Source organism: Vanellus vanellus, assembly GCF_965231255.1.
Source record: "Vanellus vanellus genome assembly, chromosome: 1".
Classification (NCBI taxonomy): domain Eukaryota; kingdom Metazoa; phylum Chordata; class Aves; order Charadriiformes; family Charadriidae; genus Vanellus; species Vanellus vanellus.
In genome coordinates, this window is record NC_138905.1 from 29,767,197 (window position 1) to 29,839,285 (window position 72,089).

General features: G+C 39.9%; 1 protein-coding gene across 1 annotated transcript; it reads left to right on the top strand.

Annotated features, from left to right (window-relative positions):
* Positions 1–19,926: 19,926 nt before the first annotated feature.
* PPP1R3A (protein phosphatase 1 regulatory subunit 3A) lies at positions 19,927–47,368 on the top strand. The gene is made up of 4 exons (XM_082486852.1): positions 19,927–20,757; positions 41,402–41,460; positions 41,571–41,707; positions 43,956–47,368. Exons 1-4 carry the CDS (start codon positions 19,964–19,966, stop codon positions 46,500–46,502), a joined length of 3,537 nt encoding a protein of 1,178 aa, XP_082342978.1. The 5' UTR covers positions 19,927–19,963; the 3' UTR covers positions 46,503–47,368.
* The last annotated feature ends 24,721 nt before the right edge of the window (positions 47,369–72,089 follow it).

A 72,089-nucleotide genomic window follows, 5' to 3' on the forward strand; every position in this document is an offset into this window, starting at 1 on the left:
CTGGGACCTCAGAAAGATTGACCTAGCACCATCCCTTCAGACCCATTGCCAACTAACCTTCTGCCTCTGAAAATATCTCATTTTGAGCTGAATATCACTGCTGAGAGGACTGAAGAGCATGATTGCACATGCTTTAATTAAAGGTCACTGCTCTGACAGGCTGTGACGTTATCTAATATATAGCTTTTCCTTTAGAGCTGCAGATCACTGTTTTGTGAGCCAGTACTTTTTCTGAGCACTGTCCCCAGTTCCCCGACTCACACCGTTGACATGATGGACCCAAACTAGTGATGAAACTTTGTGAGAATGCAGTAGCTCAGCTCCTGCACTCTTCATACTGCCGCTCTTTTTTCTCCCGTCCTCCTGACTGAACAAGCCAGAGAGTGAGCAAGCTCACTGGTTTGGGAATGGACACCTTCTGCCAGAGCCTATCCCTCTTCACCCCATTTGCTCTCTTCTCCCCACTGAGCAAGTGTCCCCGTCCCTGCCGCAGGCTCAGTGCAGTGGCTCCACCAAGCTTGTTTGCCAGAAGTCCTGTTCTTGGTTTCTTCAATTCCCCTTACACTGACCATGCTGCACACCCAAGCGATAACTGCAAAATATTAAAAAAGAAAAAAAAAACCAAAAACAAACAATAGAAGCTCCTGGAGCCTTCTGATTTCAAGTCCAAAGTGAGGAGAAATTCTCAAAGACAACAGTTCAAAGGACAGTAGGAGGAGGAAGGGCTTTTCCCCTTTTTCCCCTCTTTGTGGGCAGGTAGCTGCCAGGCAAAGGATGCACTGCAACCAGCACTAGAATCCTGCCATTGCACAGGAAAATGCCACAAATGGCCAGAAAGGTGCTAAGGCAGCTGATGAAATAAGATACAGGGAAACTTTACTGAGGAACATGCACTGGTATGTTGCTGTTGTCCTCTGCATCACTTCTGAAGAAGTGACTTTCCTGGAAAGTCCCATCAACCTCGATCCTCACTGGCTCCCATTCTACAAACTTGGAAGCATTTCCTTTGTTATCAACCTTCAGTGCACATGCTGTCCTTACTTCTCTTTCCCTCATGGCATGCCTCCTTTCGACTCCTCCAATCAATCAGTGTCAATCAGTGCCATTTCAAGATTCTGGCCAGGTCTGAAATATCTCCAAAAGGCTGGGACAATAAACATCTGTGAGGTGATCTACACTGAACCAAGGCTAATGCATTTTGAGTTCTTTTACTCAAAATTATGGTGTTGGCACTTTTAGGAAAATGGTGATGATTTGCTTCAAGTGTCAGATCATATGTTTGCCAAAAAGCAGGTATATTGAATATGTTGAATACATCTCTGCTACACGGTTAAGAAAGCATACAGTTCTACATAGCAGGAAGAGAAGAGAAAACCCTTCATTTAGTCTGTCTCCTCTTGTAAGTCACAGAACGTAAAAATTCCTAAAAGTGTATTTGAAAAAAATGTCTTCACTCACTTAGCCACGGAGGGCCAGGCTTTGTGTCATCACTGGTATACGCTCTTCAGTGAAATCCCGGACAACATTATTCTGCAAAAGTTTTGCATGTGTCCTTTGCCTGGAAGAGTGAATCCCTAATCTAGAAAAGTTTTAGGTATTTTGCTAAGATACTGTAAAGAAGTTTGCCATCCTGCAGACAAAGGAGTGATTTTGCTTTTCAGAGCAGCTGCTGTAATAATTTTTAGAATAAAAATAATTTTCTGTTAAAAAACAAAGTTCTATTTTCCAATAGAATCAAAATTTTGTTTCTTCTTTCAGTATTTGTCCCTTGTAAGGTGCTATTTAAATCACAGCATAAATCCACAGCAATATCCACTGGCCACATTAGGCCATATTTCTTCTTTGGTCTTTCAAGTGAGAGAGTTCTATTGAAGTACAGCTAGAAAAATTAGCCTTTCCAGTTGCTTTTCACATGTATACATCAAACTGCCATTCTAGGGAACAATTCATTGGCCTGGCATGTTGGATCTTGGAAACTTGTCTTTGCTTTTGTTTGCTAACAGATTACTTTGTTAATTCCAAAGGTTTAGCAAGCACCTTGGTTTTTTCCAGCAGAGTTTAATTAATCTGTTCTTGTTCTATATGGATAGATGTCTTCTGGTCACTGAGAGAGAGGATTTGGCTTTCACATTCATACATTTTCTCCTGGCTAATTTTTTGAAATGCTTGATACCCCAGATGTGCATCGGCCTCCGTGGAGTTTGTCAGACTGCACTTTGGCAATGGGTTTAAGAAATGTGTTTAGACATGTTTTGAATCTGTAAAATGCTGTAGTTGCTGTAGTACGTTGGGCCTGTTCTCTGCTGCACTTCACAGTCATTCACATTGGCACAAATACCAGAGCTGACTTCCATGAGCTAAGGCTCAGGCTAATAAGGAAAAAATATATAGTAATGTATATTTAACAAATGGAATACCAGTTTGTGTTCTCAGAGTTATCATGACCAAACTGTTGGGTTTTTTTGTTGGTTTTTTTTTTTTTTTTTTAATTTTTCTGTTGCTTAGATTCTTTTCTTAACAAACTACGGCATTACCAGCAATCTCAACATTCACAAGTCAGGGCCCCAGAAGACCAGAAAATTGTTCTGAGTACAGTCCATTTTGATTGCAGTCTGAAACAATCAAAGAGGAAAGAGAATCAGAGAAAGAACAAGAACGAGTGAGAATCTGTTTTTGTGAGTATGTTTATGAAACTCCTGACAGAAGCAGAGAAGGTCTCTTCTTTGGCCCCTGACCTACTGTGTATTTGGAGTAATAGTGAAGGATGTGCAGCAGCGTTTCGGGCTTCCCTCCTTGCAGGAAGCTGCCCTTTGCCACCAGGCTGTAGGAACATACAATATCTAGTTCAGGTTTTACGGACTTCGTGTTGCGTAGCTTGGCAACGCAGAGAGGAACAGCTTCTGCAGGAAGATCAGCGTGCCTGGGAAATATCCCATGACCTGTTGGGTGATGCATATTCCTCTAAACTGCGGTTCAAATCTTCTGGAGATAGTAGGAATGCGCTTAAATGCTTTGAAATGGGTAGAAACCAGATTTTGATTTTTAATTTATTTTCTCAGCTTTAAAATACAGCAGGCTTACCTAAGTCTCTATGCTTGTGATGCACAGTAGTCATCTAGCTAGCTGCTGCATTATTTCCTTATAAGATCATTTAACTTCAAAACTTCATATTATACAGGTCACATGTTCTGGCGATATTCAGAAGGGAATTGTCACTTTCAGACAACTAATATCAGTCATTCTTCTATCTATATTTGGATTGCAGGCTCAGGAAAGTGTGATGGCAGTTATTAACTGCTCTCAAGAAATCCACTTGCAAGATGGATTTATTTCTTGATTAATGATGGAGATTATTCAAGTATTAATTCCAGTTTTTTATATCGCAAACTTGATATCATCCTTGTTCTCTCCACCCTTAAAATTACTATGATTACTCTAATTGTTAGAAAGCTATTATTTGATTCAGATTTGCAAAGTAATTATCAGCTAGTAGCACATCTGCCATTTCTTACTAAATTTTGGTATGTATTGTTGTATCTCAATTAACAAAAGATCTACTAACTGAAGCATTGCCGTATGAATTCTAGGAAGGCTTTCAAGCATGACATAAATTTTGTCCTGATTGATTCTGACTCTTACTGTGTGCTGTTTAATTTGTTGCTTTGCATTTCAGAATTGTTCTGTGAACCCAGCGCTTGATGTTTTATGCAATGAGTTCTTCGTGTGCAGCAATCAGATGTACATCTAGAGGTTTTAACTGATGGAGCATCCTTTATGACATTATTTTTACTTCTGATTTGCAAGTTGTATTCTCATTACCTTTTTTCTTTGATTGTGTCACAGGCTACAGGGATTAAACAGAATTACAGTTTTTAATCTCATCTTTGAGATGGTACTACTAACATAATGGGATAATTATCTCCACATGTCTAGCTTCTCTTTCATATGAGGAGCAGTGAAGGCAGCAAACATACCAGTTACTAATACTGGAGCACCATTGATTTGCTTTTTACATCAGCTGCACTTCTTATATAAAGGTGTTCGACTTGTTGCAAAATTATAAAGCATTTAAGAATGAGATTTTGAGCATTCATAAACATGCGCACGTGCGTGCGTGTGCGCACACATGCACATACCGCAAACATCTGCGAGCAATTCTATATTAGATAAACAATTTCACAAACTTACTACTGAGCTGTTTAAGATGTGTCTTGTACTGAAAATACACTAATAGGTCAGTCCGTGTGCGACGTTGCTTTCTCAGCACTGTAAACTCTTCTGGATTATGAAGTTCAGTTTATGTATGTTTTCTGTAAAAATACTTTCATAACCTTTTTAGAAGCTATTACAGACAAAATCTATTTGAAAATGTCTGCAGGCTTTTCTCAAACTCCTTCTACAGTCTCCAGATTTAGAACAATCTCTGATTACAATGGTTTTCCTTTAAAGCTTCTTATTTCAGTAGTTTTACTTACTGGTTTTACACATAACAGTAGCCATGAAAATATTCTTAGAAAGTTGAAAGTTAGAAAGAAAATTAGTTTAATTTGTGGAATACATATATAAGTTGGGAAGACTGGAATATATGCTGTTTCAGCTGCATTTAATGGCTGCTTTACTTGATTATTTAGATATTTTTATTGTTCTTAGTATTTACATGTATTACTGTCATTTGAGAACCCCAGCAGGTTGCGTGTGTATTAGAATTACCAAATAATTCTGAAAGCCTTGAACAGACTGGATTGTGATCCACAGCTTCAGAATTTTTATGGAAGAGGAGCAAAGAAGGATAAGGAAGGTTTCCCTATAGTGGAGCTGTATATCCCAAGCTATAGAGATTTTGTTTTTCTTTTTTTTTAATTGTTATCTAGACTTTTTATAATTTGTTGGGTTTTGAAACAGTACAGTATTCTAATTTTATATTTTGATTTTTAAATGTTTACTTTAACATTCAGTTTCTTATTCTATTATTAATAATTCTGGTCTGAGCACATATGGCTGAGTCTAATCTATTTACAGCACAGAAATACATATATATCTGTCAAATTCAACACTAGAAGACTGGAGTATTTGAATTGCTTGGAGCAGAATGCGGTAACACTAATTATTTCCTTTTAGACTTGCCATGGAATTGGCTTCTACAACTGCAAACCACTTGAATTACATGTTAAATCAGTTTGTGTAGGGTGAAAATGCTATTTCTCGTGTCCAAAATTCTGGTGTGTCCCTAGAGTAGCTATGTGGAAGTGGAACTGTGCTCCCCTGGGCATGGAGAGCTGGGCTCTCCTCGGGAAGGCCAGCACAGGGGAGAGCACTGAGGGTCAGGAGTCTTCGGTTTCTCAGTCCTGCACAACATTCAAGAGCTGCAGCTTCTGTTACAAGTTAGATGGCCCTGTATTCCCTTCCCTCTCTAGCTGAAAAATGAAGTATATACTAACAGATACATAGGGGTTTCCTTTTTTTTTTTTTATTTTTTTTTTTTTTTTAGTTCTGGCTTTATTGTGTTGTTTCTTTACTAAAGATTTCTCTTACACCCATTTGGTGTAAGCATGGAAGCATGAAAATGCTTTCCCAGCAGGCACATTAATGTCTTTTTTCTTACTACAGAAAGTGGAAATCAGTTCTGTTGCAACTCACTGCTTAAAAACGCAAATGTCCCTTTCTCCAAAACAAAACCAATAGTGTCTAAAAGCAGCCTATTTGTCGTGGTTTAGGCCAAATCCACCACTGGGGACCCGAGGGACCCCAAATGGGACCGACGGATGCTCCCCTCTACCCCTCTTCAAAGAGAGAGAGGCAGAAGAGGAAAAAGAGACTTATGAGTTTAGAAGGAACTAAACTACTTTAATAAAATATTAATAATAAAATAAAAAGAAATAATGAAATATATACAAAACCATATCAAGCTCCCGAGATGACAATCATGTCACCGGCTGGCACTGGGGCAGTCCCAGGCTGGACTCAGTGACGGATGGGAACTGGATTCCAGATCTGGATTCCGGATTGGGATCACAGGCAGACAAACAGAGTCCTCCTCAGACGTCGGCCATTGAAGGAAGAGCCCCTGACCCTTTGATCCCTCAGCTTTTATACTGAGCATGAGGCAGATGGGATGGAATACCCTGTTGGTCAGTTTTGGGTCACCTGTCCTGTCCGCTCCTCCCCGCAGGTGGGACCCCACTATGCTTTTCCACTTCCGACCCTCCAACAGGGCACATAACAAAGTTGGTTGGCCTTGGCTGTTATGGCAATAAGTATAAGCAGGAGCCTCTCTGCATACCGTGCCTGGGCATCAGCTATAAACAACTGGCCTTATCACTCTGAGAGAGTGAACATTTTCTGCACAATATGCAGTTAATTTCAGTAGTTAGAAGAGGCCCAGCTAAGAAGCGAAGTTACTGAACAAAATTGGTTCTGTTTTACCTCAAACCAGGACACTATTCTACGGCTATTTTTCACTACAATGTCAAATCTATCTGATGTTTTTTCCTGGTGCTGAGGATTCCCCCGTTATTTTTCTACTCTTTCACTTGGAGAGAGGCAGCCGTGTAGACGTGCAGCAGGCCTGGTGCTTTGTCTGGTTTCTACCTGATCAGATGTTCATTCTCAGCTCTAGACATACCAGACCTTAGACGCATTAACACTTCACAAGTGTAGCCTAAACCACGCACTGGCTTCAAAGGACACAAGTAGGTAAGCTCTATGATGTGCTGAAAACCAAGTACTAAAACGAGTGTTAAAACAGTTAAATAAAAATGCTAAGTATTGAAAGCTCCAAAGGGATTTTGAATAGCTGACAGCTCTATCTGGAGACAAGCACTTCCCAGGAGCAACTCCTTTAGCTGAGACTTTGCTTGCCGAGCTATCAGGTTGAGTCAAGCCTACTACAGATTGTGCTGAGAAATCTGTCGGGCACACAGGAAAATTAGCACAGTATGGCCTTAAGATAGAAATAAAGTCCGCAAGCTTGAGTTTTACTAACTTTATGCTCTGTTGCTTCCAATAAAATTAGTTCTTGTTTCCATGGTTGTTGGTAGGATCAGAATCAGGCTCTATATCATCTTTCTACATCGGTCTTACAGTACTTGTTAAAGTCCGATTCCAGTATGTTGACATAAGCATCGTTCTGTCTGTGATGAACTGGGAATATTGGGATCCAGGGTTCTGCGTTGACAGAGTTGGTTGATCCATACATAAGAAGGTAACAGAGTAGGGCCACAGAAAAACTTGAAGTGGGAAATTCAGATTGGAACTGGAAGACAACAAAGTTAACACAGACACAGGAGAAGAGAGTAAACACTGGAGGAGGAGGAGGAAGAGAAGATGAAATAGTTAATGCATCTGACCAGGTCCTCAGTTGTACTGGGAACAGGTACGATGCAGAGGAACCATTCATGGACTTCATATCCAACTTCTTACCTAAACACAGTGTAAACATAGACCATAACAGCCTTAAAGGCTACAGGAGAGTCTGACCTCCAGCTTTCAGATGCATCCCCTATGCCAAAGTACTGTTGAGGCGAGGTGGTACGTGAGGTGCTGTGGTGGCTTTCAGCCATTTGAGGTGGCCCTTCCAGGGCATTTCTCAGGTGCTTGGATGCGCCTGGTCAGGAGTCTGTGTTGGTTAAAAATATTCAAAACTTGGTTTATGGTACAAAAATTGTGCATTTTGGCCCATGTCTGCATGATTCATGTGGCACAACACTACACCTTACTAACAGAGATGGAGTTAAATTTGTAAGTAATTACCACTATTTGGCATATAATATAGATTAAGGATGTTACACTCGTTTAATTGTTTTAACATACATGGGCCAGATAATACAAACCTGGGAGGGTCCTGTTTAAAATTACGCTTCAAAGAAATTCAAAGGTTTAGGTACAGGAAGGCACATTTAAATCAGTCAGGCATAGCTGTGCCCTATAGCGACGCTATGTTGCTCCAGTGTGATTGTGGTTACAACATTTTCATTTTCATAATCTCATTTCTGACTACACCAACTCTCAAAGGGGTTTTGAGTGTTTCCTTTTTTTTTCTTTTTTTTCCCCTCATGGTGTCACTACAGGGCAAACCTGACATATCCTCACGCGACCACGTTCACAAGCCTCACCACTCCAGAAAAGGTATTTCTGCTCTGCTGCCTCCAAAGGGAGAGTTGTCTTCCATGAGCTGTTGCAGGGAGTACAAGCAATGGATAACTGCTGGGTGAGCATAAATTAGTGTGCGTAGGTTTGAGTGGCTCTGCAGCTTGGAGGCTTCTTTTTCTACAAAGCTTTCATTTGTGCCCCTGGACAGTTGTTATTTTCAATATGAAAGAAGACAAGTATCAGAGTCAGCGGTTGTGCTGGGCAGCAAATGTACCAGGAATTAAACTGTATACTAACTTTCTGAGCTTTATAGGCTGAGACATTTTACTGAACTTTTAGAATAAATATTTGTATAAACTGGTGAAGGTCAACTGCAAAGGCAATGTTGTTATCTGGGTTAAAAAGATTACCTGTAAAGCGTTGTTAATAAAAGGTTCTCGTGTTCAGGCCTAGTTCTTTTACTGCTCATCATTAAGATACAGTTTATTGAAAGTGTTAGCAAATGTATGGTTCAAACCTAATTTCATTATGAGGAAGTCATTTTCTTTAGTGCAAAAAGAAGAGGAGAGCAATTGGCAGTATTTATTTATGAGAGTGTACGTGACCTCCATTCCAGCTATTTATGTCATATGCTGGCATTTCATCTGCGTACTCCCAAATAGAACTGCTGTAAAAAGATGACCTCTGTCTTATTTATGGGCAGAACAGAGGTGACAATAGTCAAAATGCTGAGATTCTGAGTTCCTGACATTTTTATCAAACTCGGTAATGCATTTCAGCTGGAAAACGCTGAAGTTGTCAACAAACAATTTTTGGATCTTGTGTTCCCATCAGATTTTCTGTAATTCAGCATTTGTAACTGTTGTTTTTACTTCTAAGGGAGTGTCTTACACCACATGCACTGCCTCAGACATTCCTGTACAAGCATGTAATTCATCCATTTAATTTTCAAGAACCTTTCTGTCTTCGCATTAAATAGTAATTTCCTTTATCAGAAATTTAATGTCCTCTCTAATTGTAGGATAATATTTTGAGATCAGAAAATTATTTAATTTTATATACTAAATGGATTTGGGTGTTTGGAATTCAGGTAAAATACACAACTTGATTTGTTTCTTATTGCTTTTAAATTTTTACTTCAAGTTGTTTGCAAATTAGTACTTTGACATTTTTCATCACAAAGTGACATACTAACCCTACCCCTTCAGCTGTGATGAAAAACATTATTAAGATTGCGATGTCAAGCTTTCAGAAGCTAGGGGAAAAAAAATGGCATCTTGTCTAAATTGTGCATTCCTAACTTGGCCGTTACCTCAGTTGAAGGCATTACAATATTGCCCTTAATTCTATGAAAAAGGCTAGTTTTCGCTTGCTGTATTTAATATCCAAAGTAGACCCGCTTTGTAGATTAATTAGAATCATGTAATGAAGAAATGTTGGGTTTTGTTGCAGAAGTTGGAAGGCATTTAGCGAACTCGGTTGGGGATCACAGGAAGAAAAAGAGTTGTCTGTATTATGGCAGTTGCAGTTCGCCTGAAGAAATGGATTCCTCTCTTTCATCTGTTGTAGTATTTCTGGACAAGTTCTTGGAATCAAACTTTTCACTGGTTTCCTTGTTGCTCGGTATTGTTGGAAATGTTCTGAACACCCAAAGCGGACAGCCAGGGCTTTGGCAGCTGGGCTTTGAGCACATAAAATGCTACACAATGATTTCAAATGCGATGTCCAAAATGAGTGTGTACACTGGACCTCAGTCCTTTTAAGCCTGTGCTTCAAGATGTTCCTCATCTCTCAAGATATTTTGAAAATAAATGATAGTAAGGCTTTCAAAGAAAATAATAAAATAGCGATTGGATAATTTTGTCTTTAGAGCAGTGTTTCAACTATGCACGGTAAGAAAGCTGCAGATACCCACTGAATGATGAGGACAAAATAAATAGTTGTTCATTACATGAAAAGAATCCTCCTCCACTGTGGCATGCAGGTGCTATACAAACGAAAAAAAAGGTTAAAACATATTGAAAAATAAGCAAGAAAGCATACTGACAGCTACATAATCAGACCAGAAATATCTAAGATGGGAGTTCTCAGGCTATGGTATGTGTACCACTAGTGGTATGAAAACTATTTCAAAGTGGTCTTCAAATAAAATCTGAGCATCTGAGCAGAAGAATGCCTCCTCCTGCATCTGAGTTCCTCTTAGCACCTTCCCACAGGAAACTGGGATGAAGATCTGCACACATGAGTATGGTTTGGTTCATGCCACGTTTCCACCACCGTCACTAATCTGGTAAAATGAAATTCTTTTGCCAGAGCAAACTTAAATGGCTTAAAGGATGTCCTGTTAAGCGATAGGTCACATTATCTCAAGCAAAGTGCCATGTTATACACTTACTCCCCTCCTCCACCCCTTATTTAGCAGGGAAGATGAAGTCAAATGGCATTGTGTCCTTCTAGGAATATCCTCAGGTGCACTTCACAAGCTTTTGCCAAGAAAGCTAATGGAGCCAGTGAGAACAAACAGGAGTAACTTGTTGTCTTGTGTAATTTTAAAGTAATTTGCTGACAGCTAAAGAGCCACGAGTATTAAATTCCAGGCATTCTCATCCATAAACTATAGCAGGCAGAGACTTTTCCCACCTGCTACTCTTTAAACCTGCCCTGACTCTTCTTATCCCTAGCTTTTATTCTCATCTGATTGTAATTGCCTGGCATTCACAGCTTGTATTCCTCAGGCTTCTCCTAGCTCCTTGCTCAACACGTCTGGGCTCCTTGTCCCAACCCGTTTTCTCCGTCGTTTCTTCCGCCTGGTGTCCCCAGCCAGCCAGCCCCTGAACCTCGCCTTCACCCACCTTTGTCCAAGTCTGTTTTCTCCAAGCAAGGGTTCTTTGTGACTAAGGCACAACAGCATCTTTAGGGCTTTACTATGCAAATCTACATTTTCAGTGAGCAAATATTTTAAAGCATGTTTTTCTGAAAATTTATAACTTAACAAAAGCCAAGTGTTTTCATCATAATGCTGTGCTTTCCTCATTAAAAGTTTCTGTTGCAATGAGGTTCCTGGATAGATACATACATTTATAAAGTATATTTAGGTGAGCACTTTATATCATCATACTTTCTATAGCTATGCAAGCAACCATGTACATACATATGACTATGTAAACTAAAAGTATAGATATAAACTTAAGCAATTTTGCCTAGGTGACGTTATCTGAAAAATGAAAATTGCTTAAACGGATTATGCCCAGCTAATGGGTAAACTCATAATTACTCATGTTGTCATTCACTAATCATGTAAGTAGCTTAAATAATATGTGGCCGTGCATTTAAGAACCAGATTTAAACTCAAAAACATATTAAAGATCATATTGCAATCCTATTTCACTTGGAATATTTATTTATCTGAACATTTATTCAAACAAGCAAGTATCCACTTAACTGCTAAAGGTACATAAAAGTACAGTGATTTTTGATCAATACAATGCATCAAAATTAATAATGCCAAGTGAGTCCTAACCAGTGTATAAAATGAAATGAGCAGAAGAATAACTCACTCAGTATTTCCAACAATATGGGAGGTGACAAGTAGCATTTCAAAGACATTCGCAACTGACAAAGGAAAATTGTATAAGTGCTTCCTACTCAATATAATATAAAAGTAAATATATGGGTGTACATGTTTGAATATATAAATTCACATGCACGAGTATTAATTTAAATGTAATAGCGCAGTAGTATACAATAATATGATTAAAACAGGACAATTTTAAAATAATTTTATTGGGCAGTCAGTGCTAAGTAATCTATGCACAGCCATTGGCTAGTAGAATTAATAAAAACAGTATTCATTGTTATAATTTCAAAGCTAATACACTTAGGTAATAATCATCCATCATCACTGGCTTACATAAGTAAGCTCTTTTGCTGCCTTTAAATATATGCAAACGTTCAAAACTGTGCAATATATGTGAATACATTGTATCTCGGCAGACTCCCAAGCTGCCTGCAAAGTTACTGCACCTCAAGTACTTTCTAGTACTTACAGATGTGTCTGGATGCTTCACTTTGCTGCTGCTTTTGAGAAGAGAAGAAAAGGGAATGAGGGAAAGCCTGTTGAATATTTAGGAAAATGTTCTGCTGCATAACTGAAGTAGCAGGAGATCCATAAAACCAGTCCATAGAAGTGTTGTGTGGTTTGTCAGTCTGTAGTGGAGGTGAAAACTTCCCCAAGATTAAATCACTGTTTACATTCCATTTTTGGTATTCCTGCGCGAACTGCAGTCTGTCAGCATACAGCATTTTCCACAGAGGATCCAGAAAATAATGTGTTTGGTAAAGCCAGTTTGGTGCTGGGTAGGAAGGATAGTGTCCCCATGGCATGAAGTAATTCCCCGCGAGGCAATGCTCTAGCTCCTTTTGACGCCCGCGCTTTCGTGACCTTCGATGTTGCCTGAAGTCCCCATGAACAAAGTCATTTAAGTTTGATGGGTGAATACTCCAGTAGTTTCCTTTGCCATCCTCACATCTTCCCACCTTGATGAAACAATCATTTAATGAAAGGTTGTGCCTTACACTGTTCCTCCAGCCTCGACCTTTGTTCCTGTAGAAAGGAAAATTATCTTCAATGTATTTGTAGATAGCAGCTAAATTCAGTTTATTTGTAGGGGAAGAAAGAATTGCCTTTGCAATTAATGCTATGTAAGACAGGGGTGGTTTTTCCAGAAATCTTGCTTCATCCACAGTCACAGAAAGACCCTTTTTGGCATGAATGTGAGAGCTGGGAATTCGGGGTGGAATCCTGTGAACCAGTTTTCCTTCTTCTCCTCCTACTGTATAGATGTCTAGACTTCCTTCATTGTTTTCAGAAAAGTCTTCACTCATTATAGCGGCACGAAGCCTAGCATTTATTTTGAGCGTTCTGATCTTTTACTGCAAGTAGTCAGTTGAATAATTGGTCCGCTGAATATAACCAGCAGGAGAAATAAAGTTGAACTTTAAATGTGCTGCTCTCACATACCCAGATTCCTATTTTATACGCTGTTAAGTCAACATCCTTAACAACGAATGCTGAACTGCCTATGTTTACAAAAGTCAAGGTGCAAGTCCTAGCTGAATGAAAAAAAAGACAAAATAATTATACTATGTTAAGTATGAAGATAAACAGACCATGACGTTAGCCTCTCACTTCATTATAATCTGAGAAAACACCCTTCAGTGTTCCCCATTGAAACATAATGATTAATGAAAAATTGATGGTGGCTAGATAGAGTTGTGAAAGGTTTAGACCCTCCAGTGATATGCAGAACAAATTGAAACCAACGTGTTGGTTCCTGTGTTCCACACTTAGTCAAACATGTTGTATTTAGTACAATAAACATTTGTTTTACGCACTAAAAGAAAGTACTGTGTGAAACAAAACTTGCTGTCAAATTTTGTAGCTGCAGGGTACCTATTCTTGGTGAAATTGAATTAAAGCACAACCCCCCCCCCAAATTGCTGCCCGTTTTTCTTGTTAACTCTCTGATCCCAACTAGTTTTCGTGCTGAGTATGCACGTGCCCGGTCCTGCTGACCCAGGAAACCACTTGAGGGAGCAAGTACCACTCAGAGCAAGTGAGCGCTGTGCTCTGGGACCCTCAAAGCATCAGCTGTCGCTTGAACTTTGACAGTGCCCTCAGCCTCCTGAGGTCTGACACTGTTAAGGAGAAGATGCTCGTATCATGTGATTAGTCAAGGAAGGTAATTAACTACGTTTAAATATGTTCTAAAGCAAAACAAAACAAAACTGTAGATGCTTTGAAAGAAGAGGTATTACCTTCTTTTGGGTTACTTTAGGTGTTCAGAACTTATATTCCGAAATGAGAGCTGTGTTTTGAGGCATCAACAACACCCTCAAAGATTCAACCTTATAAGGCTGAAGTTGATGTTGTTGTTCAGGCTCTGATGGGTTCTGAAAATAGTCCTCGGTTGCTCCCTTCAGATGCTAACTCTGCCAAAGAGAGAGAGAGGGACTAGGGTGCCCGCTAAGGTGTTCCCCTCCCCTCTGAGCTTGAAGCTCACATCCTGGCTGATCATCTTAATTGGGCACTTTCAGGCCTTTTCTCAGACTTTCAAATTCACCAACCTGTGTTTCGGTTGGTAACCACAACGTTTTTAGATCTGTGAACAAGACTCATAATATAATGTTATAGTTCATGTGGGTTATCCAGCATTTCTGTGTCAGGGCAGCATTGTCACCTACTTGCTTGCAAGATTTACTAGAGGACTTTTCCACTAACCATTGTGAATGGGATGTAATGTACCTGGTATTTTAACAGCCTTGGCTATTTAAAAATCCTGGTGATGACATGATGAGCTACTAATTGTTTTTCCCCGGCTCTGAAGTCTCAGCAATGACCTCTTTTGAAGGCATGTATTTGACCTGCTCTGTCCTTACCAGAAATTCCCTGCCTGGCACATCCCAAAGTTGCCATTGTGTTTCTGTTACTGGTGGTTTTTCATAACCTTCTGATGACTAATTTAGCCAGTTTGTTCTTGTCCTCTCTTATTTCCAGCTGAACAGTTGCCAGATCATAGCAGAAATTGTTGAGATTAGCTCTGAAATGTGTGATTTGGCATCTTAGACTATTTATTACAAATCATTCTGTTTCTGTTGCTGCAATTGTGAGCAACTGTGTCATGCCTAAAAGGAGTTCCTACAATAACAACATCAAAAGTTTGATTTCAGTTCGAAATACTGGATTCGCTGTAGATTATTAGGTTATTTCTACTGAGATTTGGTTTTTTTATGGGATGCTGCAGTTGCAGACTGGAGAAAAGTGCCACTCACTGTGACGAGGAATTTATATTCCTTCCCCCTTATCTCCAAGAAACACAGAATCAACTACAAGTTCTGCTATTTTAGTAGCAACTTTGTAAATGGAGAGGTTTTTAAAGAAGGACTAGGCACAGAGACTAGACTTTGAGTGCCTACAAATACCCAAATTAAACCAAGAATAAGCAAAACCATCTTATTAAGGTTTTTACCTTTAAGGGAAGGTTTTCAGAAACTGAGGAAACTGAGGTTATTAAAGGGAGCCAGACTGAAGAGTTCAGAAATTTAAATGTAGTAAAGTCACCAGAGTCGAAAGCACTAAACCTGAACTCAGATCCTAAGCAAAAGAAAAAATGTGTAGGAAAGGACTCCGTACTTGAACAGATGAACAATCCCTTCAGTAAGTAAAGGAAGATTCTACAGAGAATGAAAGATTAAAGGGTGAGCAAAAAGAGCTACATTTGGAGTGGCTGAAAGCCCTGATCTCTTGATCTCTCCGGGTTTTTTTTTTCAGCTATGCCCTCAAGGAAAATATTCATCCCATACTTTTGGACATCTTGCTTATTCCTCCTTCCTCCACGTTATTTCTGGAATTAACTTTTGTTTTCCTCTAAGTCCTATCTTTAAAGGTGAAAGAGTGAAAATCTCTCTCTTTCCCCAAATCAAGGTTCCTTCTAAAAAATGTAAGGCATATATTCCCTGTTTTATCCTTATTCTTTGTAGGAATCTGCTTGTCACTGCCTGAAATGTCTGAAAAGCTTTCACATTACAGAGAAAACCACCTTCACTGGCTCACTGTCCAGTTTTATCTGAAAAGAAGAATCAGAGGCAGGGAAAGCATACTGTCTATTCTTACTTTACAGATTTTTTTCCAACATGGGGAAGCAGACTCTTCTTCAAGTATCCACGCACACCTTATTAAAGCAGCATTTTTATTACTGCATTCTCTACAGTGCTGCTAAAACATTGGATGGTTAGAAATCTGAGATTTCTCACAAAACATCATAATGAAGAAGGGGCTATCTTTATCAGCCAGACTAGTTAAATTGTTTATCATTTTGATTTGGTCAATAAATTAAATGTTATTGAAAAGATAGATGGGGAAACCAGAGCATTTGGAAATTCTGTTGCAGTAATGTAATCTGTTCTGAATTTTCACTGTGCAAAGATTGTCCATTCCTCTGTCAGTGTTTGGCTCCCTGTCATCAATTTAGATCAAAGAGAGTTTTGTCAGTGAATTAGCTGTGATTGTATGAATGTGGGCTGTCCCCTTACAATAATTCTAATGTTTCTTTCCTTATATTTATGAAGATCGCAATTTTTCTGCTTGGCATTGTGAAAAGAGCACAAATATTAAAGAATGAACTGGTTTCTACTCTGGGTCACGGAGTAGACCAGTTGCAGTCATAGGACAAAGTTTCGTAAAAAAATCTGACAGTGCATACAATCTGTAACTTAGAGCAGAAAAAAATTGATGGCAGTTTTTGTCCTCACTTGGTCTTTATTACTGATATTTAACTTTAATCATGCAGAATTTAGAGAGAAAATCTTGCTTAAGTAAAATGCTATGCTTTCTTCCTTAGCCCTACATACTTTAAGAATGATTCGCTGTTTCAAAACACCTCTCGCAATATGCCAGCAATGTTTTTTTTTTCTAAAGGATATAACCTTTAAAATCTTTCATTTACCTCTTGTTCAGCACTTTTGACCATTCAACAGTCAGCTAGAATAGTGTTCTCTGCAAGGAGAAAATGTTTTTATGCCTTATCCTAATAGATTTATTTAATAGCAATGAAGTAAGTAATATATCTTATACTCTCAGTTGAAGAAGTGCAGTTTTCTAGGGCACAAGGGAATACACTGTGAGGAAGCCAAGCGGAACCAGATTTTATACTGCTCATCTTTAGTCCACGTTTAAGACGTAATTGTTTTTCAGTTGACACAGAAAGGTGTATCCTCTCTCCTTCCAGTTTAGGCCAAGAAAGACCAGCTGGCCAGCGCTAATAATAGATATGCCAAAGACATAGGCAGGTGCAAGTATTTTTTAATTAAAGGTCTATTTGGCTATCACTTTTGTTGCTCTCACGTGTGTCTAATTAAGTCCCAAGCCTGCTAACTCTGTGATGTTTTCCCCTGTAATGTTTACTATGCTGTTCAATAGAGAAGCTATTCCATATAGAGATGTCTTATTTTCTACACAGTCTTCCTCAATTCAGCATGTTGGTTCCACTGTTACTTAAACAGTGTTTAAGAACACCTGGAAATCATTTGTCTGGATTCAACATTTGTATTCATGTGTTTGAAAACAGGGAGGAAGATGAGGCTTTAGAAAAGAAGTGATTAGACAAGTTGTTGCTCAGTGGTAGCACTGAGGCTAAACTGTTAAATAACGCTTCGGTTCCCAGCTCCCATGTTTCTTTACATCCAGAACAGAAATAAAGTATTTGAACTCAATGAATGGCAAGACATTTACAGGTGCACAGAATAATCTGAGTCAATTAAAGTCATTATTTGTTTTTAAAAATAAATATTTTAATACATCTTCATTTTCAGAACATCACACAGTCCTTCTCATGGCGTGTAGTGATTTGATGGCTTGGGCAGAATGTCCAAATTAATACCTGCTGAAGCCAATGGAAAGGGTCTCCTTGACAGAACGGGTGCTGGACTAGACCAAGACAAATCACGGTTTTGTTTCAACAAGCATTAAGACAACAAAAATTACAACAAAAAATAATCAAGAGATCAAAACCCTCTTGAACTAGACTTTAACCTATTTTCATACAGTCTAGCAGCAATACTAGTTTCTATGGGTTTTCTTTATCTGTTTTTCTTCCATTTTCAACTAGAAATGAACCCATTCTCAAGTATGCCTTAGTCTGAGGTACACCTTTCCATCCCCCGCGTGCAGTCGGTGGGCAGCCCTCCTCCTTCCTGCACCTTTTAACCTCTGTGACCCACCAGAGCCCACTGGGGAAGTTACCTTCCCATTTGCATTTGTCTATGCAGCTTTTTGTAAAGAAACATACAGAATAAAAAGGCGGAAATGCCTTTCACAGAAATAGGTGTAACCATTAGGGTAACAGTGTCATAAATAAGTTCTCCTTGTTTGCATAATTACTACAATAATATTTTCTTAGATTATGTTGACAGAAGAGATTGAGTTGCCATTACGGCAAGATGCCTCATTTCACAAACTGACCCCAATTCATACGATAGAGAGCCAAAATGAGCGTGCAGCTGATCATCTCTGCAGCTATGCACAGAGCAGTAAGCGGGAGCAGGCAGAAGTGATGCTTCGGGGATCCCACTGAGTGAGAAAACCTCTGGAGTCTTCTGTGGGGGGAGCTCTGAACATCTCATTCCTTTCTTAGCCACTCATTAATATGTGTCTGGATAGCACTACCATCTATCTTTAAGCAAGAAATCTTGAATGGTTTTATTGTTGGCCCTTGTCGAAAAATGCAACATTGTACAGTACTGTTTCAAAATTGGTAATTTCCCCAAAGTTTATGGGCTGCGGTAGGGGTTATGTAGTTTATGGCAGAAAGCTGTTTTATAAATCTCTCCTTACATGCCATTATCTCAAAGTATAATGGTACTAGGGAAGCATCACTGCTTTTACTGTAGCAGGTGGGACAGATATTGAGAGGTTAAGATGGAGAAGCATTGGAAAGACCTGGAGATGCCCTCATGGTGTGGGAGGACACCTCATCAGAAAAAGGCATTCATGGTAAGATGTTGTTTACTTTGTTATCTGGTAATAGACATACTCAGATCAGCTTTAAAGTTTCTGGTGTCACCGTAACAACAGGGAAAAGGATTCAAGGTGGCCTGCAAGACGTGAGCCATTTGAAAATGTGTACGAAGAGTTAGGTTTCTAGCCTGCGCTGAGATCTGTGATGATGCCACTAATGCTGTCAGTTTCTGGTAGAGCTAATGGCAAGCAAGTCTTGTTATACTTCTTAGCTCGTGCTGCGCTTTTAGATTATGGTGTAGACTTACCCTTTGAGACAGACACAGGGGAAATAGGAGAGGTTAAGCAATATGAAGGAAAAAGGCGACATTTTGAGTTCATGATCTTTGTCCCATAAAGACTGCATCTTCCCATGCGTGGAATGCCATGAAAGTAAAAGCCGAAAGCTAACTGATTAAGTTGATTGAGAAGCTGTGGTTGTGTTTCATATCATGGGAAGACACCCTGCACAAAGGTTGAAAACCCTTTAAACAGTGTGGTGTGTATCTTCCTCCTGTTTACAGCTGTGTGGCACAAGGTTTGTGTTTCGGGGTTGGCTGCACAAGTTAATTCTGCAAGTTGCTTTTCTCTCCATTTGGCTGGATGACCCTAAATGCAGTCTAGGACTAGATGATTTCATAATCTAATTAGCGATGAATTCAGTCAGATTTACAATGGTGCATTACAAGTTCATCTCCAGCGTGCTCACTTCAATGTTTTATAGCATTCCTGGTTCATTTAGGTTGTGATGGCTAATCCTTAGCTAGAAAAAGCTGGCATAGTCCTACGATCTGGCCCACTGAGTTAGCATGGTATAAAGCTAGGGCAGAATGTGACACTGCACTTTTCTATCCGAAAATATTGTAAAAAAAATGGCCTTGAAAATATATGCAGGAACAGTTTACAATATAGAAATTATTTACCTGATGAAGTATGCATCCTAATCAGAGACGAATGGTTCCTCATTTGTGCAATGTGGTGAATTTGTTGTGCAACATAAGTTGATCATCTAAAATTAGCTCCATTTGTGCAGTTTAACAACGCAAAGAAGTTAGTTTTAGAATACTATTTTTCTTCTAATCACGTATAGCCACATAAAAGTAGGGAATGTAATATTTGAAATGTATCGTTGAAATTATAGCACCTCATACTGTCAGACGGAGAACAGGCCAACATAGCTCACACACCATAGCATCTATTTATAGGCCTGACTCCCTTTTGCAATGTCAACTGAAACATTAATCCATGTTTTAAATCACAGTGTCTCAAATATCAGCTGCTACTAGTTGTACAGTTGCCTTTCAGTTTATATCAGAGAGCCCAATGGAGTCTTTTGAAGGACCTAGTCGGGTTAGCAGGGCTAACTTATTAGAAATCCCTACTGTAAACGATTTCTCTTCAGAGGATGAAGATGTTAAACCTGACATTAAACATCGTTTCTCTCCACTTCCACGAAGGCGGAATTCTGCTTCTTCAGAGGAAGAGGAGGCCGAAACCCCCACCACCATCGCAAGAAAAGTTTCATTTGCTGATGCATTTGGGTTTGATCTTGTGTCCGTTAAAGAGTTCGATACCTGGGAAGTTCCAAATACAGGACAAAACGATGACATAGAAGATGAAGTTTTCCCTCAGGAGGAATATTTTTTCTCTCAACTGTTTACGTTACCTGCTTCGCAAGAAGAAGTTTTGCAAAAAGTGCGAGAGCAGAAAGTATTGCTGGAGTCAATCGTGTTCCTGCCTGGGATTACCTGTATGAACGGCATTATAAGAGTCCTCAATGTATCCTTTGAAAAACTGGTGTATGTTCGAATGACACTGAATAACTGGCTCAGTTACTATGATATCCTCGCAGAGTTCATGCCTAATTCTTGTGGTAGTGAAACCGATCAGTTCTGCTTTAAGATTTCTTTGGTGCCTCCTTACCAGAAAGATGGAGCTAAGGTGGAGTTCTGTATACGCTACGAGACATCGGTTGGTACCTTCTGGGCAAACAACGACGACAAAAATTACACACTGATTTGCCACAAGAAAGAAACTGCGGCCAGGGTGGATAATAAACCGCACAAAGAGGTGGCTGATAGACATCTTAAAGGCTGCTTAAAGACAACACAAAGCAGGTGAGGTTACACCTTAACTTTTGGTAATTTACAATATGGCTGGTTAATTCTGAATAAGTTTGTTTGCTGGAGCTACAAATGCCCGTGCTGTTTTCTTCTATTTTTTTTTTTTTTTTTTTATGATAAATTAGACCAATACTTGTTTTCAGTAAAGCTCTTGTATATATCAGCTGGTAGTTTTCTGCAGACAGATTGATATTGCAGACAGTTTTAATACATGGCATACATGCCACTCATTTGAAAAATAGTGTGAGGGTCTATAAATCGTGGGCTGTGTACAGGCTTTGATCTCTGTAGGATATAAATTGAGCTGACATCAGTGAGAGCTTTGCTCCAGACTGAGGAAGCTGTACAGTTAACACACTTTACATACGCTTCCTTGATAAGTCAACAAAAATTTAAAAGCAAAACAAATCCTGAGTTTTCACATGATTTATTTCATATTTCATTCTCTATATGCAATTATTAAAACAGAAATGGCACTGGTGATTCAGGAAGCTGATAACTCAGGGAAGGACCCTATTGCAATTAGAATAGCTGGTACAAACTTTTCTGCAAGTGGTTGGGCTATTCTGCAAGTTGTATATTAGGGTAATAATAGGGTAATAATTTTCCTGATGCTGGTTGATGTTTCTATTTCCCAAATGGTGGAATCAGTAATGATTTATAAAGTAGAACTGATAATATATTAAAGAAAAAAGATATATAGAATTTATCTCATATATACTATTCTAATTAAATGTAGGCGAGTACTATGTTAATTCTAGAGTAAAGTGGCAGTGGTTAACTTACAACTTAATCCCACATAAAGAGAGACACTCAGGAATAGTAACTTTTGGCTTCCTAATCTGTTCTTATCTCCTTTCTGTAAGCAAAACAATGTTGCCTGTGACAATGTAATTCTCAATTTTTTGCTCACCAAATTTACTATAAATCGTTTGGAGCTTTGCACAACTGAATCTATATTTTGCCTGCAGCATCCTTAGCAACGCTTAGATCCCAGAACTGAATTTGTATGGAGTTTTTAGTTCCTACAGTCTTTCCAAGTAAGGCAGTACTGTTTGATTTCCCTGGTGCTCTTCCACCGGACTGAACTGTTGGGAAAGAGGGATCAAAACCGCAGCAGTGGTGGGAGCTTCAGGAGACGGGAGACAGCCAGGGCTTCCCCTGTGCAGAACCTCCCTTCCCAAGACCTGGACTTGCTGCGCTGAGAGCCTCTGCCAGCCCTAATGGCACGTCAGCCCTGTGAGGAGAGGTGCGCAATACGCCTTAGTGCCTGCATCAACATCAGGGTGTAAAAGCAGCCCTGGGGCTAACCCGAGGCCCAGTTCATAGCCAGTCCACAAAGCTCTCCTGATAAGTGTCCCTTGGCCCAGCTCTGGGGCCATCATGATGATGCTTCCATGGGGGAACATCCCAGCATGTCATGGTTCTTTAAGTTGTATCTGTCCTTCAAGAGGTGTCACACGACCCATTCTGGGTAAATAAGACAGCCTGAGATCCCCTGCAGAAGGGCCATGATATCAAATACCACAGGCGTATGCAGGCAATGTGACTTCAGCCTGCGTTCAGGTAGCCCACGTGGAGCAGATGACGGACACGGAGAGCTGAGTCTTAATTTAGTGAGCCCTGGGCTTCCAGATGCTTTAAGGACTAACCTGCAAATTTAGATACAATTGAGCATCTAAGTTCAAATGACTCCTAAGAGTTTAATTCCCTGAAGCCTCCTGTGACACACCTAGTGCTAGCATAAGTTGTAGACACATTTCTTCTGGGGGATCCTCTTTTACATGTTTATGCTAAATGTATTATATGTAAGTCAGACAGGGAGGTATTTTAAAAAATGGTAAAGGAGGTAACACATCTACCCTTTAACATAAAATTACCTCGTCACTAATCAGAGTGTAAAGTTGTCTCCCTCCATATCAGGCTGCAGAGGAATGTACGTATGTGTGTGTCTGTGTGTATACATATTTATATATATGTATATATACCTCTACGTCCATATTTGTTCATTTATACACACACACACACACACACATATTTGTGATATTAAAACTAACGTGGTCACATTCTTGTTTACATTAAGATCTGTGACATATTTTTGGCAAACAGTTAACTAACCTGCACTTTCTAGACACTCTGTAGTGGCAGAAGGATGTAAACAGACCTTACAGTAAATGCAGAAATGAGCTGAAAGTATTTTTGGAATACGGTCTCAGTGGTCACGAAGGCTTCTGAAAGACAGTTCTGGCAGATTGTAATCCAGGACCAATTTTATGCTACAGGGACTTCATTGACTTCACAGGAGTTACAGCTTTCACCAGTGTAAATGAGGTCAGCATCAGGGCCTTTCGTTTCAAAAGAACTAAGATGCCAACCTCCATTGCTCACTTGTTTTTCAAAGTGTCTTTGTACATGTTGCCCCTTTGAGTGAGGAGGAACACCCTGCAGACATCTGCAAAAGTACCTCATTATTCTCCTTCAGACCCTCATTAAAACTCCTTTGCTTTCATGTCTAGAAAAAAGCGCAAGAAAAACAAACCCCCCAAAATTGGCAAAGTGAGGCTGCTGATGTGCTATGACTCCTCCATATCACGTTGAACAGTGCTGCCTGTTTCCCTGCCCTCCTCCACCAGCCCGTCTCTCTCTCGCCTCTTGTTTTATGTTCAGATTATAAACTCGGCAGCATTTATATATGCTGTGCTGGATGTTTACAGGATGTTTAGCAAACTGGGGGTCCTGGGCCATAACTAGCTTCTCTTAGGAGCTGCAACAATGCTAACAGATATACACAGAAGTAATAACAACTTTACCTATGGTTCACACAGTCAATACGCAGGTCGGCAATATTACTGTCCATGACAATGAGCTGGATGGCTTAAATTAAAGATTTCGTTACAGCAATCTGAATAGAAGCCTATTTTAACAGGACACTTATTTAGGCCCCTATTTCAGATTTAGAAACCTGTTATAACTTTTTTTTAAAAACCCTTGGCTCTGAGATATTTATACTTTCTCTTAAAATGTGCAATTTACCTCTTCAGTTAAAAAATAGGACTGTTAAAGAACTATATTTTTTAAGCAGAGAGTCTGATCCACTCTAGGGCATACTTGTGTGGCTCATTAAGTGTCATTAGTGAGGATTAGTTGCATTAGTTAAGTGAAAGGAATAATATGCACTTTCAGAGGAAGTTACTGAGGAAACACAATATAACTGTATCATGTTACCCTTAAGAACATGAACCTGGACAAAGTTGTGTGAATGAGGGCAACGGGATGGCTTCTGACACTGTTATGAAGAAAGAAAATAAAAATGGACTAAACCCTCAAAAGTTGCACCTGAAGAAATAATAATGAAAAACAAAACTGCAGGGAACAGTTAATGCTAAAAACTGTCTAGATTTGGTTATTCAGAACCACACGACTTAAAATCCTGCCTATTCATTCCATGTTTCATTTGCTTTTGCTTCTATGTCTAGGCATGAACAAATAGTCTTTCTTAAAGATTCAGAAAATATTTGCTTCTAACTGTATTGGTCCAAGCTAAAATCTTTCCAACATAAATTTTAACAATTTTTGTGTTTTTCAAAAATCTTGAAAGGATTCAGAGGCACAAAATATAGTTTGAAAAAATATTTGAATTAATTCATTTATGTTTTAGTTTATCTGGAAGTGTGCCTTTAACTTATCCGTACTCACAAATACACTTTGGGGAAAAAGCCCCACTCCTAAAATTTTAAAGCTGTCACTGGAAAAGAGAGATCTTCTGTCAGTAAACATCTCTGATTTCTGTTGTATATCTTCGTATGCCTAAACATTCAGAATAACGTAAATGAATTGTATTGGCTCCATTCTTTTCTCTTTTTGTTTGACTCTTGTGCTTTTGGGACATGGATAACGATTCTGAATACAAATTTCTCCTGGTCCTCAGGTTTGGACCACACGATTTTGTTGTGGACCCCAGGCTCCTGCATCCGTCTGATCAGACAGGGACGGGTTGTGTGTTGCATGAGGCAAACTCCTGTAGATCATGCTGCACGGCGCAGTGATAACGACCTGCAAACCTTTTTCCCCCGTCACTGGTGAGGCTGTGCCCCATTTCTGTGCTTGGTCCTGGTTTGCCATCTGTCAACAGAGCAGCGGCAGCAAGAGCACAAGGAAAATGGCTGATAAGCATGAGAATTGTTTTACAAAAGGGTAAAAATGTGCATTTGGACTCCTGTCCTCTGACAAGGAAGGGGGAGGCTAGGATTTTTATCATAACTGTTAGAGTTATCCCCCTCTCACCTCTCTGAGCCCACAAGTATATCGCTCTGAACTGATGTTGGTCCTGTGCGTTTTTTTTTGTAATTGCCAGACTGTACTTTTCTTTCAATGGTAGTGCATCAGTTCACTTCCCTCGGTGATGCCACTTTAAAACAGAATGCAAAATAGGGCGATGTCTCATACAAGAGCTGCTCTATGTACGGTGCGCAATGAGAAGGAAGAGGCTAAAACCCCCGGGTCTGTGGGCTGCCAGTGCCAACTTCAGCAGTGTAACTACCGAAGGGTCTTAAAGCAATTGCCAGTGAGAAAATATCTTCTGTGCGTGAGTACTCTCCTATCTGCAACTGCCGTCTCGTCCCCTTTCCGACGGAAGGCAAAGGAAGTAAGTTGCTGGAGATCCAGCCTGGCAGGACCACACTGTTCTCAGTCAGTCCTCCCCAGGCAGATGGCCGACCAGTGCCCAGGTTGTCTTGAGAAATGCAGTTCTGCATCAGCTCCTCTCAGCCTTTCCCACAAACCCATGATGTGATTAAAAAAATCAAAGACTTCTGAGGAAGATGTTTGGAAACATACGCTTCGCGTATACTTTGCTATGAGGAACAACTGTATTATTCCCAGCTGGTTTATTTAAAATATAGCATTTAAATTATGTTCCCTTTTAATCCTTGTTCTTTTGATTGTTGCACATCATAATCGGAAAGGGAAAAGGAGAGCAGAAAAGGTGTTGAAACACACGTCTTCTTTGTGTACTGCTATTTAATCTCAGGGTTGTTTCTGGCATCTCAAGTCACAAGTTACACCTTGATCAGCATACAGATATGGGATTTGACTAAAGTTTATGACTATTATTAGGCAGTGACTGCAGTCACTCTTTTTACCAGGAGAGCAGCTGCTAGAGAAGCTATCCATTCACAGGGAGCCAGCTAAAAGCAGCACTCCTCTCCTATTCAATCTGACCCAGTATTCCCAGCCCTTCTCTTGCCTCCTGCTTATTGCCAGTCTCTGCCAGTTGTAGAATTAGGAAGCACTGGCACCAAAATAAGACTTCTCCAGGTACTTGAAGACCATGATTATCGGGGGCACAGGATAATTATTCAAGGTGATCTAAAATATATTATTCAGACAAGTGGAGTAAAAGAAAGCTGTGGAACTGAGGCTGAGTATTAGGAATACTTCTTAATATTGACTTTAGAGTTATCTTTTAAGGAAATTGCTGCGACCTTCCTCTCCAAAGTAGTTTAAAATAAGTTAAGATAAACCACTTGAAAAATGTTCTACAGGGAACGATCCTGCTTGGCCAGGAACTACGCTCAATGGTCATTTTCGATCGGTCTTGTCATAATATTTCAAAATCCGGGCATACTTACTATTTGAACTACGAAATATATTAAAGGCCCTAAAGATAGATATCCAAGTTAATGCCATAAGGCTTTGAATGCTGTCACAGAAATGCTGAAGAAACAGGTGGAATTTACTGATGAGAATGGCCTGCACAGAGCAAATAGACACTGCTAACCATACTTGTGGTCTCCTAATTTGAAAGTACCTGGCGACTGAAAAACTGTCTCATTTTTGCTTTTGGTGATTGTGAACTGTGCTACCCATGTGCCATCCATTTATTGCACTGGAAACATTAAAAGAAGCTTTTAAACTTTTAAGTAACAACGTGAAAACAGCATGTTGCTTTACTGGCAATCTTAGCATAACATTTACTCTGGATCTTATTAGTAGCAGTGATTTCTCGTTCACTTCCATGATCCATCTTAGAAACTGGTCTCACGAACGTCACAGAACAGAAATTTGTGCTCTAATGTATGGGAAATATTGATTGCTATAAAGCTTTTTCACTTGTTCGCATAAACCCATATAAAACTAATGCTTTGTAATCTGAGTATCATTTCTCAACCATATGATAAGTAAGTACTTGTAATTATACATGCATTGCTTGGCTTTACACTTGTAAGATTTTTTTTGCAGTTGCTACAATTTCATCAGCTTATTTAAGTATGCCAATACTGTAACACTGTTACTACTGACTCTTAGAGATCTTTAATGCAGCGACTGGCTTGATCCTGCAACAGGCACAATAAATAATTTAATGAACATCAGGAGTCTCACTGAACTTTGTAGAACTCTGCATGTGTAAAATTATCCTTTAATGTTAATATTTACAGGACAGGAGCTTATTTCTATGCTCTTTCAGATCACTGATTAAGGACTTTTGGGCAAATAGAAATATATTGCTAAATGAACTCCTGTATTCCATTGTTCAATGACTCTTTTGTTTAGTGAGAGATCTGTTTTGCAAATTGAACCATGCTGGTAATGACCATTTCAATACTCTGTCTCCTGTCCACTGTTCAGGTATCGCAGCTCATAAATGTTCAGTTGGAAAAAAATTGTTCCATTGCATTCACCTTGACTTGGCTAAATGTTAGTCTTGAAAAGATGTTTAAAGTCAGTGAAACATTAACTGAGAGCACTGGAGTCATATTTAATCAATGCATTCACTACCAGTGTCATTTGAGCTGTTTATTCTGATTATGAACTTTAAGCCATGATCCGGCCACAACACTGCAGCTCTGAAATTGAAGCAATTGGTTCGGCAGCAGCGTAAGTCCAGAGAACCAACCGCCCACCGTATTTTTAATACAAAATGTGGATTATCTTCTCAGTTCTAAAAGGTAGAAAAAATGGTCCAAACAAATACTTTGCAAGTTAAATGCAGTCCCTGCCTTAGGGCAAAGGAAGAGATAAGACCTTTTAAACACCATGGGAGCATGTTAGGAGTGGCTATTTGATCCCTTGGCCTTCAGTGACACACAAGAAAATATTAGTTGATATGCCAACGCATAATGGGGGGCTTGGTTTTCTGACTGACTCTCCACTCTCCTCCTGATCTGTGGAACCAGCTGATACTCTGACACTAAACCCTAAGATTTATTACTGCTGGTTACTAATAGCAGTCCTAAAGAGCACTGAAGAGAACTGAGCTACACAACTGAATGTGAACTAGGTAAAGCTGGCAGGTTTTTGTTACCTTGCGCTGAGGTGCACCAAGTGGGTTTGCATTTACGTTTTACTTTGCTGCATAATAATTGTCCCTGCAACAATGTTTATGGCTGCTGGATGATATGCATAAGATGTTCAAGCCTAGATCACTTCATTTTGTGGTAGAGGGTTGGAAAGTTTGTCAACCTTTCTCTCTCCCCAGCTAACCTAGCAAATCTGCATCAGTGCCTCCTGGTTATATTCCAGGTCTTCTTGATAGAAATATTGATACGTATCACACAGCTGCCTTCTTGCTGTGTGGTAGTAAGACAGTATGTGGAAAAAAAAAAAAAAAAAAAAAAAAAGTTATAAGAGTCTCTTCTTGTCCTGATAACACCTGGGAATTTTATCCTCCTGTGATACTTATTGAATTCACAATTACTTTCCAAGATTTAGATCATGGTTGTCCTCTCTCTAGAATGACTGGCTAAGGCCACCCATTCTGTTCTCCCCAGCGGTGGTATCTGTGTCTTAGTCTCACCTGACTGCCATCTATCTATCTACAGTCTCTCTAAGGCATCTGTCACCCTATGTCACCTTCTTGCATACATGCCTCAGCATATTGCCGACAGTCCCTAGGAAATGGCTCTCTTCTGACATGCCGGTAAGGGACTGCTCCTTCTCTATTTTTTTCCGTGTGAGTTCCAGGGAAAGACCAGGTGCCACACAGGCTAAGGTCTTTTTCCTCTCAGATGTATCCAAAATATATACAACTTGGGAGAAGTGCAAGACCTGTTGATGGTACATGGTTTACTCTCCTTCCATCTTTTAAAGCAGTGGAAGAAATAAGCAAAAGAAGAACAGAGGGGTTCTACCCCCAACTCCTTTCTACAACACCATTTTAATATTTGACCATGGGTCTTCCAGACAAAATAGCAACCTAAGAAGTGTCTCCTCCGACCTCAGGCGAAGCTTAGCCCTTAGGAAATTTGACCTCTAACTCATCTTTTCCACTTTTTCAGTAGCCTGGCCCTGGAGATAGACATCCCAATAGTAAGGTGCTGCATTACTAATTCACAGTGGAGTTGTCAATAGATCTTCTAATCTTGTCCAGGGAAGTCTTTCTTAAAGAATTTCCTTGTTTCTCAAATAGTTAGTCCATTCTGTCAAGGGATTTAAGCAATTTTCTGACCAATCTGCGTACAAAACAGTGGTATAAAAAGACTTCTGAACTGGTTTCTTTTCAACAATGTTATGTGCGTATCATACTGAGGTACAACTATCATGACAGAGCTATAAAAGCGTCTGATAAAAGTTGAAATCTTCTTGTTCATAGTTTCTGTAGCTTAATTTGAGATATAACTGATTTATTATGCATGGGTTTTTCTGCAGTCTTCGTACCTATAGTCATGAGAATTGGGGATAGAGAGGGCTGTATTAAAAGTTTCAGCCTGGTGCCAAATTGGTGTTGGGCTCCTGTTTCAGACTGTATGGAACTGAAATCTTCAAATGGACAGATATACATCTGTATTTTTAAAAAGAATGTACAAATGTTTTGCCATTAAAACTCAAGGTCTTTTTTAATGAGCTAGAAAATAAAGACTAATTTCTTGGGACTCTGTTTGCTTTGAGGCTATGATTATTCTCATCCCAAACCAGGCCAATGCATTTTGTTCTGTGCCACCTATGTCCCTGCTTCAATCATAAACTAAGACTGAAAAATGAAAATATTAGTAATTGGAAAATATAATCCCCTGGATAGCACCAATCCAATAATCTTAATAAAAATAGGTTTATTACAAACATTGCCTGAACCCTACCGGGAATTATCTTTTCAGAAAAAACACTCAAATTCCCTTAAAGCTGCTCTCTTGATCAATTGTCCCCCTCGATACTGTTAATCATGACACTATATACCACTTATTCTGAGCATCTTTTTCCACTTTGCTTTCCAAACTTCCTTTCCAATTTCTCCTTGTTTAAAAGCTACTGACAGTTCTTTGTTGTCCTTTTGCAGGCCCACCCTTTCTCCTCATCTGGTGGCAGCCCCTTTTCCTAGATGACCAAAACTAAAGGGTATTTCCTCAAGGTGGGGAAATACCGCAGTTTAATATTGTCTTCCTCAGACTTCAAATATTTAAGTGGAGGTTCTTTGTGGCTCTCTTTTTGTGCACAATGCCTGTGAAGGTTGCTAGATTGGATCTCCTGAAAATGCAATCTATTCACAGCGTAGTTTCAAAATGGTAGTAGCTGCAGTCGAAACCTCCATTGCAAATATCCTCACCCACCGCTCTAACGATGAGTGGGCCACTCTGCCTCAGCGCCTCTATCCTCTGCCTCCTGACTATCAACAAGGGAGCTAATTAGTGTCAGTCCTGTTTGTTTGGTGACACCCATTTACTGAGAACTAGATTGAGCCTTCTCTAACACTGCTGGTAGTTGAAGGTCATCTAAGAAAATCAGTCTTGCCTAGATTTGTAATAAGGGCTCTGAATTTATGTACAGCTTTATTCTAACAGGATCTCTTGTAATGGAATAATATTTTAAAATATTATTCAGTAATTTCTACTTAATGTTCACACAGCTCTTAATTTATGGCTGTTGATTGTCTTTGCAGTTTTCGCTTTAATTTCTGAATCTTTTCCTGCGTGGTCTCAATCGGTTTGGAATCTAACAATGTAATTTAAATTATTGCTTTCTGCACTTTTTAAATGAAATTATTTTTCTGTTGTGCTTCTATTTTTTAAATGCATCCCGAAAATATTAAACTTATAAACAGAAGGCAGTGATACCGACACATGACAGGCAATAGCAACGTTGTGGTTCAGGCACACATAACACATCTCCACAAGGACGGATCATTTGAAGCCAAAATGCTCTGAGGTAGGAATTGGCCATATTTTCAGGCAAAGCCATGTGGCCAGTAGAAATTTGGGTGTGTGCATTAGGAGACCAGAACTGAGGAACGGTGCTCGCTGAGCTTTAGTCGCCCTCTGCTTTGTTGTCAGCACTGACAGCGATGCTCCACACCGTGCTCACACCGCGCTCACACCGCACTCTGCGGTTTCTTGGTCTCTCTGTAATTTGTGCAGCTGTTGGCTTCTGCTCTGCCCAAGGTCTGGCTCCCTGGCCTCGCAGGAGGCAGCTATTTCATCATGAAGATGCAGCCAGCTGCCCAGGCCCACAGCCCAGCCATCTCCTGAGCTCTGCTCCCCAACACCTCCCTGAACTTCAGCCTGGCGCCATCGGTTTCCAACACAGCTCTGACGCCCCTACCTAGCATTAAGGTCAGCTTCTCTTAACAGTGTGTAAAAGCCTGAAAACGACTTAGAGCATTTCCCTGAAAGGCGGTGCAGCTGACTACTTAGTTTCCCTGCAACTTTCTTTCAAAGCCACTTTACCGTTTTTTTTTGGTTTGTTTTTTTTTTTTTTTCCCTGCCCTACTAATGGATTTGGTACTTCAGAGCTCACACATGCTGCAGTGTTGACACTGACTGCCTTTTGCTGGTCGCCATCTTTGCTCTGCTGCTCACTTTGTCCTCTCCTCGCAGGGCAGACTCTCCTGAGTTCCGATTTTATGTCCCCAAGCACCTCTGCCTTCTTGGCCGGTCATAATCCTGTGTCCAGTTGTTTAGTGCTCTCCCTAGGGTCTAATATTTGAATTTTATTTCATTGGACTTTATCCTTACGTGCTATCTTAAAAGAGCAGAGGACCGTTTAATTTTATCATGCTGTAATGCCAGTTTTCTTGTATTTTCTTCCTATCTACCTTAGACTATCACAACATGTCTCCTTGTAGGGTGCACGTCTTTTTTTATGCACCCTAATCTTCATATGCTAAGAATCTGGTTTGAATGATTGAAATTCTTTAGCAATCATAAAAAAAATTATTCTGTATTTAGGTGATTCCTAAGAAAAAAAATGTATTCCCTTAATTTCTAGCAAATTCTTATCAATACCTTTATATACAAATTGTTGTAAAGATAAGCTATTCTTATCTAATGGTTTCTAGGAGTTTAAGACTGTCTCAGCAGGAGTTGCTGAGGGATGAAACTTCTAATGATGATTTAAAGCAGTGAAGTGTGTAGGCTGAAACTGAAATAATTATTGCTGTAACCCTCTAAGCACTCTAAGTTCCTCAAGAGAAAATACTTTGTTCAGAACAGACCCTGAACAACAAAATGCAAAAAAAAAGTGAAATAATAAAAAAAAACCCTTGGAGCAGGATGATAATTTAGAACTAGAATCAGTATAATGTGAGGATGTTCTCAACAACTGCTCACAAATGCATCAGACATCACAATTAAAAAGGAATAATAATTATGGCCCCATTCGAAAGTATGTAATATTCTATTCCATTCAATAAGCCATGAACACTTTAAAACCATCAGTGTAATCCACAAACCTATATTTACAACATTAAACTGGATGTTCTGCCTTTTCAATAACTGTCATCTCATCTCTATTATTTTCACCTCAGACTCTAATTGTTTCTTTTATAGGAGCTAACCTACCAGTGTCCTTGGCAGTACAGTTTATGGCTCATGCATTTACAGTAATTGTTTGGGCAATTTGCCACACAGTATAACAATCTTCACATCACAATCAGTTTTTGTAATAAACAGCATTAGTTGTGAAAAATACAAGTGATGCATGATTCTTATGGTAGATAAAGGGCACTGAAGATGCCCTTTAGAAAAAGAAAGGAAAATGCTCAAGCCTTGAACTGCTTGAGAAAAATACTGATGTCACAATAGAGCTAATTAATTTGATGGTACAAACAAGAGGGGAATGCGCCTTGCATTCATTAGTGTCAACTCCAAATAAGAGCATACCGTTCATAAAAATAATATTCAGCCTTCGTTTAGACAAAATGTGCAGGTAAACAAATCAGAAATAAGCACCGTTTCCTGCAATAACTATGATTTCGCTCCTTAGCTTTATCAAGGCTCTTTCTCATCTTTAGCCACAGGGGCATCAAAGCCTGGGTAGGTACAATTTGCAGGTAGATCTCTGGATGAGGTCGGATCCTGTTGCCCACCAGCCTGGCTGGCTCCAGTGTGGCCAGCACTGCTGGGTGCTACTTGGGCACTGGAGCTTCTGTGCATGGTACTGGTCTGCTCCTGGGAAGCTGAGCACTTACTTAATGGCTTCTCTCTACAACACATAGGTGATTGCACATAAAAATGTCCCACCACCCACGACTCTGCTGAAGACACTTTGTGGCATCTCGATTTTCAAGCATCCAGAAATAACAGGTCAAGTGTTGCTTGGTGGGGAGGCTGTTTGACACATCTCCAGCAGGCACATGCTCCTGTGTTAGAAATTCTCCAGAGGAGAAATAAGGTATATGCCATCTTATGCTGGTGCACGGGCAGGCAATCCTCAGCCTCCCTGCCATCTCCATGCCTTGGCTTGTGCTGAGGCACGGTGAAGCTAGGCCCCAGGAAGCACAAAGGTGGCTTCAAGCCAAGGTTTACCTCCCGTTTTTGAGCTAGGCTGTGAATTCTCTAGCAGTACCAGGGCTTGAGACTAATATTTATAGGGTGCTGGAACCATGTGTGATAAGAAGTCATGGAGTGGTTGTATTATAAGACTATAACTTCAACAGCTGATAAGACAGGCATCAGTTTAAATCAGTAGGAGACTTGTCCCTGTAGTGAGTTTTGGACTGAGCCTTACGGAGGCAAGGAATGAGATTATCTTGTTAAATATTTCGTTCATATATTCAGTAAGGGAGATAGAACAAAATTAACTATGGACAGCTCTTCACAAGAGAAGCCAAAGTCTGCACTTTGGAAATCTGCACTGGGATCCTTGGCAGCTCCTGAACCCCTTTCACGAGTTGTTGTACAAAGACAGAGAGGCCAGGACACGATTTGGATCTAGATGTCAGAGGGTGGGTGGGATGTATCTTCAGTGGTAGTCTCACCATGATAATGACACCAGACTCAAGCTTGTGTTTTTAACATTTTTTGCATTTTCTTCTCTCTATGAACTGGTTTTGCTAATATTTTCTCTCCTGTCCCACTGGCATTTTAAGACCAGTATAAACACAACGATGTTTTAAATGTAATTTTCCAGTAAGCCAGCTGTTTAGGAGGGGTTATGATAGTAAAAAAAGGGTTGAATTCTTACTCTACTGTGTCTTAAAAACAATTTAATAGAACTTTAAAGCTCTGTTTAGACCTTTACACATACACAGCCTTTCCTACTGCTTTCCAAAATTCCTTCTTCTTTAGAAATTTAATTTTGTTCTGTGTTTGTGGGTTTTGAATGACATTGCATACAATACTACTGAAGTTCAGAATTACACATAGAAAATCCTTTATTTAGTTTCTTATAAATGTTCTTTTAACCCAACTCCTCCAAACCTCTTATAGGCTTTCTGCTTCCAATGCACAGGTAACATTTTTTAAATAATTTTTGTTGTTGCTTGTTTTATTTATATACATGTAGTTTTCCTTTTCTACTTCCTTTTGACATGACATCTGCTGCTAATGATACAAAAATAACCAAACTACCAGCCCATCCCTCCCCATGTGGTCCTTCTCTCCCCAGCTCTGTGGGGTTACAGTTCTGTGCAGGATGCCTGTTTGGCTCCAGTGACATCTCAAACCTGAGCACTTACTTGCACTAATTTACTTTTTGCTCTTCTGCTTCTCAGTAAAACGTTGCTGACACATTTAACTACTTCTTTTCAAGGATCTCATATGTTGTTTACATCCCAGTGGCATCATTCTTCAACAAGGCTGTCTATTTTTGGCACTAGATCCAAAAGCACTAGTTATATTGAAGGTTGCTTCTGTATTAGGCTCCTCAGGTTTAGAAATCTGACCTGAAATTAAAATAGAATTACCGTTTGGTTAGCAACTTCAATCTTGCCAGCTCCTTTTGTGAAGACATTTTAGCTTAACCTCAGCTTCAGGGTAGAAGAAGATTATTTTGGTTTTGAATCCACCTTGAAGTAAAAACCAGAAGCATGAAAGATTATGTGAGAGCCTAAGCCTATCTGGATTTTTAAATGAAATTGTATTGAAAACTTTTTTTCCTCTTGCATGTTTTTAACTAAATGCTTGAGAAATATAGTCTTTAAATACTTTAATGTCCCCGTACCTCTCTAAATTTCAGACTAAATAATATATTGCCTCATTTTCTTTTAAATATGAGATAGTATAAAATTGTTCAGGTTTCATTAATTTCAAGAGCTTTACAGGTACATTTTCATCTTTCCATACTCTGTAATCCAAAAATTTTAGACTCTTCCTACATTCTGTAAAATAAATATCTTGTGATTTAGGTATTAATATCTAGCATAAGCGTATATAACACAGAACAATGTGAACGGTGCTGTGGGTTATACAAACATACAGACACAACTTTTGCCAAATATTGGTGTGTGAATTAAAACCGCGACAAGCTATAACAACCTCACCCATTATGAAGAGATTAGTAGCTCCTGGCTATAGTCCCAAACCTATTTCAGAGCAGACCAAAGCACCTGCTGTTCCACAGTGAAATGCGCACTTCTGAAAACATAACTCTCAGGGCATACAGCTGCATAGCAGCATTTGAAGTAGGGCTGCACTGGGACTATGGGACCATGAAGTCTTATCCCTTGGGAAATGCGTTGCATAATCCCGTTCACAAAAATATATCTATGTTTCCATACCGAGACCTTCTCAGTTTCTTGCGCCTGGTACTTGCACTGAAAAATTACAGGATATACTTTTCTAATGCTTGCACATCTTCTTTTAAGTTTCCACAACAAATGTTTTCGTGAACTCTTTCTATTAATACATTAACAGAGTCTTGCTCCTTAATATCTTTTCTGTCTTCTCAGCATTTACCCCTTTGTGATATTAATAGGGGGCATTTATTTCTCCTCCCAGTTTTTATTTTGCTAGGCTGAAAATAGAAATACTCAGTTGGTCTCCTTTGTTAATACACATTTTTCATCCTGCCAGTCTTCTTGTAGCCCTCTTCTGCACCTGTTCCCGTTTGAATTAATCTTTCTTGAACGTTGTATACAAATGTTCCAGAGGAGTTCCAACTAGTGTCTGGTGCCGTCAGAAGAACAGTTCTTGGAAATCTTTCATTACTGGGAATACCTTCTCTGGCACGTTACTGCAGAACTCTGCCTTATTGCCACGGCCATCTCACACCGGTTTGGCTTGGAATTGTTTTCTGCCAAAAACAAACTCAGATTTTCCTTGTTCACCTGTTTCTTCCAATTTCTGAGCCCTAATTTTGTGGCAGAAACTCTTTCTAGTCCCTAAATGTGTAACTTGGCACTTTATAAATTTGAATTGTATCCCTTATCTATTATTCTGATCCTCCAGGCCACCCATTTCTTTCAATCCTCCTCTGTGTCGGTGATGTTCCCAACTTCCTATCTGCCATGGATTTAATTTAACTTTGACTTTTTGCGCCTTGGTCTGTAATAACATGACTGAGTAAGTCTGATCACACGACCGGTCCTCTCCAATTCCCCAGCGATGTCTGCCAGCTCCGCACAGCCCAGCTCATGGGGCCCTGCTTGGCACGGAGTCCCTCTTCCACCGCCCAGCTCTTGTACTCATCTCCCTGTTCTCCAGTTTAATTAATAAATTTCCCATGTGGCTGCACAACAAATGCTTTAATGAAGTCCAGATAGATTAGAAAACTGATTTTTAGACAAGGGAAATACAGTAATCTTATCAAAGACAGATATTATCAGGCGAGTCTGTAATTTTTGTGACATTTTCCATTTATCTGTATTTATTCTCTCATTTAAGTTTTGTTCTAAATCTATTGTGAAAACTTTTTGAAGACACCTGGGCCTTTAGTTGCCCTGACGCTACTCTTCTTTTTCGTAAATATAGTTAATACTTTTCCTACTTTTCTGATACTGTAACAGTAGTATCAGGACCAATTAGACAGATTTGAATAACAAAGATTTTAAACCAGTGTGTGATTTCCTCTGTTGGGTCTCTCAGTATTTTGGGTTGGAAATTATCTGCTTGTCTTAATTGGAGCATATTTAAACACTGACTTCTGCCCCCAGACTGGATGAAATACTATCGTTTTCTAAATCTCTGTTCCTATGAGTGATGCCCTGTAAGAACTCTATTCCTATAGGGTTCTGCCCCACTATTAACACTGTGGTAGAAAAGTTTAGGAGAAGTCTTTTGATTGTGGGGTTATACATAGATTGTCTGAAATCTTGATCAAACCTCACTTCTAAAAAAATTCCTATTTAACTTAAAAAGACTAATTCCAAAGCCTTGATATCTCTCACTTTATCCCAACCCTTTCTGAAGTCAAAGCAGTATTGTTTATTGGCTAAATAATTTTTTTCTCATCACTTATATGTTGTCTATCTACTCCTCATCTTTAGGGTTCGTTTAACATTTTTTCTCTGTTTGGAATGTCAATTCTACATAACTTTGGGACTTCTGAACTTCTGTGCATCATGTCTATCAATTTTTCACTCTTCTCAGTCCTACTAACTAATCCCTGAACTTCCCATTTGTTCTTTCTGAATGCAAAATAATAGTGATAACCTGTTTGCTTTACATCTTTGTTTTTATCACTCAGTCCAAGAGAATGGTAGTTCCATCAAGAATGAATCACATGAGCATAAGGGTTTTTTTTGAAGTTGGTAGAATTTCTTAAGTTCCTAATGTACTTTATGAAGATGTTCCCTGTTCAGCTGAAGGAGAAAAAATAACTGCGCTTCAGCAGGTATACAGGTACTTACGTTGGAAGGGAACTGCATTAGCTGATAACATGGATTTTTCTAGCTCACATTGTGGTCAGAATGTCTGGATCACTTAAAAATAAAACTAAATGTTTTTAAGCAGAACACAAATTTTGTGTCTCTCACTACACAATGTAGGCACATTTAAGCCACCCTCCACAACGCAGGGCAATAATTAATTTAGAAAACAGAAGCTTCATTACCATTATAATTAAAAAATCTACTCATGGAATTCTGATAGTGAGCTCAGAACTTTTCAGAGAAATACGGAGAAAAAACAGTCAGTCAAAAAACTTACTAACTAGACAAATACCATCTAATTGCCACTTTTTGATGAAGGGGTAAATTTGGTGAAGGGGCTTTTGTGAAGTATTTCAGTGTTTAGGGTGTACATACATTTTTGAGATTGTTCTGTAGTTGTATGCACCTGTAGTCTCAGCATCTTCTTATCATTTCTTAGATTGAAGTAGTGTTGTTAAATGACTGCAGTATCAATATCCTCAATTTAGGTTAATTTTAGATTTCCCACTAGAATAATTATATGAGGACAGATATTTCTGGTATAGAAGTGAAATGAGAAAAATACCTGTTACACTGACTTTCCCTGTACTTCGGTATTTGCAGGACAGGTGTGGGCAAATAATGGGCTATAAACCAGCAGTCTTTATATAATTCCGTGCAATATGCAAGAAGTTATGTCACAAGCCCTGCTGTGTGGATCCAGGCTGTGAGGCTGTGTTATTTCTATTTATTACCTATGTTGCAGTTGTGAAAATAAACTTGTGGACCAGGGCTCCAGATGCTACTAGAACAAGAGTCAAGGACAAATTAAACTCAAATCACAACAAACATAAAACTGAGGGGCTCAGGTCACACACTGTGTGTTACAGCCCCAGCCACTAAAACTCAGTAGCTATGTTCTAGTTTGAATTTAGAGTTACAAGGTGAGATTCACTCAGGTAATTTCAGTTATCCAAAACTAACGGTTCCAGTCTAAGGCAGTCACTGTACATTCCCTTACGGCCAGTCTCCAGAGGCAGAGAAGCTCCTTCGAAGGATATGTCACTCCACCTCTCTTATGATGTCCATGACAGAGGGAATGAATCTCCCTTTGGAAGTGTTAATCTCTCACTGCTGATGATAGGGATGATGTACCCGGCTGCCTGAGCGTAGGTGCTTAGAAAACTAAGGCTAGATCAGGTAAACCCCATCCTGGCACATGCCCATAAGCATCCGTCTTGAAGCAGCTTTATACTTGTTCATTTAAAGGTTCAGAAAATAGGTACTCCTCCTTTAGCATCCTTATTCAAAGACCGTGTCCATATTTTACACTGAAAAGCTGTTAGTCAAAACAAATTAACCACTGGCGAGGGAACATGGGGAAGGGGAGACAGAATCCAGTCCATTTCTCCAAGAAATGAGGAGTAAGCTAAAAAGTGAGGATCTTGCTCGTACATCCAACTTCAAGAGGAGTAGCCAAATCTGCCCTCCAGTTCCTCCCCAGATGGTCTGCATCCTGGTGATTTGGGTACGTTTGGGATGTGTGTGCAGTTGGGTTTTTAATCTCATCAGGGTGTGATAGAAGCTGAAAGTACCACTGTATCTTGGATGCGAGCTCTGACTGCCAGTAAACTATAATTTTAGATGTGGGCATGAACACCTCTCCTTCTTCTGGCCATGCTTCTTGAAAGAAAAAAAAACTTGTCAAACTGCATTCCTTTAAGAAGTAGATGAGCAGCAAAGGATGCCATCCTTGCTACCCGGCACTTGCATCCACACGGCTGAACGCTGCAGGTAGCCAGCTACATTCAAAGAAAAGCTTTGAGACACTTTTTTCCCCACTGGATAGCATTAGAAAGTTCCCTGCTGTGCCCATGTGGTTTTGGGATCGTTATTTTGGGGTGACTGAGTCAGCTCATGCGTTATACATGTCTTGGCTCCTAATTCGGGGCTTTTGCAGACACCCTATTAGCACCTAAATGCTTTAATGCACCTGTCTCGTGGTTGAGCCCCAACCTACACAGTGTGTAGGCTTATGGAAGCAGGTGGGTGAAAAAGATGCAAAAGGGCAGAAGAAAACTGGGTACTAGATGTAAAACTAAGACAATCATTTCAACAGTAAAAAACAAATAAAAAATAATGATGTATAAATATTGAGCAGTAATGATTTACCGTAAAAACCTCACAGATCTACTGAAAACAAGGTCCTGGCTCTGCCAGCCTTTTCAGGATGAAATGCAGATTATAGGAACTGCTGGCAGGGGAAACTACATCTTGGTGTGAGTAGGAGAGTGAGAAGCGTGCAGAGGCTATGTGTGTACCAGAATTCAAGAGTGACATGACATTCATATGGATAGCAAGAATATTCAGCATTATTGCAATTAATGGTGAAAAAGAACAGCTGAGAGAGAGTTAAATCTTGTGCTTCAAGGACAGCTTCTAGCAACAAAAGGCCAAGAGGAAATTTAATAGGGCAGTGCAAATTACTCCAAGTATTTTCCTACAAGAACTTTACATCTTCCCCTGAAGTATCCGATGGTGGCCAGTGCCAGAGATCAGATGCTAGACCGGCATTTTCTTCTGCCTGCTTTAGTCTGGCAATCCCTGTAAAGGCTGGATTTTAAAAAGTTGGTGACAGTCGATGTCTAGGTTCTTTTAACAGAGTATAAATTTAGCATCCTCCTTCTGAATTAAGCGTTTAGGTGGCAGAGTTAATGTTATATCAATTCAAATGAAAGACGCTAGGAGAAAATAGAAGGGGAAAAGATTAATATTTGAAAATTAGAAAGTAATTTTCAGTAACAGAGGTGGACGGCTGGTTGAAAAATGCATAAATTAGGACCTACAGAAAAAAAATTGCTCTTTATAGAGAAGTCATTAGGAGTGATATAATAATTTACATTTTACATAAGTGACATTCTTTTTAAATTTTTTCCCCCTTTTCCGTTAAAGGTTACATCCCTATAAACAAGCCATTCAAACTGCTATCACTTTGCAGTGATATTGATGAGGACTGCAGGCACTCAGCTTCTCTCTGTAGGTGTTTGTCCTGTTGGACCTGGCCTTTGTTTTCACAGCCAGCAAGACAACAGCAAAAATTGCACTGGCTGCAGGGAAGCAAAATTAATTCCTATCGGCCAGGCATAGCATAGCAACAGGATTTATACTGTGTACACGCAGGGAGAATCTTTTGATTTATATCAGGTAACAAAGATGTCTTTTTGCAGCGATCTCTGTATACATACAAATATTTGAAAAATATAAGCAAGAGAGAGGCCGGGTCTCCTGAACACATTATCCTTCCAGACCCCTGCCTGACCCCAAAGTTACGCTCTCCTGTCACTGACCCATCTAATCACCTTTGTGCTGCTTCCTCAGAAAAGGCCTGGGAAAACCCATCAGCTTTGCAATGTAATCTGAAGGTCAACACATTTTCATTTTCTTGGCCAATTCTTTCTTTGACCAAGACTTAATACCAGGTCACTCAAAACCAGCTACATTTTGCAAAGCTGTTATTTTCAGATTTTCAAACAGCATTCAAAATTTGGTGTAATTAACTAGCCGTCTTTATAGCTGAGTCTAAGAGGAATTAGAACAATAATTTTTGCAGAATAACACAGGAAGTTTCTTTTTGTTTAACAGCAAAGAAGAAATATTGGCAACGTCTGACGATGACACATGGAGTAATTCAAGGACTTCAGGTACAACACCCGGTTTAATTAGTTCTTCCTTACTGCACATGTTAATTAAAAAATAGTGTAATAAACAGCCTCATGGAAATAATTCAAGTATGCTTTTGTTAACTCTTCAGGCACAAACATCCCAGAGATTGTTTATTCACAAGCGGAAGACAAAGACACCATACCAGCTAATGAAAATATAAAAGATAAAAATGCAGAATACAACCGGGGTGATCATGAAGATGATGAAAAAGAATTAGAGTTGCTGGTAAGTGTTATACAATTATATCTACAGTATTAAATGATATGAATCCATTTACGCTTCAAAGCTGGTGAAATGCCCCCTTTTAACAGAGCTGACTGATGTACTAATTTACAAATGTAAAGCCTTGGTCTGTACTTTCGTTGAATCTCTAACTGATTCAACAATAGAAGGTGCTTTGATTTCAGTATAGTGCATCAACTTTTTCTGGTCTGAAATTAATGACTTCTCCTTTTAACTTCTTTACGAGAGGCTCTAAGTGACAGTTTAAAGGAATTAGAAGAGTAGCGTTTCAAAAATCTCCCTTCCCAGTCTCTAGGACTGGAATATTCTTAAATAAATGCTTTGTATTCGGTAAAATTCTTATATTTATGGTACTGTTTGCTTTTGGGGGTTTTCAAAGGATAACTGTGTAACATGCTATACAGGCAAAATAAATAAATAAATATTTATATTAGGACATTTTTCTATATCAGTATTTGACATTAATTTTTTTATAATAAATTTCACACTCAGTGAACATTCAATCTATTTGGATTTGTGTGTGTGCTTGTGTGTGTGGTTTGGCTTGCATTTGTCAGTATGAAAGAAAAAATGGCAATAAATGAGACACGTACAGCAATCTATTATTCTCAGTGTCTGTTCTCAGCTCATATCATTTGAGTGCATAGATTCATAATCATAGATTATAATAGCTATCACCTGTGAAAATGTGAATGCTGAATCAGACAGTAGAGGAAGATGAGAACCATTCTTTTTTTTTTTCATATAGATAGTGAGAGAATAAATTCCTCTTATTTGAATATAAATTTTTCTTGTCTTTTACTTAAAGAAAGTTGAAAATTTTTGCCTATTGTGGGACCTTTCACTGCCTGAAATTCCATGCCTCCTTTTTTTTCCTTTTCTTTTTTTTTTTTTTTATGGTGAAACATAAAAAGGAGGACCACTAAAATCCCTTGTTGTTCTCAATCCACCCTGTTACAAAAAGCAGGATCAAATGTAACCGTTTGTTTATCAATTGCCAGGATTGTCCGTACAATAAATGAAGGGGGAGCTATAATTTAGATGTTAATTTGCACTATGCGCTCTTTAATGAATTAAACAATGAAGGCTTATAATAGATGGAAATACAACCAAATCTTTGAAACGCACAGGCATTGGCTCACAAGACAGCTGTGCAGTTGACAAGTAACATGAGCCTTATGTGAGAAGAAGGGGAAATCGTAAGATTTGCATATAATTATTGAGATCATGCAAATGTCAGTTATGAGGAGGGGAAAAAAACACAGGCATCTCACTGTTAAATCCTGACAGTTGGCATCACCGAAGAACTCAAATACACTTGAGCACTGGTTGGCAGAGGGTCATTAAAACAGAATTTGCAGAGACATTAGCTCCCTCACTTTTCTTTGAGTGACGTTTTACTATTAATAGTTTGCAGAGGCTTTGCAGAAAACATATTAATAAGAGAGACTGTAATGGGGGTATCTACAGCAAGTGCGAATGCATAAAGGGGTGCCCAAGAAGCTAGCCTCTAATTGATCAGCTAGTGCTATCAGTGTGACTATGCTAAAGTGAGAAGAGAGTGCAATGACAAGCAGGCATAGCTGAATAATACAATATGATATTTGGGAGCTAGGAGGGAGAGTGATTAGTTTCTGGCCTTTTACTTCGCTAATCTCATTTCCAACTCATGTCTTACCAGATTGTCTAAAACCAGCCTGGTTTGAAGCCTGTAAAATGGTCCCTGAGAGAAATGAAACACCGATAATCCTTACAGTATTTGTCAGTGTGAAATGTGTCTTTGTTTTAGTGGACAATACTGTACATTACCAGACTTTGATGTACTGTATCAATGCCCTCATTTAAGCGTCAATCCTCCCCCCTCGCCCCACGCTTCTCTCTCTCCAAATCTAGAACCGAATGTACAGAGAATGAATTAGCCTCCCTTTAAGGGAATATTCTCTTCAGATTTAATTTGTATAAAAGGCAGTAGCAGCTTACTGAACTCATGAATAAAGAGAGAGGGTTCTGAATGCTATTTTATTTCCTGCATCTTTCAGCACCACCATAAAGCTCATTAGCTATGTTAAAAAATACATACGATGCAAATTTTGCAAATGGCTTGGAACATGTTTCCATAAAAGCTATGTTACTGAAAACAAAACTTTCCGTAACGAAATCCTGCCTCCTTCATTTGGCATATTTTTGCAAAGCGCTTTTTTGATCACTCTTTTCTATTCTATTGTTTCAGCTAAATCAGCACTTCACAGGAGCTAGAGGTACGTCTTCCAGAGATGAAAGGAATTTACACACAAGAGAACCAGTTAATTTTCCAAGTGAAACTGAAAGACTGGAGAAAAAGCTAACCTGTACAGAAAGAAGCAGTGACTTGCTAAGGCACCCCGTGCCGATCAGTTCCTCATCTGAAAATACTTCACAAGAGGCAGGAGGAGAATTAAAAGATAAAGTTAAGTATTCCCTAAGAGATTATAATAGTCAGCCATCAGGGAAGGAAGTTGCTGCTGGCTCGGTAAACAGCGGTGAGTGGTCTTTGGAACGTACTGGTACCAGTGAAAGCCTTTTATCGGCAAAATATTTTGCTGGGACAAAGCAGAATGAGGCTGTCGATATTACGGCTACTGTCTCAAGCCGACAAGGAGAGCGCCACACAGATATTTCAAAAAGTGAAACAGATAGTGCCTCGGGAAGTAAGATGATGGAGAGGTTATTCATCAGTGAGGATGCTCCTGATACCTCGAAAGGGGCCTGTGAAACGAGACCAGAAACCATTTCTCCAGAGCATGATGAATCCATGCAATTAAATGCATGCATAGCAGGGACGCTGGATGGCAATGCTAATCCAGCTCCGGAGCACCAGGCGCCGCAAATGTCTCACCAAACTCTGGATTCATTGTTGCCAGACGCTGACAAAAATGAAGGAAAAATCAAGATGATTGAAAGCAAAGTTCGGGTACATTTAAGAGGAGATTTATACGCCGACACTTTTGCACCTGCTGATGTCTCAATAGACGCAAAAAGCCAATATACGCAAAAAAAAGGAGTTGGTGAAACGTCAGGAAAGAACTATAATGCCGATGCAGGGAAGGAGAAGAAAGTCATCGAAGTAGCAGACCTGGCACTAATCGGGGAGGAGGAGGCACCCAAACCTTTCAAGTCACACAGAAAACAGGCCGCCAAAGCGTTGAACACAACGCTTCTGTCAGCCGAAGACAACAAACAGGCACCCAGGCTCTCACCGGCAGATCCCCCGGCATCCTCTCCGGGGGATGAAAGGAGAGCCGAAGGCACTCGGGAACACAGGGGATTCACGAGGTTAAAAGACAGAGGAAAGTCAGACAACACAAACAAAGGAAGACCGATAGGAAAGGAAAGCGAAGCGAACCCCGCCGAGCAGAGGTGGCAAGAAGCGGGTAGCGAGGTTCGGTGGGGAGCGAGGGGGACGGTAGGGCCTCGGAGTACGGTGGCCTCAAAGGAGTTGTTTACCTGCCAGGAGGCAGAAAGTTGTGAAAAGCCTTCTATCTCTGAGCAGGGTGTTACGGAGGAAGCAGTGGCAGGTACAGCTTATATAATTAAAACAACATCAGAAAGTGCTCCAGAAAAAATGTCTGCCAGTGAAAAAGCAGTAATTGCTAAGCTACCTCAAGAGACTGCACTAAGTGACAGGCCCACAGAGGAAAAGGAAACAGCGTTTGATACACATGAAGGGAGAAATGATGGTTCACATTATGCTCTTTGTCAACTCAACACAGTGGGTGTATTATATGACACTGAATTTGAAAAGGAATCAGTTTTAGATATTTATAATGCACGCGTACATGAAACACTGCAAGGAGAAACGATGTCTGTATGCAACAGCAGGGAAAAACGTGCCAAAGCACAACCAGACATCGGCAATATTCTACCTGTAGGAGAAGCAATAAAGGCTTCTGATACAGGAAAGAAAGAAGGTTTGCAGCAGGGTTTATATTCGGACGTACCTAGATGTCCCCCAAGTGCCCAGAAGCATCTCTACAGTGAAGAGGCGGAAGAGCTCTGTAGGGAAGAAAGCCATGTTGGTGGACTTTCCTATTTACGTGCTAAAGCTGAAACAAAAATGCCACCTTCTGGTACAAATGCTGTGCCCGATTACCATTACAAAAGCTCTTCAGTGGCATCTTCTGAAGGGTCCACTGTGGCAGGAGATATGGAGCATCTGTACAGACACTTTGAATTCAAAGTCATTGACAAGGTTGCTGCTGAGTCAGGGTATGATTTAAGTCTACGGAATGAAATGACATGTATTAATAAAAACCTCTCTCCTGAAGCTGAAAAAAAAGAAGTACCTTCCACTTCAGACATAGTGATTTCTCAAGAAGGAAGAGGAAGGAATATAGGTCACTGTTTCCATCAAGCAGAGTTCAAACAAGAAAAGTCATTGAGGCCAGAGGTTTTAATTAGTAAGCCAACCGAAGAAGTTGGAGGGACAGGCTCTCAATCTGATCGTTTGATAACTGGGGGGAAGATGCTAAACCGGCTTGATGACTCACAGAAGGAAAGCCAGCATGTTTCCGATTCTGCAGATATTTCTAACCAGAAGAGTGAAGCACTTAAGTTAGCTAGTGAGACTCCAGGTTTAAAACATATTGCTTGCAAAATCTTTTATTTCTTCTTCTTTCTTTTATTTGCTGCAACACTCTACCACTATGATTTGATGGTTTGTCTTGCACTCTACCTGTTCTCCTTGTATTGGCTATACTGGGAAGGAGGGAGAAACAAGGAGTCTGTCAAGAAGGAATAACATTGATTGTCAACTGTGCACAAGATCCTTGGTCAATAGTCTCCAACCCCTCCGAAAGCATTTTCACTGTCAAAGAGCTTATTCATTGTTAGAACCAAAGCAAGTTTTCCAATGAAGCACCTTTTTTAAAAGATTACATATGAAGCCGAGCCTTCATATAAGTAATTATACTATACAGGACCATTATATTTGGATCATTAAATACCTATATGAATATAAATTCCGAAGCATGTCAAGTTAAAATGAAGTACAGCTGTTGCTCTTTAGCAGGATATGAAGCAGCAATGATTCCTATCTCTTTAGTACTTAAAACCACCTTTTTTTTTGCATTAATTTCTTTTGCAGGAAAGTCATATTTTTCTGGGTGTTTTTTCTAAAGTTTTGTGTAGTACATAACAACACAAGGAACGATATAAAAACTAACTCAGTATTTTGGTACTGATACTGCACTTGATAATCTACTAGTGTAATTAGCCAATGCTCTGAGAAATATGGCATCCATTGATAGGTTAATATTTTTTTCCAAATTTTTATTTCATTGCTTTGACTTAACGCTCCAGTCTTGTCCCTGTTTGAAAAATGTAAGGCTTTGACTTCAGTAACATCATGTAACTTTTGGGATGCAACTCCATAGCAGAATAAATGTGCTGTTTCCACCCTGAAGAGATTGAAGGCCACAGCCACAGGCCTCTCACCATGCACTCATCTGCACGAATGTTTTTGGATTTTGTAAACGAGAACTGTGTAACATGACTGAGAATTTCACTGAACTGTTATTCTAGATAAAGCCTTTGAATGACATTTTTTCATCAGTGTTGCTTGAGCATATCTACAAAGCATTAAATAAATTTTACAAAGGAGTGCTATGACTGTGTTGATCATGTCTGAATTAGGTTTATTGCTTTTTTCTATGGCTTGTTGCCTAGAGCTAATCACACACCAAGAGAAAACACAGGGCATAGCCCTGGCATTCAGTGAGGCTGCTTGGTGTGGTTTGGGTGAGGCAGAAAAGCCTGGTATCTGCCCTAAGGAGAGCCCAGACTGATCCTCTGAAACAGGAGTCACGCAGGGCAGGCATGCTGGCACTTCTGCTGTTCTAACACTGCGGATCTCCCACGCAGGGTCATGTCCAAAGTTTGCCTGGAAAGAAAATGGTGGACAGATTATGTTGCACTTCAGCCATTTTCTGGATGACAGTCACAAATCATAGAATCATAGAATGGTTTAGGTTGGAAGGGACCTTAGAGGTCATCTAGTTCCAACCCCCCTGCCATGGGCAGAGACACCTTCCACTATGCCAGGTTGCTCAAGCCTGGCCTTGAAAAATTCCAGGGATAGAGCATCCACAACTTCCTTGGGCAACCTGTTCCTCCCCTCCCTGACAGTAAAGAATTACTTCCTAATATCTAATCTAGATCTCCCTTCTTCCAGTTTAAAAGTGTTACCCCTCATCCTATCACTACACGCCCTTGTAAACAGTCACTCTCCATCTTTTCTGTAGACCTCCTTTAGGTACTGGAAGGCTGCTACGAGGGCTCCCTGGAGCCTTCTCTTCTTCAGGCTGAACAACCCCAACTCTCAGCCTCTGTTCACAGGAGAGATGCTCCAGCCCTCTGATCATCTTTGTGGCCCTCCTCTGGACTCACTCCAACAGGTCCATGTCCTCCGTATGTCGGGGGTCCCAGAGTTGGATGTAGTACTCACGGGAATAGAGTAGAGAGGCAGAATCACCTCCCTTGACCTCCTGGCCATGCTTCTTCTGATGCAGCCCAGGATATGGTTGGCTTTCTGGACTGCAAGCGCACATTGCTGGCTCATGTTGAGTTTCACATCAACCAACACCCCCAGGTCCTTCTCTTCAGGGCTGCTTTCGATGCTGTCATAGGTAGCATGTTTAAAGAAACACCAAGGCTCCAATGTTACTGGAGCCCTAGAATTTAAGAAGGAGAGTGAGTTGGTTTTAAGCTGTGTTTGTTTCTCTCTCCTCACTGCCACGTTGAAATACTACAACTGTGAAAGGTTTGATTGCAATACATGGCTGAAGCTACATAATAATGAAGTTATTTAGATGTTAGCTTAGCTCTGAAATAAATCTTTTGAAGGCCATTTAAAACTTATTCACATGTTTCAGGGTGTTAGGAGACTCTGTTACAGGAGGCACCTTGTCATTCTTATTCTCCAGGGGTGCAAAACTTTGGAGCATTGTGGGAGCAATGCATTCAGTGGGGTGAGCAAGTGTGTGGGTGATCTATTGCTGATGTGCATGCTGATGGCTGGATACCTTGACATCTTTTGACAGCAGTCCATGAATAAGTTATACTGATGGGCTAGAGGCATTAATCATAGAATCATAGAATCATAGAATCATAGAATCATAGGGTTGGGAGGGACCTCTGGAGATCATCTAGTCCAACCCCCCTGCCAGAGCAGGGACACCTTAGAGCAGGTTGCACAGGGACGCGTCCAGGCAGGTTTTGAATGTCTCCAGAGATGGAGACTCCACCACCTCCCTGGGCAGCCTGTTCCGGTGCTCTACCACCAATGAGCGACACGGAAGGCTGCATCAAGGTATATAGGAGCTAAATGTTCATTGAGATAAAGAAATTAATTCAGTAGGCATTAGGAGCTAGAGCCAATAAAAAGCTTAGGCTTAGACTTAAAACAGGATTGAGGTTGAATCTGTGTAAGTCCAAAATAATGATCACAAACCCTTCTTTACCTGGAGACCACAAATGCTGGAAGAACTTATCCTCTTAGCGGTGTTTATAGGCCTTTTTCAAAAAAGTGTGACATTCCCTTACTTTTGGTGGTTCCTTCTCTGCAGTGTGACAAGTCCCTGGTCTATGTGGTTCAGAATTTCAGTCTCACTGGCATAGAGACGTCAGGTATTGCTTTGCTTCCCAGTACAGTGGAAGCTCTCAAGTAGTGTCTAATATATTCTGACAGGATCTAGGTCCTCAGTTAGAGGGCTAAAAGAACCCTGCCTCTGTCCCTCTGAAACAATCACCGTGCAGTCAAGTACCAGACTCCTGCAGCCAGAGAGAACAAGCACATGACACATTTTAATCTAATAGTTAAAACCACCATGCCAGAAAGATGAATCTTTAGATTTGATTCCCAGTTCAAAGCCTTCTTCAATCTAATTTACCCTAGAATTATTTAAAACAAAATTCATAAAAGTCAGAGCAAGGACCAAACCACGGGTTCCTGCCCGTTAGGTAAATGCTCTATTCACTAAACGACAGGATTCAAACCCATGTTTGAATATCACCCAGCAGGATGTACTTTAACCATCGGACTATTATTGTTGTCAGGATGATTCTGGCCCCCAGGGTTTGGAAATACCTCTGTGCATAGGTGGGTTCCTACTTTCTCAACTGAGCTAAGCTGAAAGTGGCTATCTGCTTAAAATAATAGCTAGTCTGCTTTCTATTTGAGGGTAGAGACTTTCATTGGCAGCTCGCTTCCCAGGGGAGTTTTCTTCTCCCAGAGCTTTGGTCTTAAAAGAGACATGTAATGTCTGTTTCTTAGAGAAATCTAAATCAGAGGTAGTCCAAATGCTTAAGTGTCTAAGATAGATAAATAACTTTGACTATCTTGACACAAGCCTTAATGAAAGCAGAGCTGAGCAGTTCATGGTAGTGGGAAAGCCTGGTTGCATTTTTTATTGACTCTTGGGGACTCCAAGGAGTGTGCACTTTGAAGAATCTTTTGCTCTTTTACCTGGGAGCCATGACAACCTGGAACCACGGGAACCTTTGGTCCTCTGTATGTAATGTGCAAATCGAAAGTCATGTCTCTCATTTATTTTGAACCAAAATATTTGGTCAGTTGTCAAAGATTCAGCTCAGCTGACTGGGCAGCAAGAAAAGAGGTCAGGGACAACTGATAGGCCCAGGGTGGAAGAAAGTTGTTAGATTGAATGTCTCTGGAGGATGGCAGAAAAATGTTACAGAGAACCCAGGAGAGTCAATATGACCTGCAAAAAGAATGCAGGGGATAAATAGAGAGGATCTGTTAATACAGACATTCGTTAAAAATTAGTGGGCTTTTAGTGTGTGTCATAATATTTAAACCAGTTTCTAAATACCATCTAAAATTTAGCTAAGTTACTTCAGTCTCTACAGCAAGCTAGCTTCAAACATGTGTGTCCAACAGGTTAAACATCTGGGTCTGCCATTTTAACACGTACAGTCATTCAGAGCTGGAATTTAGGGTAAATATTTGAATATTAGAATAAGCATATTTTATCTACATACAAGTGGAATACTGTTAGCATTTCTCAGATTTGGAATGGGATTTTATGTTCTATATTTAAGATATTTAGTAAGCATATTGTACCTTATGATTGCAAAACAGGACTCTAGACTGATCTGTGAACACAGGTGCCCGAACTTTTAAGTACTTATGTACTTAAAACAACAAAGTAAGTAATTTTATCTTTTTTATTTGTCATTTGATAAGCTATCTTTTAAAAATCCTCTTACTTTTGTTTGTAGTATGAAAACAACACCTTTATAACATTGGCCAAATATTCAGCTTTTACTTATTTCAGGGAATAAGTGATGTGTTGCATTTTGCAATGACTCCTATTTATCTTGCCTACTAGGCCTCAATAACATATTTCTAGTTAAATCTTTCATTTCTAGTAGTGCCTAGTTATTTCTTCAGGCTGTGCAACAGAAAGAAGGTATGAACCTATGTGGCAGCCCCACGGTCATGAAAGGCTCAACTCTGATATAATATAGAGATTGAAAATAATATAGTGGGAAAAGGTTTGCTTGTCTGGACAATGTATATACATCTCATACCATGGGAGGTGTGCCCCATGGCTATTATCTGGACTGTAAGGGTAAAGGATACATTAATTTCCATATTGTAACATCTATAATCTGTTGAATTTACTTAAATCTAAATTCGAGGCAGCAGGGAGAGGAGTGGGAGGAAATTCTGTATCCAGATACCTTGCTAGGAGATAGTGAGAACAAGCCACGTCATTAGCATCTCAAATATTTATTGTTGCTAATTGCTTGTTGCTTCTTATCCTTGTTGCTTCTTATTCTTGACTTTTGGTTCAACAGTAGGTAGGCTGTAGAAACAAGCTACGGACTTTAAAGGTCTATTTAGCTTTGGAAAGGAAAAATAAGGAGGACAGAGTATGAACTAGATCCCTAACAAATGGTTAATATGGTAATATTTGGAGTCACTCTGCTAAATTTTAGGTGCCTTGTGGTATCTGCACCCCTTAATAAAACACTCTAGTCATTGGATTTATGAATGAGAATCAAATAGACAATAGGGAACTGCTAAAGTTATCTCACAGGAAACCCTGGTGGCAAGGTTGGGTCTTATGCCCTTGCCCTGTCAGAGGGTTTAGATACTCAACTCTGGGTCACAGGGACACGTTTTTCTCACATCAGGTTTCATATCCTGCAGCCCTCTTGTGCACTGAGGCACCTAAGCTGCTGCTTTTAGAAACAGAACACTTTGCAGAAAACAATCCCAGAGTTTTGGGACTGAAGAAAGGAAAAGTTTACCCCCTTAAAGCATGGATTGGGACATTCATCTAAGAGGCAATATTTGGATATAATCCCTATTCCAAGAAAAGCTTTTAATGCATTTAATGTGAAATTTTATTTAGATAAAATAGAAAACTGACACCAAGATCTTCATGTCTCCTCAGCCAGGTCAAGTTCTTCCCTTGTCTATAGTCACTCTTCCAGGCCTACACCAGTGTTTCACAAGTATTGTTCTAGCCATGAAGGTATCATAGGAAAAGAAGTAACACCTCCAATGGCTGAGCCCACTGTGCTTTTTGAAGAGCTCATTCTTCTAACTGTACTTTAAGGTCAGGCCCCTCCTGATCAAGCACAGTCAGGATTGTTCTGCTCGGTTACACAGACTGGACGAAGGAACTGGACTGGTAAAATCTGCAAAGTCTAAAGATACGTGAGATTTGTGGATTTCTCTCTTAGACCTTCAAAGGTGTTTAAATCCCAACACAGCCCACTTCAGGCAATCGTGTCCTTTCGTGAATCTCAGCTGAGCTTTCTAAGAATTCAAGCTCTTCTGACAACACTGTCTGCAAAGGACACCATAGAGGTACATGAATAATAATGAGACTCAGGATGCTTTGCTAGTCTAGGAGGTCTTGATACTGCTCAGGATTCAGTGTTGAAGTGGCAATCCAAAGCTCTGGTATTCTTTGGGTATTAAGGGAGATTTTTGACCAAAACTACACGTCTGAGTGAGGACAATACTTGTGAAACAGGGTGGGTAAGTTGAAGGGAACTGATAACTTCTGCATTCTGAGCAGGCATGAACTACGTGAGCTGAGTCACTTAACGAGTGAGGTGTGTAAGACTTGGTGGTACATATGAGATATGTGTGTGCATATGTGTGTGGGTGGCACTAGGACAAGTGGGTGGAAAGGTGAGAACTAGATTTCATGGGTGAACAGAGAAGAAATAATAAACAGAATGGCTAATTGGAAAGTTTCTGAACAGCCTTCTCCAGAGACATGAAAGTTTAATAAGTTCTGGGTAGGTTGGACAGATAACACAAATACAATATTAGCTATATAAAGTAGTAAAAATTAAAGTATATGCTAACTTCTTTTTGTAACTTATCAATTACCACTTAATGGAATTATAGTGCAGAATATCTTGCCCTTGACCTTAATACTCCATGATTCAAGATTAGAGCATAGCTCTTGAGAACCAGAAACACAGGCTACTTCTCAGGATGCTATAGCCCTCCCAGGGAGGGACAGCCTCCAGCTGGAGCCACGAACCTGCCTTGTGGTGGTTTACTCAGGTCAGTCCTCAATGACATGAAGCTATGTGCATCAGGAGAAAACAAGAGTTTGTGTTAGCCTTCAGTTATTAGTGCAGAAATATAAAAATATCTGTAAAAAAAACAATAAAAGCTCCTGGGTCCCTGTGTTGTCTAGTATAGTTCAGAGCCACCTAGGAGCTTCTTTAATTTATTTTTTTTAGTATACATGGCTGCAGGAGTACATTCAGATTCCCAGAGACCACAGACTATGGGCGGGCGTCGCATATGTGTGATGGCAGGGAGATCGTAGGATGTATAGACTCATACAAGCCATTACACTGGTTGTGTTTATGTGGAAATTTCTTCTCTCCGCCAAGGGGAGACCTTTCTGATCTTTCTGGGGCTCAGTGTGCCAACTGCTTCTGCTCCTGGCCCTGCCTTCTCCAAGGGAAGAGAGCAGACAGATCTATACTGCTATACTTCCCTGGTGTCTCTGAAGGGGGAATGAGAACTACCAAGGGACAGACAGTGAAAGAGCCAGCTTACTAATTAAGGCCCCTTTATTCTGGAGGAATACCTTCAACTCCCAGGGCAATGAGGGACAATTAGGAGCAGCTTGCAGTCTTTAAATACAATAACAGTGACCTGTTTGGGGGAAAGTCCTGATTAAGCTTCTCAGAAACTCTTTATTTCTTCATACAAAATGTATGCCTGTCTGTCCCTCTGTGTTAGGGATGAGCCAATAACCATGACTGACAGATGACAAGGTTAGGAGGCCTCTCTCATGTAGGTTTCATAGAATCATAGAAAATGGTTTAGGTTGGAAAGGACCTTGAAGATCATCTAGTTCCCACCCCGCTGTCATAGGCAGGGACACCTCCCACTAGACCAGGTTGCTCAAAGTCCCATCCAGCCTGGCCTTGAACACCTCCAGGGATGGAGGTTCCACAACTTCTCTGGGGAACCAGTGCCTTACCATCCTCAGAGTGAAAATTTCTTCCTAATATCTAATCTTATCTAATTCTTACCTCCTTGAATGGTCTAGGCTGATGAATGGCTTGGGGCAGTTAGAAATACTACACAGTGCTTTGACCATCCTCAGAACTAAGCAAACCTATGGGAAATGAGCCAGCAGTCAGAGGGGCATTTGGCTTGTACCCATCATGATTTCATGTTATGGGGGACAGAAGTCAGGCTTTTATAAGAGATTATATGTGAAAGAGAAATACTGGTTGATAAACTATTGGTTTATCCAAAGCAAAGTATATGCCTAATAAAAGGACCTTCTATGTACTAACAAGAACTCTTTTACACAATTTTGTGATGTAATTTTAGTGTATAATTTGTCTATATAATGCAGTATTTTTGTAGAATTATGGCAGAATTATTAATAAGCCTTTAAAAACCAGAGGGAAGAAAGGAAGAGAGAGAGATCTGGAAAAAAGTGAGAAAAAGCAAGCAAGCATGTTTCTGCACTGTTCCATAGCAGGCAAGAGATTAAGAAATAGGAGAATTTTATTCCTCTAGGTTCAGGTTGAGCTTCTGATCAACACATCAATGTTCTCTAAGACATGCTTCACACCAGAAATGGGCGCAAACCCGGACCAGCCTCTTATTTCCCTTCATTGTGTATTACTAATAACAACAGCATCAGTAATAGCAGGCTGATTGATGAAGGCTGTGTTCCTGGGGGCAAAGGCAATGTCTCTGTTAGCCTTGCAGGCGAGGTGGGCAGGCTGTTGTAAATGCAGAGTGTTTGGATGGTGTGGCCAGGGTGTGCTATCCCTGAACTTTGCTGGGACTCTGCTTCCACATTTCACGTACACCCACTCATGTGACCATTCGCAATCATTTAAGCCACCTATGTCCTGGAGCATGGACACTTGCCTTCAATCTTATGCCAATGTGCATGGTAAACTGCAGGTAAGGTAATGCACTGTTTTATTCATTATGTAATATATAGTTTGGTATAAAGGAATGTTTAAATAACTTGGTATTATCTTGAAATTATCAAAACGTTGCAAGACACAAAGTGCAAGAAACTCAACACTAGCAACTGCAGCTGTGACCTTTTAGACTAGCTGATCTGGACAGACTTACACCTGTAGCTGTACATCATCTTTTAGTGTAGAGATATCAACCGAGAAGCAAACATTATGATTTTTCAAAAGTGTATTGTCTGATACTGCATAAGGCAATAGCATGAGTTGCCACGTACTTTCCTTTTAATTCTACAAAAGTCAAGAACTTTTACAAATTCAATAAACATTGATTGCAAATTAGATTCATGACAACTGTGATCTCATTGATTGTATTTTTAATGAACCAGTGTTAAACCATGTTCTGCCGTGTGGATACAAAACTATGTTTTTTGTTACGCACTACGCATCACAATTTTCATGTTCATGTGATCTGTGGGATATTTAAGCCAGTCATACTGTTGTGGACAAGCTTTCTTCACAGCCTACAAGCTTGACCCAGTGGACGGCTCAAGTGGCCGCCAGCGGGGAGTGCAACCCAGAGCCCTGAGTAAGGCCTCTGTGCTCATTACCCAATGCCATGGATTATGAGCTGTTTCAAAATGAGATCTCAGAAACCCATTGCCTATGGTCTCATCTCTTTTTTGAACAGAAAGGCACCTGGTGAGTCTAAATAAATCCAGGATTATGTAAAAGGCATGGCCAAGTGGCTAAGTGGCTACGCAGCAGGGAAGAGGTGCCACTACTCTGGAGAGTCTTACCCTCAGAGAGCTCCTGCTCTGAACTACAGCTTGGGGAAGACTGGGCTGCCCCACCACTCCTCTGTGCATCTGCGTTTCCTTCACTGGGGTCACTGAGAGGAAGGCACATCAGGTATATTCCAGGTCTCCTGATGGGGATGACCAGGAAATGATAATTTGGGGTACACTGTGGACCCTGCCTTACAATGAAAAACCATCATGAGTCACTGGATTACAGTTTTGGCTTCACATAACTCCACCTAATTCTTGTTTTAAGCACCCGAGACCTTTACTGAATATAGGTTAAGATTATCCAGCCTCTTCAGTGCATGAGAAGAGGCAGTATTTTGGAATAGAATTTAATGTTACTCTTAATTGAATTAGTAATAAAACCTTGCAGTTCCCCTTCAATACCTACCTTATTTCTTTCTTGGCAATATTTTACCTCCTGTCTGGCATCATAGCTATAATTAAGAGAACTTTCTTTTCAGGTGTCCAGTTCTTTAATACTTATGTCCTTTTAAACGTTCTTATTCCACAAGCATTCCCATTCAATTCAACATTATGTAGACTGCATTTGGCTTTTCATATTTCCTCCTAGCTCAAAGGCATGTTTATGTAAAGATATAGCAGATAATTTACTGATATGCAAATAAAAAACACAGGATTACTTAAGTTATTGCCATTACATTAGTGGTAAACAAATCATGGCCCAAAGCAGACTGATGCCAGATAGGCTGGCAGTCAAGCAGATAGAGCTCTGCTATGGCAGGTCCAGAGAGAAGTGATTGCAAAAGCAGAGAAGTCAAACTCCTGACCCTGCAATCCCTGTTGAACAGCTTCTCTTCTGAAAGGATGGGAGCTCTTCCAGTACTACAGAGGCTGAAGATTTCAGGGAGAACCTCTCTAATGGCATCATTAAAAATTGCAATCCTCCTTCAAATATCCACCTTACTGTCTTCACAATGTTTTTCCTCCTATTTGGCATCAATGGCAAAGCTGTTTATTAATCATCCTATAATTCCCCTTCCTGGCATGAAGGGTCCTGCAGAACCTGCATTGTGACTGTAGGTGTCTCTAAATGGTGCATTGCAGGCAGGTGGAGGCTTGGTGAACTCATACTCTGGGTCAGCATGGGGCTACTCTCCCACTGGGCAAAAATGGTTAAGCACACTGCCAAATGTGACCTGTGAGCTCTCCCTGGGATGAACTACTCTGAATTCCTGAGATGGGAAAGCCGTCTTTGGTTGGCGCAAGTTATGGCACCATAAGACCACATCTGCTTGGAGGAAAGGAAGAAATGCTCATAAATTGACTGAGTAATGTTGAAGTTGCTGAGGAACAGAATGTGGCTGGAGAACTTGAATTTATCCCAAGCAAATTATTCCACAGATCCCAATCTGAAATACATGAACTGTAGACATATTCTTCCCCTAGTTTTGCTCATAAAATCTTATTGACATAATATAAAATAAATAAAAAGTATAAATTGTAACGTTCATTGTGTCATTTTCACAATTTCACATTGATACTTAGAATTAATTCACTCAAAGTAGTAGAAAGTAGCATTAGTGCAGCAGGGGTGGGAAATAGTGAGGGCAGAAATGGGAAAAAGTCTGCATCGGAGCGGAATTTGGCTCACTGCTTTGCAGCAGGTATGTAAGCTATTCATGCCTGGGTCAGCATTTCATTCAGTGTTTGAACACCTCTTGGCACAACAAGGTCCAAATATTTAAGTCTAGGAAGTTACAGCTGTGTTTTTAAAGGTATTAGGGTAGTAAAATCAATGAAAGATGGATAAAACACCTCTTAATTGGGCTCTTACATCTTAATAAAAGATGTGGGATAACATTTTCTTTTGTAAAATGTTTTCAGAGCAATTACTCTATTATTTTTATCATAAGAAGTAAAGAGATTTCAAGGCCAGGTGGAGAGGTTTAATAAGGGCAATGTGAGAGATGCAGACCAAGAGGGGACAAATATCTCTAAAACGTGCTGGCTGTTTCATCTGCAGGAAAGAGGAATCACAGGCTGATGGCAGTTGACAGGAGCCAGAGCTCGGGGATGTGGTGTCTGAGTGTCCCAGGAGCCAAAATGTTCTTTGACATCTCCGGCAAAAGATGACCATCATTATTATGAACTCCTGCATAGCACAGATCGTGGAGCTTCAAATAACGATCCCAGGATAAGAGACAGTGTCTTTTAAATACGGACCTACTCTTGATTTAAAGAGAGTGAAGGAGAATGGGTTGTACCCTTTGATAGGCTGTTCCAGTGGTTAATTATTCTCCCTGTCAAAAATACATGTCTTTTTTTTTCCTTGTTTGGATGTATGCTAGTTTCAAACAGGTGTTTGGTTTTGATTGTGCAATTAAAACACTGTGAAGAAATCTACAAGGCACTTTAGACAAAAGGAAATTCTGAAATACTTCTTTATTATACAACTTTGCAATTGTATAATTATGATAAAGCTGTTTTCCACCTCTCTCTTTAGCTGGCTTGCAATGATTTTTGAAAGAATTTGGCACTTTAAAGCTATAATTAGGAAGTAAAGTTGTAAGATATTTTTATTTTTATAAAACAAATGTAGATTTTATTTTAATTGGGAAAAACACTTTAAGTTAGTAGGTTATTACCAGCTTAACTGTAATAAGACCACTGTTTTTACCTGTCAAAATGGGACTACACTAAAAGTGAGATAAACCATCATGAGCCAGCCCCAAAATAAAGCTAGTCTCAGAACCTCACTTCTCAAAGAATAAAATGTTGAAAAAATGAAGTTATAACAAGTTAGGACCCGTGTGCTGGTGCTGCACTGAGTACAGAGTCATGGTACGTGCCTGACCCACCTCTCTATGGCCCATCATACCTTTTCCCCACATCCATGACCCTACGGCACATTTCTGGCTGTCTCCCAGTGCCCCTTCCTTCTGTGCAAGCTCTCGGCAGCGATGCTGCTGCCAGCCAGCGCACCCCCCCACAGCCCTGGGCACCATGTGTGGCTGCATCCGGCATTACGAAAAGCAGCTGCTCGTAGACACACTGCTTAAGGGTCAGAATTAGGTGTGAACATCAGCCGTGTGTGGCGGTGATGGTGGTGGCTCAGACTAGAGCCTGTACAAAGGTGGATTAATGTGGGCCCACGTGATGACAAACACATCTGCTACGGCATCAGCCCCTGCCTTTTGAGGGTTGCAGCTGGGCGGATGCTGAAGTTTGCTGGGCTGTTCCATGTTTGCTTACTATTATGGCTTCTCTCACCAAAACCCAGCCTCACATCCTCAAGTGCATATCCTAGCATATCTCACATGGAAGGTCTCTGTGTATCCCCTTTGCTCTTCAGACGGATTACTAGCAATGAGAGCTTGCAGCATCTCAGAGGACAGCAGAACTGTGAATGCAGCAGAATCTTCCTCTCTGGATTGAAACCAGATCTGGATGTATAGGACAAGTAGTTTGGACTAAATATAGTTTGTACTGCTCACCTCTTTCCTTGCAGTTGCTCGAGAGGTAGCAGAGAAGCAACCAGCAGAACGGGAAGCAAAGATCTGCTTGGCCAGACATATTTCTTTAGAGAATCGGAACAGCTCCTGTGGCACATTAGACACCCTGCAACACAAGCTCCTCCAGCAAACCGCCAGGTCAAGATATGACTTTAAGCTGGCCAGTGGGAAAAAAATGATATGAGAGCCTGCAAGTGAAATGTCAGGAAAGAGGCATAACATTTGGCACATTTGTGAAGGTGCCTTGTGATTTTGGGTGCTCAGATGAAATAGAATATGGGCCAGGCATCTTCGATGGGCACAGGAGCTGCTTTTGGAAATATTAGCTGTGATGTCTCACACATGATGTAGTCACGCCGTAGTCAACAGGGCACTGTGGGTCATGACATAGCACAGAATTTGCACCTGCAGTGTTTGCACAGAAGGTTCCACGGCTGTTCTCACACCTGTGTAAATCAAGGTCCTTTCCAAGATTTAAGATGTTGACTTGTATAAAATTAGGACAAATAAGATCATGTACCGAACAGCAATTGTGAAATTCTTGAATTATTATAGTTCACACTAACACACAACAGCATAAATTGAAGTTTGCATCGCTGTTTTCAAAGCACTTTGCTATTAGATATTGTAGTTGCTACTAACTCCACAGTAAGCCAAGCTAAATGTGAATGAGATTTACAGATAGTTAGTTTAAATGTTAATTTTTTATTTATCGTTATTTTTATTTCACAGACTATTGTTGCACCCCACAGTGCTCAGAAACTTATTTTATAAAAGTATTTTCTTGCTACTGTGAGATGTGCTTGTGAGTCACGCTGCCGTGAGAAAAACAATGCTATATTAGTCAGCCCAGCAGCACGGAGGTAGCTATAGAACTGAGCTGTGTCCCAGGTACTGCATGAATCTTTAACAAGGCTATCAGTACTCCACCTACTTGTGGCTATAGTTATGGTCACAATAGGAATAACAGCTAAAACTGTACGGTTTCCAAATCGTTATTGCTGATGCTTGTGTACTAGATTTGGCAGAAAGAACACAAATTGAATTTTAAATGTCCAATGCCGTCAAGCTGAGTCGTCAGGGAAAAAAAAAAATTACTTTTGACCTTGTAAAGTGAGCACGTATTTTTTTTATGTGAATTTATTCAAATTCTGCATTTTAAAATAGCATATTCACAGCTATAGTTGCAAACCATAGAAATAAGATTGTAAAATGAAATTAAGAATGCCTGGTATGTTAAATGTCACAACTTTCTTAGGTCTCAAATATTACTTTCACAGTCTCAGTACCATTAACCTCAATCCTTTTTAGTCCACCACACCAGAGGAGTGAGCTAGACAAAGTGAATATGTGAATTCTCCATCGTTCACTTCTTTATGTTATTGTGAGGATCAATTCAAAGGAACTGAGGTTAAGCCACCCATTAATCCTGCCTCCCAGAGATTCTGAAATATTATTTTATTTTCCTCCTCATCACTTTTAAAGCATGCAAAAGGCAGTTTATAGAATGTGGGAATAATATAGAGAAGAACTTGATGAAAGATTAAGCAAGTATTTGTATGGGGAAAACTCAGTGTTCATTGAAGAGGTCCTCTTGCAGTCTGTGGTTGGGCCACTTGTAGCACTTCTTTTTCTTGGCAATTTCTTTGTTCTAGGACCTGATTTCTCTCTGTGCTCAGTTGTTTGGTTGGTTGGTTGTGGTTTTTTCAAAAGATTTGTGTTGCTTCGCAGACAAGAATGTAAACAGCATTTGACAACATTTTTTAAATAATAAACTTGAAATATAAACAAAGGCATTGTCAATGCATCAAGTCAAATTCAATTAGAAGCTACTCAGCACTGTCAAACAGCTCCGAATGGCTTTGCTTATGCAGCCTAGTATTTTTTTCACTCTGTATCTTCTTTCAGCTGTCTTTTCAGTAAAGAGGGAACCACTGCCACTCACATTAGGCTCTAAAATCCTTGGAACACCAAGGCACAGAGTGACTGTTGCAACCATTTTGTCACCTGTAACTGAAATGCTTTCCTTTGCGACGCATATTGCAATCCATTGAAGCTTTCCCACCCAAACTTTCAGCGCTGGGACTCGCAGCAGCAGGTGCTCCAGCTGTTGGAACTGTACTGTGCAGAGTGGCTATCAGGAAGGTCTGCTTCTGTTTGATGTTGTGTTTTTTGGGGCAAAACCCATCGAGCTAATGTTTGTTACTCTAAAACAACTTTAAAACTTCGTTGGGAGTGAACCTTTCAAGGTATGTACGAACAGATATATATGTGTGCTGGAACACAACTCTGGCTTGGAAAAAGGGTAACTACCTATGCCTAAGCTAATAACCTACCTTGGAATATGAATAAAAAAACCCTTGATTTGGTTTACACCCATCTACCTAGATGTGACATAAATTGTCACTCACATGATGGTCCACCTGGAATGGAAGAAAAATAAGTAAGTTGCTAACTGAACCCACCTCACCGCACAAAAAGATGCTCAGGTATGAAGAGAGGAAGGAAGCATGCAGCTGGGGCTGCAGGGAGAAGGCAAACTGCCTTTCCAGCAGCAGTTTGCTCTAAAGTCAGCTGTCAGCGTGCATTCCAACAACCTAATCAAAAGTGAGAGATTTAATGCAATGTAACATTGTAAGCCAATCATTTCAAAATAGATGCATAAAAGGCCTTAATGAGAAACTTTCCTCAAAATGGGTATTTTTCAACCTTCAGGATTCTAGCTTTCCTAAAGAAAGAATTTACAGAAGTAGCCATGTTTTATTTCTGTGAAAAGTTGGTGAATTTGTATGAAAGTCTAGTCACATACCCTGCATGAGTGATAGAGAAGTATGTATAGAGCTTCTTGTCTAGATAATTCATTGCAGTACCAATCCTATTCTGTAATGTTAATGGGATACTGTACAAGACTACCACTGTATAGGAAACCACTCTTAAATCCATTCGTCTCCTCTCCATCACAACCGCAGCAAAAGAAAAACAATGGCAGGATGGATTTTATGTCTATTCAGTTACATTTTGTACACAAAGAGAATACAAATATATTGTTAGTCTTGCTCTTTATTAATTGCCTCACTGCCTATTGACTCAAGCTCAGGTGGTATATTTTTCAAAAGCATTAATAACCTCTTTGTGTTCTAGGCCAGTCTTCCCCAGCCTTTTCAGGATGACGATTCCTTATTTCAAGTCAATATTGCAACCACCTTTCCAACATTTATTGTAGAGTAAGAGTAAAAATGTTTACACAGGGCAATAGCAATGAGCTCGTTTAATCCAGTGTGTTTTGAAAGAATGACTCCATCCATGTCTAAAAATCAGCCATAAATGGCATGCCTGGGGCGTCCGTACCCTGCCTTCCCCCATCTGGAATATGACCCACCTGTCCCCTAGGAGGTGCCCAGCTTCCCTACCCACACAAGAGACCAAAGCACATGCCGTGACCCAGCTCTTGTCCCAGTTGAGACAAATGAAGCGATTTGCACCCAGACTGGAGAGCTAGGAAGCACGACAAAGTCCAGCATTTTGGTTTTAGCCAGAAAAAAATAGTCTTTTAAAGCTGAAGTCCTATGGGGACTGAAGTAACAAAGAAGGGTCACTTGTGGCGGTTGAGGGGAGCAAATCTCAGGTACCTTGATGGTTTTGACATCCCAACAGTTATTCTGGGATTCTTTACTTTGACGTGGATTCTACTCATACTTTCAGCTCTTTGCAAATGCACTAATTTTTCAGTCACAAAGTGTCACAGGGTAACAACGATCCAACACTGCTCCTCAAGGCAGATGGTGGCTGCTGGCTGAGGAGGTGCCTGATGTCGGATTCCTACTCACAGAGCCCAGCATTTTCTTTGGAAGTCACACATACATGCAGGTTCAGTCATGACTGCAGTGCCTCGTTTCTTTGCACCTTGGGCTTCAACTGGCCTTTTGATTTTGTGGAACCTCATAAATTCTCTTCCTCCAGGCCAATACTTCTGGCACCAGTTCACTGCAGTCACCTTGGCAAGCCAGAATCTATTTCTGCACTTGAATCCTCCTCTCCTTGAAGCCATTTCAGTGCAGTTCAGTCACCTGCCAGCCTTTTAAAAGCACAGTAGCATTAATTCAACACAAAAGTGTATCAGAGAAGCAACAGCTTTCCATATCTGAAATAATGAGAAGGCAGTTGGGTCCAGCTGGGTTTAGTGGCTTTGTTCATGTTACTGAACCTTCTCTGAGCTAGGAGGGAGCTTTGTGCTGTCATTCACATTCAACAAAATGTGCCAGGCTGGGCAAACTGCTGGTCTTGAGATGGCTCCAGTGTCCTAATAACACAGGGCCCAAATTCAAAGTGTCCTTGCAGGGCAAGTAGAAAGTACTGTAGAGCACGAGAAAAGTTAGTGGAGCAATATGGAATCAGTTCAGGTCCTACCTGGCCAGAGCAAATAAACGTGGTAGGAGCCAGCGTGATTCCAGGGGGACTGGCCGGGTGTTGCTGTGACGTTTCTGTTTCCAGCTCTGAAAGTGCCTTGCAGTTTTGCATGAGCTCATTCTCCATGGAGCCAGCTGGGTTTGTTCCTTCCATTTCTGAGCCACATGGAAAGAAGTCAAACCCTTCCTGAACCTGCAAACCAGGGCTGGGAAAGGATGCTCTCACACACCTGCTGGACCTAAACTGTCACCGGCATCAGGAACATGGACAATCCACAGAAAAAATCATATCATCATGGATACAACTATCTCAAAACAATTTATACACAAACATAATTTATTAAGTTGTCTTTTGTCTTTCATGTTCTGATATGTCTAAAGGACTCCAAATATGACCGCATGGCCTGTTTTCAGTCTAGTGTTTGCTAGGTTTCGTGCAGCGTATCTGTGGGGCAGAATATAGTTTAACGTCTCCTTAGGTCTTCACCTACATAAACATAGGTGCTTCCTCTTCAGGAAGGTGAGTTTCTGTGACCTTTCAAAATGCTCGCTGTCACCCATCTTTGGCTGCTGGGGATTTGCCTTTATTTACCTTAAGCTGCCTTTAGAAGCTGCAGTAAGTGCTCCTTGTTGTGACCACTCAGACAGCAATGTTAGAATTTGCAAGCCCTTAAAGACATGTTCCTAATGCTGTGCTCAGGGTGTGTTTAAGTATTCTTGGGTTCTGTAACACACAGGTTTCACTCATATTCAGGAACATTTCACCCAGGCATCCACGTACTTCAAACATCTGCTTTAAATTGGAAATGCAACTCATGGGGTGTGGCTTTGAAGGTAATTCCAGTTTTTATCAAGTCAGATGTTTAGTTTAGCTCTATAAGGGAAACTTAATATGGCACTGTGTAAAACAAATTCAGATATGGTGGAAAAGTATATCAGTGTTCCCAAGATAAGGAAAAGTACAGTTTCACGTGCAATATTTGTACTCAGACTTATTCTCTACCCATGAAATAGCAGTGGGCCAAAAGACAGATAAAAATCTCGTGAAGTGAATAAGTCACAGTTCCCTCTTGATTGTTATCTTCTGTGTGGAAACACCACTTACAGTTCATGGTATAATGTTACATTATTGTGGTGGGTTTGCATGAAAATTGTGCTGCATTAGACTGAATGAAAATACTGAAAATATCCCTTATTGAATTTCTGACTCTCTGTAACTGGTACTTACTGAAGAATGGAGTACCAAAAAATAAAATAGAATTGTGTGCTACAGAAAATTGTTTGTCTGAAACCAGTTTATTACTATAAAGTGTATTATTCCAGCAGAGTTTGCATAGTTGCCATATCACAGAGTGATACATTTTGGAAAACATCAACCAAGCTGGAGTTTGCATTATGTCTCCAGGGGATTTTAGAAAAGGAAAATAAAAGTAGATTTTTTTTTTATTTATTTGATAGGCTTCCACATTAGCGGATTGAAGCATTTTGAAGTAACAGTGAAAAAACCAAAAGTTATTATTTTTCAGTAATCTTTAAGGATCTTTGTCTTAGTTAGGCTAGTAGAAGTTTTAACATGGCAGATTTTCTGTATCCAAAAGGCTTTCAGAAAATTTAAAGTGATAATGCAACAAAATAAGAAAGTGGACCATAAAATATATATACAGTATGTAGAGATGAAACAGTAATATACATGAATGGAGGGGACATAAAAATCACCATAAAATATGATTAACCCACTTCCAAGGAAAGACTCGCAAGTGGTGATCCCATTAGCGATTTATGGGGGTTTCTACATGAGTGAGGAATTCACGTATAATGGTCACTCATTACATTTATTCATAGGGCATCTTTAGAAAAGGTTTTCTCACTGATTAGGTTGGGACTAGTTAAAAAAAAAAAAAAAAAAAAAAAAAAAAAAGGCAAACAGAAGATTCCCCAGAACTTCAGTTTGTTTGATTGTATGAGCTCGTTACACTAAAATGAAAACTTGCCAATGCAGAAGAAAACCGACCAACAGGAAAAATCCCTAAAATCCAAACTTATGTCTTTTTTAACAGATAAATGGAAAGTATGCTGATTTTAGAAGTAATTTGATAAGGACAAAAGCAACATGTCTGCATAATGTCTCTGCAAGCTTTTTCAACATCAAGGTTTCAACTTCAAAGATAAACATTTGTGGCAGTAAGACCAAGGTATGAATCTACAGTATCATTACATGGGCAAAACTGAAAAACCCACCCTATTTTATATGTACTAAAAATATTTTCCAATCAGTAAAACTAAATAAAGAATTAGCACTATTATTACTTTGGAACTGAAGAACAAGACAAAGGTACAGGAATGCCTGGGACGAGTTAGAGGCTGTAAAAACATCTCCCAGCTGTCCTCAAACTCTGCTGAGTGAGGGCTGCTCAAGTATTGGTAACACAAATGTTGAGTTCACATATAACAGGATGCTCTGAGATACTCCATTAGTCTGCTCTCATCCAATTAACACCTAACATCTGGAGTTGATTTTGACCCCCTAAGTTTAGTGGGAATATTTACAATCAAAAAAGGAGAAACTGGATTTTTTTTCTTTAATTTTCTATTTCATGGCATTTTTGTGCCATGGAAAGCACTAAATGAAACCAGTCAAATGTGGAAACTCATACTCTTTTAATAGAATAAAAATAGAATATCAAGAGCTGAATTAGCATTTTTGGTACAATTCAGAGCAAGAGACTATTTATGAAATAGTGAGACTTTATTTGGAAACATACAGTTTTAAACATTGCTGATGTTCCATGTTTCATTGTTTCAAGAATTTCTAAAAAAAGTCAGAGTACCTTTTTAATATATGCTGGGACAATTTTTCTCCAAATACAGTCTTCCTAATAATATCACTAAAATGAATATTTTCAAACAATTTTCATGGCATTAATAGTTTATTTTCTCTCATTATGTGTTCTAACAAAATCTATGGTGTTTTGATAATGTTGTTTAAACTTGAAATATGGAGAAATCTTTCATAATAAATCTCACATTATGCCCTCAACAGACAGCATACAATTTGGGCTGGCTTGCTCTACTCCTAATGGAGGGAAATGCTTTCTCTGTGTAGTCCCTCTTCTCACATATCTGTCTTAAAAATAACAGCAATAAAGATGTGATATGCCAGTAATACTCATTAGGCCAAACCTGGAGAAATTCATACAGAGGATTACATTTCTAGAGATTGAAAATTAATCTAAAATTCTGATGCTAAGTAACACTCACAACATCATTATAATATTTGTATCTGAAACACCCCAACTAGAAGCAGCGATGTGATTCACCGCCTGAGCCCCATCCTGATGGACAACAGGTAAACCTTTCTGATCAGTGAAACAGGTAACTCGGCTACCTGCTTCAGGGAATGTGGTGGGCTGCTTGCATTTCACGTTTTCCTGGCATGGAAAGCCAAAAACTTGATGAAGAAATTAATTCCTGAGTGAAAAAAAGTGTGTGCCTGCTTTCAGCACGTCGCTTTATATGAACAGTCTGGCACATTTTTTAAATTTTAGTGACATTTTCTGCAATACAGCATGTACTACAGGGAAAGTAACAGCCTTTTTCATATATAATCGATACTGTACCAACCTGGTTCAAAGACAAGTCAGACTAACAGTACTTTGAGATGGCTGGCACATTATGCATTCTGAAAATTCTAATTTTATGTAAATTTGGGAAATGTATGCATGTGCCAGAGTTGCTCTTTGTTCATGCACTGTTTTAGCATGTCTAAGTAGGAGAGGCTGCCATACAACATGGGTTGCGAAACAGCAGATGGGGGTGATTTAGTCTCTGAGGAACTCTAATTTCCTCTGAAAAAGTACTCAGGTTTGTTATTTTATTACTATGGGGAAATATATATTTTAAAATATATTAACAGTTAGTGCTTGTCTAGTTGGAAAATATCTCGGAAAACCTTTAAGAAATAGTTCTCTGGGTGGACACTAATTCCTCTGTAGGAGTCCACTGTGAAAATGGATTAAGCTAAACAGGAAAAAAACCCCGAAGTCTTAGTGTTGAAGAGCATCTACATAGAGACTTAGAGAACAGCAGTTATTGTGCTTGAAATTCATGCCCTGACATATTTTGTTGTAACTTCCCCATGCAGACAGACCCACACTTTATTACCTCCACATGGAGTTATGAAATGCTACTATTTCTTTCTGCATTTACTGATAAAATTCTACACTGAAGACTGTTTAGGGTTGACAAAACTTTGCAGTCAGAGGTTGAATAGTGCATCCCTGAAATACTCATATTATGCAGATTTAAAAAATAAATACATTTACAATGGTTTCCTCTTTGTTCTGCCACTGTTCTGGCATGTCAGATTAGTGGTAGATGCCACACAGCAGGAGCTAGGAAATTCTGTCTGAAAAAGAGATGAGGTTTAGAGTCATTTTAGTCCCTGTCAAGACCAGAGTTCCCAAGTAAAGGGACACAGATTTAATACTGTTGTAATCAGGATATTTTAAACATTTAAAGGGTTCATGTTTGTGTTGTCAGATTATTTGCTGGAGTTTGATACCCAAGCAACTGTATGCGTGTGGCGGGGGCGTAGGAAGAAAGGAAGCTTGTATTAACTGTGCTCTTTTACATTGCTTCAGCCTCAAGAAGATTTGTGGCTAACACAACTTTGATGTAGAATGTCAAACTGATATTCCTGAGATCCTCGTTTTGATTATCACCTTCCAGATATAAAACGCAAAGGTGGCTCTTAAGTCTTGTTGGTAGTAAGATGAAGTCAGTGTACACAGGGCTTGATTCACCACCCGTTTGAGTTTGTGCAAACATTCCCACCGATTTCAGCTGTACAGAATCGGGATACTCATGCCAAATTTATGGTGTTTGTGAAAATCATGGAATCAAGGAATCATGGAGTTTCAGAGTTGGAAGGGACCTCTAGAGATCATCTAGTCCAACTCCCCTGCGAAAGCAGGATTGCCCAGAGCACATTACTCAGGACTGCATCCAGGCGGGTCTTGAAAATCTCCAGGGAAGGGGACTCCACAACCTCCCTGGGCAGCCTCTGCCACTGCTCTGTCACCCTCACCGTAAAGAAGTTTTTCCGTGTATCTGAACGGAACTTCCCATGTTCTAACTTGTGCCCATTGCCCCTCATCCTGTCACTAAAAAGTGTGATTAGATTATAGCCTATGACTTTATCAGAATGTAAAGATACAGTTGCCTGTAGAAACACTGTGTTTAGCTGAAAATAGGTGATTTATCTGTATTCAGCTTGGATCTTCTGAACATATAATTAGGTAGCAAGAATCTGTTGCATTTCTTTGAAAAATACTGGTTGCAGTGAAAAAAAATGCTGAAATACCGTTCGGGGAGCAATCACAAAATTCTGTATGGTGATGAACCTTTAGTGATGAACAGGTTGGCATGGGTCTGCAACGTTCCCTCACTAAGCATTAATCAGCCTTCTGAGTTTGAATCCCTGTATTCACTTGAACACTTTTTAGCTCCGTTTGCTCAGGGCAGCCTTACAGGATTGTCCTTTTCCTTGGCCTCTGGCTTACAACTAGGCCTAGTGTGTGGACGAGGCACATAATCTTCAAAGTGAAACTCAAATATACAAGTGGCTGAGGCCCCAGGGACAGGCTTGCTAAGTTGCCCTGGTGACAAAAGCATTGCTTCCTCGGAATAACCCTTTCATGGAGATTTAAGTAAATATGTTTTAAGGAAATTAATTTTACTTTGCAGACTATAGGAACACACATATGGAGTCAGATACCACATTTTAAACAAGCCACTACAATTCAAAGGAGAGTATCACCTGCAGCAACTGTGGAAGTACACAAGAACATTTTTAGCTTTCTTTTTATAAGCGTATATGTATTTGCAGGGTCCTGATCTTGGATTTTACATTCTGGTGGACACAAAGACCCAGCTACCCTTATTCTGTTCAACTGTGAAGAAATAAGTAACTGTACATTGGATCAGAGAGAGAGAGAGAGAGAGGTATTCAACTTGCAGGCTGGGGTACGGAAGTCTCTTCATTTTTAGTTTTCATTGGAGAGGATTCTGTTTCGTTCTGTCCGTCTCCTCTTATAAATCATACCACAAATTTGAAATCTGAAGCTTGCTGGTGTTGGCATTTGAGCCTAATGTCAAAATGCTTTTGCTGCTTTACCTGTGAAGTAGACAATCTATATTGAATGTCCTTGAAATAGTCATTTTGGTAGAGCCTGACCTTTTTCATGCAGAGCAGTCTCAGTTTAGAAGCACAAATAAACCAAATGTTGTTAAGATTCACTAGCCCACTTTCTCGCTCATGAAGTGGGAGTTATGAGTGTTAGCTATTAAATTACCAATGGGAGAAAAATGGAATAGCCTGACTGCCCTTTCACAATCCGGCAGTCTTGGCCCCTCAAAGAAAGAGGTGCAGAAGCTTTATTCGTCCAGGGGCAGCACTGACAGCCCTTATGTCTTCCCCATTAAGGAAAAGCACCATCTGTCCTATGACTGTTTCACTAACTACATCTTCCACAACAATTACAATTATAGTTTTACATAGGCAGTAAATTATATATTCATATTTCAGAATTGAGATGGTCTTGGATCCAGTCTTGATTTTAAACCTGATAATTTTACCAGTGTGTAACTTCACTGTGTAGCTTTGCATTACTAAATATTTTCAACTCATTCGGTGAATCTGTGCTTCACATTAATTCAGGAACATGCATGGTCCAAATAGGCCCTGGAGAGTGTGACATCTGACTTTCCAGAATATGCAGATTATACAAAAATCCACAGTATATCCTAAAGCATAGATGTAAACTAAGAAGCTAGTATATTGATATGATTGAAGCAATATATGTATATATAAATAATCTTCCAATTTTAATAAAGTATTTAGTTTTTCTCAAATTAATAATAAATATTTCCATAGTGGAATAGTGAATAGAAAATAATTATAATATTATCTCGTCACTTATACTTATTTACATCTTATATTAGTCATACATTCTTTGGGTTTTTTTCACTTCCTTTTTCTGATGTACTATAATTACATTCTAGCACTTCTTTCAGTCTACTTCTATGGCTCACCTCTTTCCTGGATCCACTTATGAAGGGCATATCTTTCACTGGCAAAACTCAGTGCTGTTTTGCTTTTGGTATTTCAGTTCTTGTAGCCACCTCCAGCCTCAAAGATTGACACAATCACTGCATGTCCTATTGATGCAGTAGAAGGTACACTCTTTTTTTAATGTTTGTATTTAAAATTTCAGTGCATACTAGGGTTCAGCTGAGGTTTTAAGCTGTGTTTGTACATGCAAAAAATCAGATTTTGAGGAGATGGACTGTGTGAGACATTTTGCACCCAGCACCAAAACATGCTGTATTTAAGCTCTGCTTGTCTCCTCAGATGAAAATTGCAAAGAGGGGTGACAGGGATGTGTGGGTGTAATTGTATAATTAGGCACATACTGCTGTATTTTAGCACATACTGTCCCCTGCTGGGAATAATCATATTACTGGTAAAAGCAAACTTTAAGCGCAGGTCTGTGTTCATCCTTCCACCTACCATTCAAAAAGGTAGTCTGGTAAGGCCTCCTTTGCCATTCCCTCTTGGACCTCCCTGCCCCATCCTTTGGTCACCACGATGCTAAGAATGTAAACATTCCCATCTGCTGAGGATTTCACTCCATCAGATGGGATTGCTGTACGCAAGATGCAGTTGCAGGCATTGCAGAGGCTCCCACAGGAGGGGAACGGCATAGTTTGACCTTTCCATGGGATAGGCTGCCATGTGCCCATCAGCATGTCTGATGTCCAGATTGGTTGCCCTAAGGAAAATCTTCTCATGGTATTAGTGATTGTCTGATGGCTGCCCCACACAACCCTCACTGAGCTTCAGAACCATTTTGTTTGTCCAGAAGATGTCAAATGGAGAGGATTACTTTCTGCAACTATTCCCTGTTTTATTGCAGAAATGAGACATGAACGACACACCCTCACAATCCCCGCTTCTTCTTTCCAGAGGTCCAAACTTTCCCTTCCCACTACAATGCAGAGCAGCAGGTGATCAGTGGAAAGCAAAGGTCTGGGGCGTGAGGGCAGCCTGGCCTGGGGTATGACAAACATAACAGAGCTTCTGGCCTGACCATGACTCCATGCACATCCCTGCTCTCTCCCA

Bases quoted from the DNA above. Each gene is read 5' to 3' on its own strand.
- PPP1R3A (XM_082486852.1), top strand. From the start codon at position 19,964: ATGGAGTCTTTTGAAGGACCTAGTCGGGTTAGCAGGGCTAACTTATTA. The intron at 41,461-41,570 runs GTACAACACCCG...TTAACTCTTCAG, and splicing joins GAGTAATTCAAGGACTTCAG to GCACAAACATCCCAGAGATT. The intron at 41,708-43,955 runs GTAAGTGTTATA...CTATTGTTTCAG, and splicing joins AAAAAGAATTAGAGTTGCTG to CTAAATCAGCACTTCACAGG.